Source organism: Cibotium barometz, chromosome 19 (genome assembly GCF_041138505.1).
Source record: "Cibotium barometz isolate CiBa-2024 chromosome 19, ASM4113850v1, whole genome shotgun sequence".
NCBI classification, from domain to species: Eukaryota; Viridiplantae; Streptophyta; class Polypodiopsida; order Cyatheales; family Cibotiaceae; genus Cibotium; species Cibotium barometz.
In genome coordinates, this window is record NC_141064.1 from 43,274,816 (window position 1) to 43,346,904 (window position 72,089).

At 39.0% G+C, this 72,089-nt stretch overlaps 1 protein-coding gene across 3 annotated transcripts; it reads right to left on the reverse strand.

Annotated features, from left to right (window-relative positions):
* Nucleotides 1-26,823: 26,823 nt before the first annotated feature.
* On the reverse strand, nucleotides 26,824-30,132 carry LOC147628637 (3-hydroxy-3-methylglutaryl coenzyme A reductase 1-like). 3 transcript variants are annotated; one of them, XM_086813830.1, is made up of 5 exons: nucleotides 29,884-30,132; nucleotides 28,527-29,541; nucleotides 27,968-28,149; nucleotides 27,543-27,889; nucleotides 26,824-27,444 (listed from the first exon to the last, which is right to left on the reverse strand). In XM_086813830.1, the coding sequence occupies exons 2-5, from the start codon at nucleotides 29,471-29,473 to the stop codon at nucleotides 27,178-27,180; spliced, it is 1,743 nt and encodes a 580-aa protein (XP_086669956.1). In that variant the 5' UTR covers nucleotides 29,474-29,541; nucleotides 29,884-30,132; the 3' UTR covers nucleotides 26,824-27,177. The 3 variants fall into 3 exon arrangements, with proteins under 3 accessions (XP_086669956.1, XP_086669957.1, XP_086669955.1); XM_086813831.1 differs by having other exon boundaries at nucleotides 29,813-30,081; XM_086813829.1 differs by having other exon boundaries at nucleotides 28,527-29,560; nucleotides 29,813-30,081.
* Nucleotides 30,133-72,089: the final 41,957 nt, after the last annotated feature.

Here is a 72,089-nt window from a genome sequence, read left to right on the forward strand (position 1 = left end):
TAACCTGGGCGGACATTCAAACGTATTACTTTTTACGTCATATAATTATTTTACGTATTCTGAGTCATGGGACGGGCTTGTCGGCACCACATGTAAAGGGTAAGGGGATTGGGTGATCGCCGATGAGAGGCGCACCTCGAATTTCATCAAGATAAGGGTTAGGATCAGCCGGCCATGTGTGGGCCCCCAAAAAGTGTGAACGGCCAGGTCACATATAAAAGTCAAATGTAACCTAAAACCTCTCATTCTCTAAGTGTTGAATACAAGGAGTGCTCTGGCTTCATCTTCTCCGTCTCCTTCTCCAGCGTGTGTGTGTGTGAGAGAGAGAGAGAGTGCGAGAGAGAGAGAGAGAGAGAGTGTAGCGATCGAGCATTCCGTGGGGTGGCACAGCGATGAGGAGGCGGTAGAGTGGCGACGGCGGCTCCTTCATTGCGGCGTGAGAATCCTTCACGAGACGGCGGTCTGAGCGATGAGTGACACATAATTGCTCCCTGTTTTGAGCTTGCTGGTTTCCTGGTTATGTGCTTGCAGCCATTCGTGGCTCGCACACGGTGCTTGGCAAGTCCTCCCTAGCTCCGACACGTGTAGCAAAAGCACACAGTTTATGACACACATCAATATCTAAATCTTTCCTGAATCAACCTTGTATCATCCCCTGGTATCATAAAACTCTATAAAAAGATACATAAACATCTGGAGGGCATGCTTACTAATGTTAATTATCATTTTGATCATGAACATATTGCATATCCCACTATTGCCCTAGAAGAAGTCTCCGACGTTCATGACTTTATAAAAACTGTGAAACCCCCTCAGTTCAGTGAAGATCAGGAAGATATCCCAAGATCCTCACAATCCATAACTTAACCCGTTACTTCTCTTTCGAGTAATTGTGAGGCAGTGCTTCCCAAGGGGGACTGTTATGGTCCATGTTATTTGATGGATGATAGTCATGCTCATTTTATTACTTGATGGGGACGCCCAAGTATTTGATGGATGATAGTCATGCTCATTTTATTACTTGACGGGGACGCCCAAGTATTTGATGGATGATAGTCATTCTCATTTTATTACTTTTGACGGGGACGCCCAAGTATTTTTACTAGTTAGTAATGGATGGATTTCCATGTGTGGGTGGACTCCCATGTGTATTTGGTGACATTTTGGTATTAGTTCTATATATTTTTTATGATGATGCCTATTTCTCATGAGCGCGTCAGGATTGATTTATGCAATGTCAATTCATTGTTACTGACGTGGTTTATGTTTATGAGTTTAGGTGATGAGGTGTGCAAGGGTACCGACTCAGGTGTTGCACAGTGCGAGGGTACCGATTTAGGTGTTACACGGATGGTGGATTGAGCCGTGGCGTGTGGACAGATCTCATTATTATATTCATAATATTTTGTGGCCATGTAATGGCATTTGATATTATTTTGACATCATTGTGATGTGTGTGTGTGCACGCGTCAACTTATTGTACAGTGTGCGTGCGAGCACTAGTTGATTTATTTTGTAATGTGCATATGTGCACAAGTTAGATTATTGTATTAGAAAATTGTGCAAACCTTAGAAGGCTTGAGGACAAAGGCTAATTAAATGGAAAAGTCCAAATATGGATGTGTACTCTATTTTTGGCTCAAAGCCTACTTTTGGAATATATCACAAATACCCACAGGAGAAGAAGCCACTCACGTTGGAGGGGAAGATTGCACCCAGCCTTGTGTTAATGGTGATGTTATTCTTTCTTTCTTACTTTATGTTATGCATATGTGATTTGATTTTTTAATTCAATTCAAAGCCTTTGTTTTATTTTTGATATAATTTATGAGTTCTTGATTTATTTCTTCAAGAAGATTAAATGGGTCCCGTGATAATGGTATTAGAGCTTTGGTGTAATTTAATTTTCTTGATGGCTATGTTTATGTATGGTTGAAAGTAAGCTTGGCTTTAACCATCGGATAACCAATCTCCATCAATCTATTGCCCAAATTAGGTGGTAAACCATTCTGAGAAAACCATGAAACCTCTCTCAAAATTGAAAAGTGGTTTTGCTAAATTCTTGACCTCTTTGTGATCTGTCTGTATGGATGGGTTCCAAAATTGATAGCCAATCCTGCTTAGCTTTCCAATTGCTAAACCATTGAGGGAGGAAGCAATCTATAATGGATAGTGTATAATTCACCAAGAGCTAATTTATAGAGAAATAAGCTCTCTGAGAGAAAAGTTTGAAAATTGATCTTGGAGAACAAAATTTTTATATTTTCTTTTTTCAAAATCATGGCCAAGAAAATTTAGAAGGCTTGGGAAATATTTTTTCTCTCCTCTCAATTCCATGAAGATTGGCGGCTAGCGGCCTATGCTGCAGAATAGTAGATGATTTGTGCTATTAAAAAAAAGCTTGAGAGCTATGCTTTATAAGGTTTTAAATATATATATATATAATCCTTCTCCTTCTCCCTCAAATCTCGGTCTGCTGTGCAAAATCCAAGAGGCGCTGATTTTTTTTTAATTCTCCCTTTTTACTCTTGCATGCTCGCTACTCGTGGGAGAGATTGAAAATGTAAAGCTTATAAAAGCTCTTATAAGCTTAATTAAAAGCTTATTAATCACCATAAAAGCTTTATAGATATATATATATATATATATATATATATAAGCTGCACCTATTGAAATCGCCGTGCAGCACTGATTATAATTTCCTCTATTTTTTGCTTAGACCTGTACATATTATATGCATAAATACAAGGGATTATCTGTCACACTTCTTTGTGAGGTGTGAAAGGAAAACTATGAGATAATAAAATGTTTTACAAAAGAAAATATTTTTTTGACGATCCCCGTCATACTTTATGGAAAAGGATCTCATGTACATATAGTTATTTTGGATTTCTTCTACAGATTTTTAGAACTTACCTCAAGAGAAATTTTGAGACTTTAGTCAAATTCTTATGTTTAACCTACGGCTAGTTTTCTAATTTTAAAAGAGTACATGGATTACTTCTTGAAAAATTATGCATTTGTGTATTGAGCTAACTTGGCAGGACTCACATCTAGCTCGACATTCCATATGAGATAAGAAACCCTATCTTTTCTCTTGTTTTAATTTTTCTTATTCCTTTTAATTGTCAGGAAATGGGCGAATATCCGCACCGTCCTACTATTCAGGAACAGCTTGATTCTCTCCATATTCTTTTGAATCAAGAAGAAGAGCATTGGGAAAACTTTCAAAGAAAGATTGAATGACGTTTGTCTAGAATGAACAAAGATATTAAGAAGAAAGTTAAAACTATGGAAGTATCTGACATGCATAGCCCGACCAATGACATCGTATCCAAGCTGTCTATTGTTAAGTGTTTCAGGTGTAAGATGATGGGACATTATGCTAAATCTTGCCCAACTAAAAAGAAGAACCAAATTGCACCAAAGGACACGCTTAACACCAAAGAGGTTAACGCACTCGACACATTAACCAAAGGTGGAGGTATGTGTTAAAAATTATTTATTGTATACAATTTCTTGTTTGCTTTTGTATCTGTCTTTCTGAATATTGTTTCCTTCTAGACCTAGTTAGAAAATTTTAGAAAACTTTAGCTCTTGAAAATAATTTTATGTTGAGAGATGTAACCGTGGTGTTTTGTGTATGTGGGAAAGCACCCTAGAGGTGCAAGATATTATGGCAAGATAAGAATGCCACATGTAATATTGCATGGTGTGTGAGAGTTGACCAAAAGAGTGGAAAAGGGAGTGCCACATGGATGATGATGTGTAAAGTGGGATAAGGCTAGAAGGCCTATATCATTGTATGGTTCATTGTGATATGTAAAAAGTGAATAGAGCTATTCTTGAGTGTGCAATCTCTCTCTCTCTCTCTCTCATGGAGTTTTTAGTGTGGTTTAATCCACCTTAATTATGTTGCTTAATCTAGTTATCACCATGATCAATCCCATTTCTAGAATCTTAACATGGTATCAGAGCTTGGGTGGGCTCTTGGTCATGGTGTTTATTATGTATATTAGCTTGGTTGTGTGTTTCTTTGATTAAGCATTATTTTCAATTTATTTTGAAAAAAATTATGCACACTCATATTATCATTTGGTTTTGCATTTATGAGGATTTGAGAGAAGATTTGCAACAAGGAGGTTGCATAGAAGCTGCCCAAGAGAGTTGCAAATGGAGTCTTGCAACATGGATAGCTTGCTCATCATCAAGGAAGCTGAAAATGGAGATTTCAGCATTATGAAGGCTATGGAGTTTTCATCATCGTCAAGGAGAAGCTGCCAAGAGAAGATATGCTGCTGATTATGCCTCAAGAAGGTTGGTTTTGTGAAGTTTTGCCTCAAAGTTTTGTGTTTGAGCATGGAAAAATGCTCTATGAAGGGTTGCTATGTATGGGATTTGTGTATCCCATGAATCTTGTGTGGAGGTGCATGCTTGTCAAGATGATGGCAAGTGAGATGGTGAACTCAATGGAGTTCACATGTGTGTGCATCAAGAAGAGGATGCACTTGTGAATGTTTGCTCAATGAAGGAGAGCAAAGAAGGGGATGGAAACCTTGGCAGTTTCCACATGTTTATGCACCTATGGTCTCATTTGAGAGACCATGTGAAGAAGCACCCTTGAAGTTTGTATGCAAGAAAAAGCAGAGAGTTGCAAGTTCATTTGGGAGCTTGCAAGACCATGTTAATGGCTGTGTAAACCTTAAGGAGGAGGTTCATTGATGTAAAAGGCTGAGGCAAGTTGAGGGCATCTACAATGCAGAGATGCCAATTTGAAAGAGGCAAAATTTGCAAAAGGCAGGAAGCATTGAATGATGCAAAATGATGTGAGGAAGCACTAGTTGCACTAAAAGCGGCTAAGAGGGATCAATAAATCTTTCTACAGCAAAGGATGCCGGAGGAAGGTCAAGATAATTATCAAACGGGTTAGATGGAATTGAGGCCATCACTATAGAGTGGCAAGGTAACTGTGAGACGGGAGCAGTTAATCCCAAGGACATACTGCGAAGGCTGCAAAAGCATGGTAAGCACGCAGAGATGTGGCCCAGTTCGAGTCCGTAGGCAAAGGTAGTGATCAGCAGAACCAGGCGAAGCCAAATAACAATAGCAGCACCAGCGGTCCATAATGAAACTAAGAGAATGAGTGAGAGCATTGAAAGCCTTCGAGTCCGTAGGCAAAGGTAGTGATCAGCAGAACCAGGCGAAGCCAAATAACAATAGCAGCACCAGCGGTCCATAATGAAACTAAGAGAATGAGTGAGAGCATTGAAAGCCTTCACATCAGTCCACATTACTTATTCCACATTCCATTCATATGTGTACTCATTCTCATCCAATCACATCATTTTCCATCTCATCACATTAGATTCATTCACATCACATATCATTAATTTACATCCCAATTATCATGTCATCACATCTCATCCATTCACTCATATCGACGTCTCATAATTTCACATACACTTTCGCATTCATTATTCCACATACACATCCACATTCGTACATCCACATCCATACATCCAATTTCACATCCGCATTCATACATATACATCCATATCCACATCCATACATCCACATCCACATTCATACATCCATATCCACATCCACATCCACATCCATACATTCATTTCCACATCTACATCTACATCCACATCCATACATCCATTTCCACATCCACATTCATACATCCATCCATATCCACCTTCCACATTCATACATCCATATCCACATTCCACATTCATACATCCACATTCACATCCATACATCCACATCCACATCCATACATCCATATCCACATTCCACATTCATACATACACATCCATATCCACATCCATACATCCACATCCATATCCACATTCATACATCCACATCCACATCCACATCCATACATCCATATCCACATTCCACATTTATACATCCATATCCACATTCATACATCCATATCCACATTCCACATTCATACATACACGTCCATATCCACATCCATACATCCACATCCATATCCACATTCATACATCCACATCCATATCCACATTCATACATCCACATCCACATCCACATCCATACATCCATATCCACATTCCACATTTATACATCCATATCCACATTCCACATTCATACATCCATATACACATTCCACATTCATACATCCACATCCACATCCTCATTCATACATCCATATCCACATTCCACATTCACATTCACATTCACAAACATCCTCGTCCATTCATCCATTTACATTTATCTGATTCATATCACTTCCATCTATCCATTTACATCTATCTGATTTACATCACATCTCATCACATCTATTTATTGAATGTAAGAGAATTCTAATTTTTTTTTATATAAAGATTCTTTACGCATCTAATTAGGCATAAAGACAACTTTAGTAGGAATAACACTTTTATAAAAATCCTTTTATGCATCTATATAGGCATGAGTTCAATTTTAAGAAAAATAACACTTTCGAATTAAAAATAAACCTTTTATGCATTTTACTATGCATAAATTCCATTCTAATGAGAATAACACTTTCAAAATAAAAATAAATCATTTATGCATTTTACTATGCATAAATTTCATTTTAATGAGAATAACACTTTCAAAATAAAAATAAATCATTTATGCATTTTACTATGCATAAATTCCATTTTAACGAGAATAACACTTTCAAAATAAAAATAAATCTTTTATGCATCTAACTATGCATAAATGTAATTTCAATGAAAATAATACTTTCGAAATAAAAATAAATCTTTTATACATCTTTCTATGCATAAAATCAATTTTGATAAGAATAACTCTTTTGAATTAAAAATAAAATTCTTTATGCATCTTTCTATGCATAAAATCAAAATTGGTGAAAATAACTCTTTTGAATTAAAAATAAAATTCTTTATGCATCTTTCTATGCATAAAATCAAAATTGGTGAAAATAACTCTTTTGAATTAAAAATAAAATTCTTTATACATCTATTTATGAATAAAATAAAATTAATGAGAATAACACTTTTGGATTAAAATAAATTCTTTATGCATCTTTCCATGCATAAATCCAATTTAGTAGGAATTAGACTTTTAGAATAAAAGAATTTCTCTTATGCATAAAATCCATTTATGCTAAAAATCACACTTTTAATATTAAAAAAATATCTTTTATGCATATGTTTATGCATACAAATCATTTATGATGAAAATCACTCTTTTAATATAAAAGAATTTCTTTTATGCATCTATTTATGCATATAAACATATGATGAAAATCATACTTTTAATATATAAAAAATATCTTTTATGCATATGTTTATGCATACAAATCATTTATGATGAAAATCACTCTTTTAATATAAAAGAATTTCTTTTATGCATAAAAATCATTTATGATAAAAATCATAATTTTATAATCAAAATAACAATTTTAATATACTTCCTTCTAAGCATGGAATTTAATTCTAAAGAAAGTAACACTTTTTTTAATAAAATATTTGTAGGATGCATTTCTTATACCTAGGTTGAAAATTAACACTTTAAGAATACATATACGATGGGAATTGCTCTTTTTGAATAAAAAAATTAAAACTTATTTTTCACAATTTTAGAAAATTTTGCCATAACCTCCTTTGTATGGCTGACCATTTTTCAATTTTTAATTCTCTAAAATTAATTGAAAGTTCACCAAGAGTATTTAAATCATTCTAATGTAAACATTTTCTACTTATCAAAGTGAAACATTATGAAAAACTTGATTTTATCCATTAATCATTCATCTAGGATAAAGAATGGTTGGATTTACTAAAGAAGAGAGGGGAATGCCTTTTTTCAATGAGGCATAACATCATATTCAATTTAGAGAAGACAAAAATCATAAAAAAAAAACCATAAAAATTAAGCATACTTGGGAATTTATGTATTTCCTTACTTCCATTCATCAATTAACTTCAATAGCATTAAAAAGCCATTCCAATTAAGCTTCTCAAGGTTGAGAGGGGTTGAGAAGAGAGAAACATTGAGAAATTATGAAAAAAGATCAAAATTCACTCTTTACCTTACAAATTGCTTGATTCTTTGATCACGGTAGAGGCCCCCAACCAATAAATTGGTTTGGTATACTGATGGAGCCACCAATGGAGATTGAAGAAGGAGGGAAGCTCCAATTTCTTCAATTTGGAGAGAATTTTAGAGAATAGTAAAAATTATCATTATTTCAGCATAATTCTGGCATTAGTATAATTCTCCTATTTTTTTTACAAAGGACTCACGTTCTATTTATAGGAGAGGGAGGCTCTAACCAAGACCAACTGATTTCTAGAATTTTCCAGATTCAGTTTGGTTGAATTTGGACCAAATTTGGACCTAGTTTGGTTCCTTTTTTATTCGGTTTGGTTTCTTTTTTATTCGGTTTGATCCAAGAGAGAGGAGAGATAAAAATATCACATTATTTTTTAGTTTAAAACTCATTTAAGCATGTGAAGTAGGTGCCTCCTTGAAGGGACTCCCCTTCCTTACACGTGTCAAAATGGAATCATTATACCCAAAATATCTCATTTTTTTTAGTAATACTCATAGTTTTTTACTAATAAACCTTGTACATAGTCAACTCTTCATCTTATGTGAGCATTTACTCATTTTTATGGGGATTTTCTTTATTTCTTCATTTTTCTCCTCCACGCATTTGGATGAATCTTATTGGCCCATAGGAACCTTAATTTAAAATTTTGAAAAAAATCTTGACCCGCCTCTTGAACAGATTATAATTTATTTCGAGTGTACCTTCTAAAAATCTTTTTGAACTTTTGTTTCGGGGAAACTTACTTAAATACGAAGAGATATTTTTCCATCCAAAAATATTTAAAAATTGAATTACCACTCTCTAGAAGATTCTCTCTCTAGACCAAAACTGGTAGAAACAAGATCTTTTATATTTCTGAAGAGAGATTTGACTACAGGGGAAGATACTGGACATCCTAAGAGGCTAGGGAGGAATCTTACAAAATACATGATGATTACGATCAATTCATTTTTGACACGTTTCATCATACGTGCACAAAGCACGTGGTTTGCCATCATGCATGTCTGCCACGTGTATAGACCATTAGTTTCCGTGAAGGTGACCCACATTCATTATTCGTTGCTTCTTGCTCTTGTGCAATTTTTCTCGCAATTGAGACCTTCACGTTGCTTCTAGCTCTCCTACAATTAACTTTGTTGGTTGCTTCTTACTCTCCCAGTGAATTTCGCGGTATGTTTCCAAATATTTTCGTGCTTCAATTTGGCCAAAATTGTATAATTATTTTATAAATATTCCATCAAAGATTTTAGATTTTTAAGAATTTAATTTATTTCTCACAAATATTTCATCAAAACACTACAATGCGAAGAGAGGGATCTCAGTGAGAACTATCGTACCCATATCGCGTTGTAGTGATTTTGCATACAATGGTAATTTGCTTGCATAAATTCCTTGAAATCGCTACAACGCGAGAAGAGGTCTCGGGTGGGAACTCTCTCAAGCATATCGTGTTATAGTGATTTGTCTTCCATTCTTTTTTTGTTTTTTCAAAGATTTCGGCGTTTAGATTTTTAAGAAATTGATTTGTTTCTTATAAATTACTACAGTGCAAAGAGGAAACTCGATGAGAACTCTCCCACCCATATCGCATTATAGTGATTTGTGCTACTGTCGTTCTTAGTTATTTTTCTTACAATCGGCATTGCCTTTGAAATATTGCATCAAATCACTATAACATGAAGAGAGGGCTCGGTGGGAATTCTCCCACACATCGCGTTGTAGTGATTTTGGCACATTTTCTTTGCAATTTCATTTTCTCACTAATATTTCATCAAATCACTACAACGAGACTAGAGATCTCGGTGAGAGTTCTCCAACACTTATCACGTTATACTGATCTTGCCTAATCCTTTATTATCTTACACAGAACTTTTGTCATCTCGTGACATATTTCTTGGCTTGTAGATGGAACCTTTCGGGATTGAGGTTGAGTTTGATGCTGGCCTTCAAGAAACCCCAGATGAAAAGTTGTTCGACTTCTTTTATAAAGTTTGACAGCATCATCACCATCCTAAAATCTCATGCATGTTTAATTTCAATTTCTCCATTGAAGACATGATCATTTTTGCTCGTTCGTATCTTAAGGAGAAAGAGCAGCAATTTCAACAAATCACTTCAAGTGGTACAGTCATTTTGACGGCGTCCAGTACGTGCACGTGAATGATATTGAGCCTTCAACAACCCTAAGACAAAAGTTAAATAGATATGTTTTAAAGGTGCCATATGATAAGAAGAAGACACACAGTAAGTGCCCCATTCATAATCGCAAGTGTCGTCTTGTTGCGTACTACCATGGATTTATCTGCTATACCTGCATGTGCTGCTTAAGGATGAAAAAGTTACAAATGAAGAAATTGAGAAGGCAGAGGAACCTCCAAGAGTAGAAGATGAAGTTCAAGACATTGCGGAGGAGATAAACTTGGTTGCGGAGAGGGACTTAAGTGAGCAGTTGGATATTGACGTGCTCAGAAGAGAAGACACCTTAGTGGTTTTACAGGTGACGAGTAGCCCTCTATGATAGAGGAAGTAAGGGACATTCCAATCCCACTTCTCCCCACATTTCCTATTGGTGACAAAGAATATTTGTTAACTACATATATTCAAGCTGTGTTTGACATAAGGGAAGACTACTGTTTGGCCATCATTGCACAGAATCTTGAGGAAGATGAAGATTTTGTCGATCCAGATTTGGATAAGTATCTCTTATTGGATTCAAATGTCAAGGATAGTGAGTTCTATTCTGCTGCCGACACATTATCTATGATGTACAAGGATACAAAAAGCTATGAATCTAACCTTCCCACACTGAAGAGGAATTTCAGGCTATTCAGCAAAGACTTAATATTTCAGGCTATTCAGCAAAGACTTAATATTTCACACATAGGAAGGGAAGGGGCATACTCATCGGCGGTCCAGGACACCAACTCAACAATCAATATATGGACAGATGATTTACTTGTTAAATGATAAAAATTAGAAGTTGTGTTTACTTGTTAATGAGTTTTTATGGTGCTAAGTAGCTTATTCTATTTGTTGTGTTGGCTCATCGACAATATTGTTTTGCAGATGGTTGTGTTTGAGGATGAGTTTCTCGGGAGTGGAGCAGGCAAATGCATGGAAGGACTCGGAATGGACTCATCCACTGGGAGAGTACATAAACCGATTGAAGTTTCCACAATTCATTATATTCCACAAAAAATTCTCGAAAGACAATGCAAAATTTTCTTTGTTTGCAATCAAGACATTATCCAGATACCTTGGGGCATATCCCGTCAGGTGGAATGCAGACAAAATCATGCTTTTGGAGAAGCAGTTAGCGTTGTAAATCTTTGGGCAAGGCCCTGGAGTCTATGCACTAAGGAGTAAATATTACTTAGCCTATACTGCTTATGGATTGGCATGTGGGATTAAGGATCCCAATATGCTAAGTGATTATGGAAAAAGGTGTTGAAATATACAAGTGAATAGGGTGTGTGCGGGAACAAGCCCTTGGCTAGAGGCTGTAAAAGAGAATGTGTAAATGTGAGAGAACCTATGAAAAGGTGAGAAGAATCTACTGGGAGAGAATAAAGGGTAGCATGAGAAGATTTAGGAAGTGTGGAGATATTCTGGGTGGGGAGAGGTGGAGAGAATCAAGCAAAAGAGGTGGAGTGAATCAAGGAGAAATCAGTGGGATTAGATGCTTGGATGTAAACTCTATAAATTGAGGCATTGGCCTAATGAGAATTTGCTGGTTTTTGATTATCCATGCCTACATTAAGCTATTAGTTAATTGCTCACTAATTACTTTGTTAATGATGTTGATTCTAGTATTTGATCCACCATAGCTCACTCATCACATTGCGTCTTAATTATTTGCTAATCACTTTGTTAATGATGTTGATTCTAGTATTTGATCCACCATAGCTCATCACATTGCTGTAATTTTAACATGGTATCAGAGCCAAGCCTAGAATCCATCAAGTTCATGAGCCCATTATCTAGTTAATTAGGATTAGTAGATAATTAGAAAATAATCAAATTTTTAGTTATTTTCAAGAAGCCTTCTGTACCCCTAGCTGGTGGAGGATCTCTATCTCCTTGCACACATCAAATTAGGCCCATTGCTTCTAGCCATACATAGCCAACCCATAGGTGCTCCAGCCAGTCGAATCAGAAGTGTAAATCACCGACGGAATGAGAAGAAATCACGTTTTTATCAAGCATCGTTTTTCTACAGCAAAATCAGTGATTTCTACTTCCTCAAATTAAACGGGTCTAACTCCTCTTAGCCCCAAGTGTTTTCAAGCATCCTCTACAAGCTGGTGAAGTCAAAAATTGATTTGATCAAGTCTACAGTGAGATCCAAGCTCTTCATCAAATCTGCAGGTGACTTTGGTAAAACAGAGATTAAGCATTCAATGTTTGGTCAAATCTTGTGTTTCTTGGCTTAATCCTCTACTAGACTAATTACTATTGATGACCTTGAAAGGATTTGAGCTCATTTGAAGTCTAAGGCCCCAGATCTGGGCTCCCCGCATACTCTATTTTTTGCACACAAAATAGAGGATTAATTTGCTAATCAGTGATTAATTTGGTTTGATACTCCAACCATTCCGTACAAATTGATTACCCTTGATCTAATGTAATTTTTGGTAAAATTATGCTGATAAATTGATGATAATCATCATTTTGTATTTAATCCTTGGTTAATGCCTGCAAATCACACTCAAATTCAAGATTATTCACAGCCAGAGTTGCATTTGGGAATGTGCATAAGAATGAATGCTATATGCATTATGCATTGGGCACATTACATCAGTGTAAAAATGGGATCAGACACTGTCCTTGTCCAGAATAAGGCAAGAGGTAAGACCTCCCGCCGCATAGATTTGGATTTGCATTGCATAATGACACAAGATAAACATCAAAAGCCCAAAAGAACTGTCAACAAAACATTTAAACATGTTGCTCACATGGAGCAAGAACTGACGAACACGCTCATGGCCCCAGCCATGAAAGAAGAAGAACATCTCTTTCCAAGAAGAGGATCCACACCGAGACGAAGATATAGAGAAAGCATTGAAGGAAGACATGGACGCGTGAAGAGAAGCTGCCACAAGAAGACTGAAAGAAGAGGAAGACACGGACGTGTGAAGAGAAGCTGCCACGACAAGAAAACTGAAGACAAGAGAAGATGTGAGGCTCCAAAGAGTGAGGAGCCATGTGAAAATCTCTGAGAGAGACCCCACAACCCAATATAACCTGCCCAAACAAAGTAAAACCACCTCTGAGCCACCGATGATGTAGGCCACGTGGTAGATGTATGTGTGAGCACTTTAGTCAAGGTCACGGGCACTTGTAGTAGCCTTGGGCACATAGAGAGAGAGTGTGTGTCAAGGACTATGAGTTTAGGGACTTGAGGCACTGGTCGTGGGCTATCAAGTAAGAGAGAAACTTGGTATAAGGTCCAAGTGTGCTAAGTTAACTTGAGGGGAGGTGTGCTAGACAACACTGGTCGCGCGAACTATCAAGTAAGAGGAAAACTTGGTATAGGGTCTAGGAGTGCTAGGAGTATTCACTTGAGGGGAGGTGTTGAAATATACAAGTGAATAGGGTGTGTGTGGGAATAAGCCCTTGGTGGCTAGAGGTTGTAAAAGAGAATGTGTAAATGTGAGAGAACCTGTGAAAAGGTGAGAAGAATCTACTGGGAGATAATAAAGGGTAGCATGAGAAGATTTAGGAAGTGTGGAGATATTCTGGGAGAGGTGGAGAGAATCAAGCAAAAGAGGTGGAGTGAATCAAGGAGAAATCAGTGGGATTAGATGCTTGGATGTAAACTCTATAAATTGAGGCATTGGCCTAATGAGAATTTGCTGGTTTTTTATTATCCATGCCTACATTAAGCTATTAGTTAATTGCTCACCTTAATTATTATCTAATCACTTTGTTAATGATGTTGATTCTAGTATTTGATCCACCATAGCTCATCACATTGCTGTAATTTTAACAAAAGGGAGCTTCTCAGATTCACAAAACCGAGGGTTCCTCTAGTTTTACAATTACAGGATGTTGCAAAGCCATCTTCAAAAAGGGAAAGGCTTCCTGCACTCGAGGATGTTAGTGAGCAGGTTAAGGAGTAGTAGTATATTCCTATCTCTTGTAATAACTATTATCTCTCATGTAATGTCATGACACTTTTGCATATGATCATTTTTGAATTTGAAATGTCAATCATGGATCTAATTGGCACCCTTTGACACATTGTGCATACATTTCAGAGTTTAAAGATCACCCACCTGTTGAAATATACAAGTGAATAGGGTGTGTGCACGAACAAGCCCTTGGTTAGAGGCTGTAAAAGAGAATGTGTAAATGTGAGAGAAAGGTGAGAAGAATCTACTGGGAGAGAATAAAGGGTAGCATGAGAAGATTTAGGAAGTGTGGAGATATTCTGGGAAAAGTGAGAGGTGGAGAGAATCAAGCAAAAGAGGAGATATTCTGGGAGAGGTGGAGTGAATCAAGGAGAAATCAATGGGATTAGATGCTTGGATGTAAACACTATAAATTGAGGCATTGGCCTAATGAGAATTTGCTGGTTTTTAATTATCCATGCCTACATTAAGCTATTTTCTAATTACTCACTAATTATGTCTTAATTATTTGCTAATCACTTTGTTAATGATGTTGATTCTAGTATTTGATCCACCATAGCTCATCACATTGCTCTAATTTCAACATGGTATCAAAGCCATGCCCAGAATCCATCAGGTTTATGAGCCCATTATCTAATTAATTAGGATTAGTAGATAATCAAAAATTAATCAAATTTTTAGTTATTTTTCAACTCACCTCTGTACCCCCAGCCAGTGGAGGAGCTCCCTCTCCTTGCACACTTAACATTAGCCCAAGCCCTTTTAGGCACTCATGGAAAGAACTTACCCCCTCTCTCTACTTGAACAGTATCTCTCTAACTATTGCCACCACCATCTCTGCCCAACCCAACCCACACCACCCTCTCTCTCCTTCTCCCACCCTCTTTCCCCCCCCTCTCTCTCTTCCCTCCACCAAGCAAGCTTAGTGGAGGGAGCTTTGGAAATAACTTTTCTTGGCTACCCTCTCTCTCTACTTGAACAATATCTCTCTAACTATTGCCACCACCATCTCCGCCCAACCCAACCCACACCACCCTCTCTCTCCTTCTCCCACCCTCTTTTCTCCCCCCTCTCTCTCTCTTCCCTCTCTTTCCCTCTCTCACCTCTCTAGGAGATCCTCCTCTCTCCTTCTTCCACCCTCCCTCTCTCTCCCTTTCACTCTCCCACCCTCCCACTCTCTCCACTCTCTCCCTCCCTTTCACTCTCCCACCCTCCCTCTCTCTCCTTTTCCCACCCTCTTCCCTCCCCCTCTCTCTTCCCTCCCTTTCCCTCTCCCACCCTCCCTCTCTCACTCTCTTCTATCCTTGTCTCTCTTTGCTAACACACCCTCTCTCTTCTATTACCACCGTCCATTTCTCTCTCTCCCTTTCACTCTCCCACCCTCCCTCTCTATCCTTTTCTTACCTCCTATCCTCCTTCCCTCTCTCGCTCTCTATATCCTCCTCTCCCTCTCTTTCTCTTACCTCTTATGCCCCTTCCTCTCTCTCTCTCTCTCTCTCTCTCTCTCTCTCTCTCTCTCCCTCCCTCCCTCCCCATCTCTTTGCTCACTCTCTGTATCCTCCCCCCCCCCCCCCCCCCTCTCTCTCTCTCTCTCTCTCTCTCTCTCTCTCTCTCTCTCTCTCTCTCTCTCTCTCCCCTTCTCTTACCTTCTATCCTCCTTCCTTCTTTCGCTCTCTATATCCTCATCTCTCTCTCTCTCTCTCTCTCTCTCTCTCTCCTCCCCACTCTCTCTAACCTTCTTTTTCTCTTGCTCTCTCTCTCTCTCTCTCTCTCTCTCTCTCTCTCTCTCTCTCTCTCTCTCTCTATCCTTCTCTTTGCTAACTCTCACTCTATTCTTCTCTTATCTCTCCTTCTCTCTCTCTATCCCTCTGTATCCTCTTTGCTAACTCTTCACTCCTTCTCTTTGCTCACTCTCACCTCCCCCCCTCTCTCTCTCTACCCTTCTGTTTGCTCTCTCTCTCTCTCTCTCTCTCTCTCATACTCTCACTTCCTCTCTACCCTTCTCTCTCGCTCTTTTAGTCCCTTTCTTTACTCGCTCTCTTTATCCTCCCTCCCTCTCTCTCTTCCCTTCTCTCTCTCTCTCTCTCTCTCTCTCTCTCTCTCTCTCTCTCTCTCTCTCTCTCTCTCTCTCTCTCTCTCTCTCTCTCTCCTCTTTGATCACTCTCTCTATATTTCTTTTTCATTTCTCAACAAAGCTTACTTAACTCACGTTTTGCGTACAAATCCTTGAGTCTACAAACTCTTCACTACCTTATTCATCCACACAATACAGAAAATGTCGATTCTTTATTGGTTTGTACGTATATGCAAAACGCCAAAATGCATTGCTCTCGCCCTCTTTCTCTTGACACAATCATAAGATCATGACACAATCATAAATAATTGTTACAAATAAGGTCATGACCCAATCACTTGAATATTCACAAATAAATATGTTTACTACAATGAAATCTTCATCAAAACACCCTCCACTACATCGTCATCGGGATCAATACAAACAATGCTCATGCGTAATTTTTTTGTTACCATAACACAATCTCCACATCCAGCATAAAGCTCTAGTAACACTTGCCCTTGCTTTACATGATGGCTCAACAAGCTATTCCAAAAGTCATATCCACGCTGAGATCCACCTACAAAGAAAATATCTCTTAATTTCACCAAAAAATGTAAGGCCCTTATTTAGGAGCACATAAAGATTTAACTCCATACCTTGCCATGCAGTCCCATCTGGGTGTCTGTCCCAGTGCTTCATGTTGCAAGGATCAATGATATAATCAGGTGAGAAAGATTCTGTATGGTTTTGTCCCACTATGCGTGAAGGTAGCAGTGATGAGGGTATGTATCTGCACAAGAGTATGAGATGAAAAACTTATGGACAAAGAGGTGAAAGAGAAAAAAAGAGAGGTGATTTTGGTAATTTTCTTGAATTTAAATGCAAACATTGCACATTCACCAAGGTGTCCAAGGAGAAGCCAGAATGCTCAGCGTGAGCTATAATCATTGCCACTTGATACATAGTACTGATGACGATAATAGAGCCATTGTCATCTAAGGTAGTCTCACTAACCTGAAGAAATACATGTTCCTCTCCATCTATATGGCATTAGAATGACATAAACCAAAAATTTAAGCATGACATACACACACTCAACATATGCACAACAACACATAAGGTCTTAATGAAGGGAAAATAATCTCATTACTCACATGTGCAGAGATTCCATGGTGGGACAATGTCATTGGGGTAACCATAAACAGAACCTCCTATGGGAAACATCACTACAATACAATCACACGTTATGTTTGTATTGACACCTTTAACAGTAAAGGTCCTATCTCCCACATTGGCCTTCTACAACATATCAAAGACATGTTCTAGCTCCGGTGGACACTACTGGTTCAAAAGTGTATGGCCTATCTTCAAAGAATCCCCAATACATGCCATCATCTTTGTAGATTGATGTCATGCCACACCATGTTGAGTAGAGTTATGCATTAATTGATATTAGAGGATATAAAAGACACACGTTTACAATCTTTTCATATATGGTCACAATTGATTATTATACCTGTTAATGCGAGGCTTCTATAACGGTAGAGGAACTAGCACTTTGATGTTTGCTGGGAGCACCGAGGACTACTCTTGTGGTACGACGAGACACTCCTACAATTAAAGCGTACATTTTGTAAGTGCATGCACCACACAAATAATTTACATTATCATTACCAATGAGTAAAATCATACCTGGCAAATTCATTTGGATTGGAGTCAGGTCACCCAAACTAGGTGGATTAATTGGTCGCAATGGTGCATTTGGCACTTCACCTCTTGCCAAGCTTATCTGAATCCATAACTTAATCAATGTTGTTAGTATGCAAACAATGTAACAACAATACCAATGAGCCACAAGTAAAAGAGTGCCCTGTCTATTGGAGTTGCCTCCATCTTGCGGAGTGCTATCATCAGAATCGCTTTCGTCATATTCTGATGGAGAGGTATCAAAGTCGTCCTCTTCCTATAGAGACTTTCCTTTTCCCTTCGTTGCATCCTTCTTTGGCACTTTTTCCTCTTCATCATCATCATCCTCTACATCTTCATCATCCCCTTCATCTTTCATAAGACCTTTAACTTTGCCTTGAACATGTGATTTGTCACCTAGACTTCTACGCTTCACAATAGAATTCACCATTCGAAAAGATATAAGAAACAATATTAAAATTAAAGTGAAATATCTAATTGTATAGTTCATACCGTGATTGATTGCTTTGCTTTACAAGCCCAAGTATACATCGCCTTCTCGCTCTTGGGAAACTTTCCACTTGGAAAGTCAAGGAACAATGACCATCTCTTGTATATCTGTGCATCCCAAAGGTCTCGAAGTTGATGCTGTGTATACATAGTGCTTTCATATTTTGGATTGCACCATTCTTTTAACATTGCAGGAAAATGTACAATAGATCTCTCCACATGGCACTTGTAAACCCATCTACACATTATTATATCCATTCAGTTTACAAATATAAGAGTACAACCAAGTAGTAAGTACGCTTCGTAGAATGTTACGCACCTAAACAGAGCACGCTTGGTAGCCTTGACAATAGCAAGGTTCAAAGCTACCACACCTTGTGTCTTTAGGGATCCCACCATTTCCTCGAACAACTTCCCTAAATACATTCTCTTAAGATTGGCGAGGTCATCCAGGAATGTATCTGAAAAAATTACCTTGTAGTTTTTTGATATTTTTGCAAGGACATCTATATCCTGCGCTCCAATCTCATGCCATATGACTTCTCTTCGAAGCCAATCCCTGAATAAACTCACATTTGTTGCATCGCCATTGAAATTGTTATTCAAACAAAATAGAGTATTTGTAAATATCAAGAAGAAAGAAGATAGGAAAAGTAATTATTACATACTTTTAGGGATTTGTGAATCCTTCAGCCTTTGCAAATCGCCATCAATCAAAATATCCAAAATCTGTGCTTTATGGTCATTTGGCAATGAGCTAGCTACCAAGCTGTATAGCCTATCCTCTGTCAAACAATCCAGTTTCTCGTCCCAATTCACTTGCACTAGTCATCTACAACACAACACCATAATTAAACCACAACATTAAAACCATAAAATGTTGTTGCCTACGAAATAGACAGAGGAAATAGTGTAGGATTTCTTACTCAAAGATGTTAAATTTGCAGCAATGTGATGAGCTATGGTGGATCAAATGCTAGAATCAACATCATTAGAAAAGAGATTAGATGATAATTAAGACGTGATTAGTGAGCAATTAACTGATAGCTTAATGTAGGCATGGATAATAAAAAACCAGCAAATTCTCATTAGGCCAATGCCTCAATTTATAGGGTTTACATCCAAGCATCTAATCCCACTGATTTCTCCTTGATTCACTCCACCTCTTTTGCTTGATTCTCTCCACCTCTTCCTAGAATATCTCCACACCTCCTAAATCTCCTCATGCTACCCTTTATTCTCTCCCAGTAGATACTTCTCACCTTTTCATAGCTTCTCTCACATTTACAGATTCTCTTTTACAGCCTCTTGCTAAGGGCTTGTTCCCGCACACACCCTATTCATCTTTATATAAAATATCGTTCTCCATTCCTCTTCTTCAAACGCTTATGCAGGCAAACTATCTACTAGGGGGTCAATATCTCGGGTGGTTGCGAGATACTCATCCTATTATTCACACGAATTACAATATTAGTGGATGATATGCAAATGTTTGTCATATATTGCAAGTGTCAAAAGATTGAAGGTTTACCAAAAATACTATTTGGGAAAGGCCCAAAAGTTTGCAGTTATACTAGGATGGGTGGCCCTTTTTTTGTGTCGAGGCATGCTTATCCATCTATGCCTTGTTCATCTCTCTAGTGTGCTTCATAATTATTTCTTTGTTTGCCAGCCCAAGTGCCCTAATGAGGTATACTTTGTCTACAAGGGAAGAAGAAACATAGCCCACTTCATTCATCCTATGACAACAAAATTCAAGGGTATGATGAAAGATTGAAACTTAGTACGCCGAATATTCCTAATTCAAAGAGTATTAAAGCATATATTCTCTTACCTATTCAAGCGAGCGATCACTATGAGAACTTCCCCTCGCTATCCTCATTGAATTCAATAAGGATAGTATCAACACAAGGATGTCTTGATGTGACATTATTGAATGCTACAGTTAGATAGTGCAAATCTACTTAGTCAAAAAACTATTTTATAAAACAAAAGACCTCATTCAAAAAAGTAGGCAAATTAAGTAGACTCACATTTGTTAATCTCCTCCATCCATGCCACAACTCGATGATTGTCGTCCCACACATACAACATCTTGTTGCTCATGAATTCCCACTCTGTGCCTTGAACTCCTCGTTTTTCAATCACCAGATGTCATCCCATGTAATAACATCATTTTGAGTCACTTCTCTGACAGGATTATGGGATGAGGAGATGGAGAAAATGAACCTGCATCTATCAGCAACATAGCCATTCATATAAAATTCCCTTATCAACTTCTTGTACCTAAACTGCACTCTTTGTATAGAGGGGTTAGGCACAAGTCTGCACAAAGTAATAGGTGGTAAAGGAGTAGATTTCACCACCTGCAATGCACACACACACACACACGTTATGTTTGGTAATCTAAAAGATACCTTATGTAAGATTTGATAAAAAGTGCTCAAGAATTACCTTCACTCTGTTGTTGTTGAGACTGTCTTGTAGGAGTTCTAATCGCAAGCGAGTTGAACAGTATCCACAGTGGAATCTACATATGCAAGACTATCCCAATAGCTACCTTGGTATCACTAAACATCAAGGATACTTGTGTTCCTCTTTAGAATTGGGGAGACACCATGAGGACGAACAGGTAACACGAGAAGAAGGATATTGAGCAAAAAAGAAAGAGTCCTAAAAGATATAAGAAAGCAAAAGATAAAAATAGAGAAAAAAAGAAATAGATATAAATAGAGGGAGTGAGTGAGTGAAGAAAAGGTTTGTGAAACAGAGAGGGAAGGGGAGTTCCATGAGAGAGAGAAAGAGAGTTTGTGTGAGACAAAGAGAGTCTTTTAGGTTTTAGGGAGAGAGAGAGAGAGGGTCTTTGAGAGAGAGGGAGAGAAGGCTGTCCTTTTTTGAGAGAGAGGGAGAAAAGGTTGTTGCTTTTAAAGAGAAAGGGGGAGACGTGTTGCTTTTAGGGTTTATGGTAGCATGAGCTTCGTTAGCAAGAGGGAGAGAGGAGTGGGCTACCACGTTCGCCAAGAGGGAGGGATGCAGCGTAAGCCGTGTTCGCAAGAGGGGGAGAGGGTGGGCTGCCGCGTTCGCACTTCGAAGGACTTCAGTGTGAGCCGCGTTTGCAAACAAGAGGGAGGGGGGAGCTACCACGTCGTGAACACGGGGGGGGAGTGAAGCATTTAATTTGGGGGGGAAGCGTATGCGCCCCCCACTAAGAGGGCAATAGTCACCCTTAGTGGGTGGACACGGATCACCAACTAAGGGCAACCATCATCCTTAGTTGGTGACCCCACTAAGGGCGACCATCGCCCTTAGTTGGTGACCTCACTAAGGGGGCGATAGTCGCCCTTAGTGGGGGACACGGGTCACCAACTAAGGGCGATGGTTGACCTTAGTTGGTGGGGGTCACCAACTAAGGGCGATGATCTCCCTTAGTTTCCCTTAGTTGGTGAACTAAGGGCGACCGTTGCCCTTAGTTGGTGACCCTTGGGGCCTCCCCCCCCAATTAAATGCTTCACTCCCCCTGCTCCCCCTGTCTCGCCGGCCATAAACCCCCCGTACGTGTTAACGCGGCCCACTCTCTCCCCCCTCCCTCCTCTCTAAAAGAAAAAATCTCCTCCTCTCTCTAAAAGAGACAACAACCTTTTCCTTAAAATCCTCCCCTCTCTACCCACCATTAAGGACACACCTCTCATCCATTATTATTATTAAGGACCCCTAACCACTCCCCTCTTTCAATTTCCTATGATTAAGGCGGGGCTACACTTTCCTATGATTAAAGTGGAGGAGAAGGAGAAGAATAATAATAAGGAGAAGAAGAAGGAGAAGAGAAAGAAAAAGAAAAAGTGGAGAAGCAAGGTAATTAGAGAAAACAAGCCAACAACAAACCTGACAACCAAGAAGGAAAACAACCCAAAAAATCTCTTTCAAGAGGTAAGCATAAAGAGAAGAATGATGTGCACCAAGGCAAGCCAACCACATCAAATCAATGCTTAGGCAACCAAGTGAGTCAAAGCTAAGAAAAACCCTTGCAATTACTATATACACACCTTGAAGGTCCAAAAAAGAACTCCTTATCCTTGGCGTTGAAAGCATGGTTACCCTCTTCCAAAAAAAAGATCTCATAATCATTTTTTTTCTCCTTCTACTTAGTTGTTATCCATAGAGTCTTGTTTTTCTTGTCCAACTCTCTTTCCCGTATTGCACTGGAGTTAGTTATGGAATAATCATTATATAGGAGTAAGGTATGGAATAATCATTAAACGAGGGTTAGTTATGCAAGTATTTATTATATAGTATAACTATTGAAAATAAATGTTAGATTTTGTGTATTAAATGACATTATTTATAAATGATTGCAGAATGTTTTTATGTTTGTCAGAATAATGATTATTTTTAAAAAATGAGTATAATTTTTTTTAAAAATCTTTTATGTGTAGAATTAGTGTTTAGATTTAGAATTCGTTTTCATTAGTTTGTTGTATGTTTGTGAGCTTGTTTTCGGAGAGCTTGTGTATTTGGGAGTTGGTTTTCTGTGAGCTTTTCTTGCCATGGAGAACACTTCGTTTCACATTTTTGTGGAAGATTTGGAGAGTGATCCTATTGTTAGAACTGTACAAGGTCATTTTTATATTACTAAAGCTGATGATTTTGATGGCATATTATATCCTCACTCTAGATTGAAAGTTTTTGCAATCAACCCACAAGATGATGGTGTAGATCATCTTATACCTATCCAATCAGCTAGACCTGCTAAGAGGAACCATGTTATATCTTTGATAAAGATATAACAACAGAATACCTTGTTACTCCAATAATAGGAGAGTCAAGCAACACTATGGCAAGCATCCCAAAAGAAGTCATTATTGATCTTATAATAGGAGATTCTCCCATAGGTACACCAGTTCAGAAGAGTGTGGTCAAATACTTATTGTCTGAGGAATCTCATGGCTGGTGTTCTTCGGGGAGAGTCATGTGAAGTTTCTTGGAGTTGCACGAAAGAGTTCTTGTGGAGGCTTATTTGAGTGCACTTATGCCTTGTGTGGAAGCAACACTATGAACGACACACTGAATACAACATCATGGACTGGTAAGCTTATTGTCTTGGCTTAAGTTTGATAAACTTTGATTTATAAGAGTATTTATTAGAACTTTGTAATTTTTCACATAATAGGCAAGCTCACACAGAAACTTCCCTCTATGGGCTTAACAACGGATGGATATGGATCCCTAACTTGTTTCTACTGCAAGAACAAACCTATATGTAGAAGAATGTGTGGTGCTACGGTGTACTATTGTATGCCTACTGACCCACATATCTCGAGATTGATGATACATCAAGGGGAACATTTGCATGAGGTGCAAAAGGGGCACATCAAGGCAGGCATTGTAAAAGATAAGAGAACTTGTGCAAGAGAAGGTTTCAGAGGTGGCTACAAGAGGTCCAAGGAAGGTACAAATGGATATCACCAAACAACTTGTATTGGATGCAGTCGTCAGGAAGCATGTGAGTAATGAATCAAATATTAGAAATATGGAGTTGTCTTGTTAATGAACGTTTGCATAGTTTGTTAAGTTGTCCAATTCTCTTATAGATTCAGAAGGATGGTTCTAGGATGAACGGTTCAGTGCAAGGAGCAGAGTCAAGTATCCTAGAATTGAAGAGACAATGTGCTTTTGAGTCCATGGTAGTCATTTTCCTGGGCAAGCTTTGGATGAGGCAAGCTATGTGTTTAAAATGTCAACTACAGGGTCCACATCGGCGGGTTTAGATCTGGTGAACCGTATGCACCAAATAGGGAGGGAAGAGAGAGAGGGGGAGGGAAGAGGGTGGGAGAAGGAGAGAGAGGGAGGGTGGGACAAGGATAGAGGGAGAGGAAAGAGGGTGGAGAGGAGAGAGAGGGAGGGTGGGAGAAGGAAAGGGAGGGAGAGAGAGGGAGGGTGGGAGAAGGAGAGAGAGGGTGGGAGAGATAGAGAGAGTGACATGGGGAGGATATATAGAGTTAGCAAAGAGAGACAAGGATAGAGAGAGTGAGAGAGGGAGAGTGAAAGGGAGGGAAGAGAGAGGGTGGGAGAAGGAGAGAGAGGGTGGCGTGGGCTGGGCTGGGTGATGGTGGGCGGAGATGGTGGTGGCAATAGTTAGAGAGAGATAGTTCAAGTGGAGAGAGAGGAAAACCAAGTAAAGCTCCCTCCACCAAGCTTCCTCAAAAATCACACTCTATATGCGAAAGAGTGATAAGGAGATTGTTGTCATCACTATTAGGTGGATGACTTGATTGTTGGGGGTGACAATGAGCTGAGCGTGTGAAGGGTCGCCTCAATAAGAAGTTTGACATAAAGGATTGGGGTGAACTAAGATACTTTCTTGGCATTGAGATCACCAGGATGCCTGAGTGCATATGGCTATTTTACAGCAACAGTGTGCATTGGACATGTTGTCTAAGTATGGTATTGTAAGCCCATTTCAATACCACCGGATCAAAATGGCAAGCTGAGTGCAAATACAAGTGAGATGTTAGAGAATCTTACTATGTACATGAAGATAGTGAGCTTGATCTACATGACGATCACCAGGCCAGACTTGAACTACACGGTTGGGTTGGAGAGCTAGTTTATGAAAGTTCCTCAAAAACCACATTTGGATGGTGTGAGCCGCACACTACACTACGAGAGCTCCACAATGGATTATGATCTCTTCTATGAGAGTAGTATAGAGTTGCAAGTGTACGGATACACTGATACAGATTGGGCTAGTAATATCTTGGACAGATTTTCTACTAGTAAATTTATGTTTTCCTTTAGGAGTGGTGTTGTTACTTGGAGCAACAAGAAGCAGCCAATAGTTGCCTTGTCGAGTGTACAGAGGTAGAGTACAGGGGTGTTACGATGGCAGCATGTGAAGTAGCTTGGTTACACATGCTACTTGGAGATTCGAGGCTGCATGTGGATAGGCATGTTGTCATTTATTGTGACAACCTTAGTAGCATACAATTGGCCAGGAAACTAGTGTTCGAGAATGGTCGAATGAGGTTGGCCCACCTTGGTTCAACAATCACCATAAAATGACCCAACATGGATTATCTCAATTCACGTGTTTATTAACTTGATGTAATTTATTAAGTCACTAATACATGTACACCATGTATACCTCATTATTTTTATTTTTTTATTTTTTTGTGAGGAAAAGATAACTTTATATTATATAAAGAATTTGAGTTACAAAAAAAGGAAACATCGCCTATCTCTCAAAACCACATGTCAACTAGTACTAGAGAAGCTTTTTCTTGGCTCCATCCAACATCTCCAAGCTATAGGGGTTTGTAAGACTAAAACCTATCCAATTTTCACACCTTTATCATTTTAAAGATATTTTTGATTTTAGTAGTTGAAACTATGCCTAGTATATGGCTTTAATCTTAAGAGTATTGTTTATGGCAGCTCATAAATTTGTGTTCCACGATGAAAGTTCCACATGTTTTGTTGTCACAACCGTCTTTAGTTTTCAAAGTCAATGAAAATTAAAATTAATGATAAAAAATTTTTGGGAATTTAATTATTATTATAATTATCAATATGGCAAGTCTCCATTGGAGGGGTTTTGGAGGTGCAAATCTCAAATGGGTAGCGGGGAACTTAAGTTTCAACCCTATTAGAACTTAATGTGAAACTTAATGGCACCTTTTTCCTACAGAAAATCTTATGGTTCCTACTTGACACATATTATGGTTCCTTTTGAAATAGCCTTGGATCCTAAGGTTTCCCATGGAAAAATTTAGTAGAAAATTTCAATTCAAAGTTCCTATGAATTTTTTTTTAATTTTTTTTTTCAATAAAAGGCATTTTCATTACTGGAAAAAAAACAATACAGGATACAAGAGTCGGAGTACTGAGTTCCTATGAATTTACTTCTTCCTTGAACTTCAACCATTAAATTTCATGGAAAAGTAATTTTAGGAAATTTTAAGGGTTTTCAAATTAAAACCCATCTAATTTTAAAATTTCCAATCCATTTATCCTTTTTATACCGATTTTTTTTTTTTTTTTAAAGGAGTTGGACCTATGCCTAGCATGCTTTACGCTGAAGAGTTCTGTTTATGGCTGCTCATAAATTTGTGTTCCATGATGCAAGTTCCACCTGTTCTGGTGTGTCACAACCCTTTGGGCTAAAGGCCCTTGGAAAAGGTAATTGTAGGTTCCTAAGCTAATGGTTTCTTGTTTTGTATTCAGTAATGCAAGTTCTTGCAAGTGCTATCATAGGAGTACTGACAGTGCAACTGTGTGTATGTGTGATCCCCCGTGCGTGTGTGTGTGTGTGTGTGTGTGTGTGTGTGTGTGAGAGAGAGAGAGAGAGAGAGAGAGAGAGAGAGTATCATAAAATAATTTCAATTCTTTTATTTAACTTCCAAATTGCAACAATGAGTAAGCATGCAAATTGCTTGTCTCATGGGTGAACCTGCTGTCACCATAGGCATCGTATTCATAAGCATCTACTATTAAGTTTAAATACACCACACACATAGAGGCAATGCATGGCCTCCCCATTAAGCTGTGAGGATGAGGATCTCAAAGTATCCTTTCTACAAGAAGAAGAAAGGCAGGCAATTGCACAAGACAAGCATTATGCCCATCACCATTATGCTAGGCCGCACAAAAGTGTCAATACTCCTTCCTACAAGGACGGCCAGTCCTTGCAATGTAAAGGCTAATTTATGTAGCAGCAGATCACATCACTGACCCTGTGTCGCCGTGCCTTCGACAACATCTATGTGCATGTTCTTACTTGAACGATTATATTTCATGTGGCTCTTTACGAGATGCCCTGCAGCTAGGGCAGACATAAGGGACAGTTCTCCGGCCAGGACGCCTCCTGCAACTAGTCTTGCCAAGCACTGGGCATTAGCTCCAGGAGAGTCCACACTGGAACCTTTCACTCCAAGAAGGTTAAGACATGCAGATTGCGATGCTAGTTGTGTGCCGCCGCCCACCGTCCCAACCTGGCGATGGAAATATATAGAAACCAATTGTAGAAATGTCTAATAGAAGCTAGAATGGCATTGCATGAGAGAATGTCTTGTATAAGAAGGCAATTTACCTCTATGGATGGCATAGTGACGGAGACATGTAAATCACGGCCATCATTGGTCGGCTCCATCATCGTTATACATTGAGAGCTTTCCACGTTTTGAGCTGGATCTTGGCCCGTTGCAAGGAAGATAGCTGTGACAATGTTGGAAGCATGTGCATTATAGCCACCAAGAGCACCGGCTATGGCAGAGCCGACTAGGTTTTTCAGCATGTTCAGCTCCACAAGTGCAGGCACGGTTGTCTTCAATACTTTGGCCACCACCTCCTCTTTGATGACAGCCTCACATAGAACAGATTTGCCACGCCCTTTGATCCAGTTAACAGCGGTGGCCTTCTTATCGGCACAGAAATTACCTGTAAAAAAGACGACCAGTTTAGATAGCGATGCACTAGGGAGAAAAATGTATGTATCACCATGGGGAGCGCATGTACCTGAAATGCTTACTATCTCCATGTCAGGAAAGACATGCTCAAGATAGTCCAAAACATTCTGAACACCCTTTGAGACCATGTTCATGCCCATTGCATCACCTGTAGAACATGTGAATCGCATGTACAAATTGCGCCCGGCCAACGCGCACTGGATGTGCTGGAGTCTGGCGAACCTACTGGTCCTGTTTCACACCCAAAAACGCAATTGCATCAAGTACCTTACAGCCATAAATCAACATAGAGACATAATGCCTCAAGTGTAGAACATGGCAGAAACCATGTACGCAGGCATGCCACTCACAAAGCTTGATAAACATGGCAAGACCAGTGTAGTACCATGGTGCATCCCTACTCACGCTTTGGCACCCAAAAATACATGTTTTGTTCAGCTTAGATTTCACATCATATCATACAAAGCACCATGCTAAGTATGAAGGGTCTGTATGAGTGCAAACCCAATCAAGCATACGCTCCAGAATGAAAAGCACGTGCACTCCCCCCCCCCCCCCCCACACACACACTACTACCTAGATGCTTGGAAATGAAAAGCAGCACACACCTGTTGAACACCGCGCACAGCATCTCTAGGTTGTTTGCATCCTCCACATAGAACTTCAACTCCGCTGAACGTTGCGCTGTCGAAAATCTCACGACTGGAGCCCTTGTCATACCATCTCCAAGCACGATGCTGGATGCACCCCCTGACAAATGAATAGCTTTGCATCCTCTGTTTGTGCTTGCAACAAGACAGCCTTCAGTTGTAGCCATGGGGATCATGTACTCAAACCCATCTAATACAAGGGGGCCTGCTACACCAACAGGAATCTGCACATAACCGATCACCATTTCGCAGCATTGGCCCAGAACTGAAGCATAATCGAATCCAGCCAAAGGGAGGGTATCCAAGGATGTGTTGGTCATAAGCTCTACTGCTTTTTTTCTCACAAAAGCGGCCCTTTGGGGGTCTCCGAGATCAGCTTCTAGGGAGTGAGACGGCACAGTGCCATCACTCACTGCAGTTGCAATGTCCTCATCATTGTTGTCCTTAAGGACTTGGCCTTTTAACTGCAGTTGAGGTTTCTGAACTCGGGTTAAGGGTGGGGGTTTCTGAACTCGGGTTAAGGGTGGGGGAGGGCTAGTGATACAACCTCCTACCATGGGGTCTCTCTCATCATCCTCCTGGAAATCCCAAGGGCCATCAGTACCCTTGCCAATGAAATTTTGCACATGAACAATGCCAAAAAAGCCCAGCAAATAGATACATGAAGCTATCAAGCCAAGCAGGGGCACGATCTCGCCAAAGCTGCGGTCTTTGAAGGCCTTCTTCTCCACCCATCCGTCCATTAGGAAATATAAAGATAGAAAGAACAGCACAAAGAAGACCTTGTTGGTGAGGCCAACAGGCAAGGGGAGGGCATCTGAGGCATTCAGGTTTGAGGTTTTGCTTCTCTTTACTTGCTTCTGGCACCCATTACCCATATGGTGATGGTCATACTGTGCACCCATGTTGCTCTGCTTGCTGCTCCTTTAGATAGCTCAGAATTTAATGCTGGTTTCTGATAGGTTTGATTTTCCTGCGAAAAAGAGGGCCAACTGCAGATTCGAGTGAGCTTTGAGAAGAAACAAGGGGCAGAGAACTACTGAACGAAAGGGCAAAAGAGGGAGAAAAAATGCATAGACCCATTACTCATCACGGCCGAAAAGACTTAAAAATGCAGATACCCACTACCGATTACAGCAAAAAAGAGAGAAAAATGGACGGAGCCACTACTAATTTACAGCAAAAAGAATCCATAAACCCACTACTTATTACAGCGAAAGCAATGGAAAAATGCAGAGACGTACTTCAATTGATGGAAAAAGAGAAAATAAAGGAGAAAGCCGGGCAAATTTGCATGGGAAGAAGGACACAGAACCTTCAAATTTCTTCTCTCTTTTGAGTTGTTGCTTACAGTGGCTCTCCCCCTCTCTTTACCCTTTCAAAGCGCTTAATCAAATTGCTTTGAAAGGAAGCTATGCCTCACATGCAAGGGTGTAAGAGAGGGCAGCACAGTTGTATGTGTCGTGGGCACGTGTGGGGTACTGTGGGAGACAACGGTGATGACTTCTTTTGAGTGGGTTATGGCATCTACTCTATATATATAGGCGCACGAGAGGGAGCGCGCGAGAGGGAGCCGCGAGCAAAAGCATACAACGCGCCCTCCCAAGGGGTCCACCGCCCCATTTTGCCAACATTTGCTCTTTTTTACCAACATTTGCACATGCCCCTGCCCATACCCATGCATGGAGGTTTGGGTACTCCTCTCGCGGGCTGGTCACCGACCGCTCTCTGCGTGACTGTTCTGCCTTCCTTTGCACATGCCAGCAGGGTGGCACATTAAGAACACATAAGATAGCACGTGAGTTTAACATAAGAAGTTCAACATAAGATAGCACGTGAGTTCAACGTAAGAAGTATAATACATTTTTAAAGCTGGTAAAGTCATTTTCAAAAACAATTGTAAGTTTGTAAAGAAACAGGATCATTTTTTAAGGCCACCATAAGGGGCTTTATAAATACCCGTCAAGAAGGTGCTTTACCCTTTTGAGGTGCGTTTACCCTTTGAACATAGGCATACAAATTTTCAATACCTCTTAACCAAAGATAACCTCAGGATACCTATTGCAAAGCATGCACGTACTGATACACCAAAAAACATTTACGTTTTTCTTAATGTCAATGTACCTTGTAGCACTTTCTATATTCCCTTTCAACAATGTCCCCCACTGTCATACTTCACCTACCATTACCTTATAGTCTAAATTTACTTTCTCACGTCTTCATTACAAAGTCCTTTCTCAATCTTGCATGGCAATGTTCCGTGTCACTAATTTGTTTGGGTCCCCCTTCTACAAAACACTCAAAATTTTAGTAGGAGCACATGTAGTGACCTTCAGAAATCTTTGATCTTGATCTCATTCCCTACTCTACAAGTTCTTTTTGTTTATTTTTCTACCAACTCCTACACTTGGCTTTAGGAGAGCTTGACATTTCTTAGAAAAGGTGTGGAAGTCATGTCACAAGCTACACAATTTTCATTTAATAGTCTAAAATTGTAGAAAATTTTGATTTGGATGCTTCCTTGCAAAAAGGTCATTTATACATCTAATTATGCAAGTTCACGTGCACGCATGAATCTCTCTCTCTCTCTCTCTCTCTCTCTCTCTCTCATGTTGAGAAAGCACTACACTATTGAAAGCATATTTCAATTTCTTGTGAGGTTGTTAATGGGTTTAAACGAGGCCCTTGTGTTAAGTGGCTAAAGGTGCTACAATTTTTTTAGAACTTATAAAGAAGGTGTTAAGTGTATAAAAGTGTACAACCTTTAATGATGTAATGAAGATGCCAACATTGTAAATGCTATAAACATGAAACCAAGCACATTGTTGCATCCCATACACTTGTGTGTTTTATTTCTTTAATGCATAAAATAAGAGTGAAATAAATTTTCTTACATCCAACTTTGACCCTTGTCACTTAAATTTATCAAGCACTATGAAGTGAGAACATACCAAAAATATTATGTTGTATCTTGTTGCCTTGTAGTCACAACGGTTTCCTAATTAAAAGTCATTAACATAAAAATGTATTTTCATTAGATCAATCATGTGTCATGATGTAAAATGTCAAGAGAAAAGGAAGTATGAATTCCCTGTCAAGATTTAACTAGATCTCATTATATATAACCAGGCTTCATTTGTTGAAACTTGTAAAAAGTGAGCTTCTTTCCAAAAGGGATTTGCCACAAAAAGGCATGTAGAACACTTAAAATAGAATTTGTGTGTGTAACTTTTGATGGACATAAATGAGCTATTTTCTTTCCTAAAATATAAATTAAAATGAGATATCTTACATTGTCATCCAAGAAAGTAAACAAGAACATCTAAGGATTTATATAGTAGAGAGGTTATTTGCCTAGTGAGCATGCCCTAGAATGTGTCATGTTAGTAGAGAGGTTGTTTGGCGCACCTACAATGTGTCATTTCATTTAAATAAACTAAATGCCATATTTCACTATAAACAAATACAATTTCATTAATTTTTAACTTTATTTAATGTTCTAAACTTTGGTAAGTTTACATTAAAAGTACAACCATTAAGCTGTATCACCTAGTTTATGTTTTTCATTTGTTGGGTAAAGTATGATAAGTAAAGACCTAAAGAAGGTTCAAGACTTTTTTCAAAATTGAACGCAAACAATACTTTCTTTTTCTTATACAAGGATGCAACCAATTTAAATGGTTGCTAGTAGGGAAACGAATATTGTACTATGATATCATATGGAGGCATGTTTTCTTGCACATATTCCATTATAAAATGCAAATTATGGTTGTCTCAAATCACTTTTTGCCACCGTGGTGGAAGATGAGGGTTTGAACACAAAATTTTTCTACTGCCAATAAGCTATTTCAATTTAATAAAATTCCAAACTTGAATTGTAGCTTTGCATTTAACCTGATTGACTTAATTTAGGGGATTAGTAATAGCATGATCTTTGCAAAATCTAAACTAGTTGGGTGTGAAAAAACATTGCACGTGAGACAACCATTGTAAGCAAATTTCAAGTCTATACAAAGAAGATGTTTAGAAGGAACCAACTAGTCATGAATTATTTGGCTTTGTAGCTTTACACATAGTGACCTATTGTGATGTAACTTTTTTCATTAATAATACTATTTCCTTCCTCGTAAATTTTTTCAAAAATGAAATTCAATGTAATATTGAGATTTTCTTAGTAAGAAAATACAAGCCCCTACTAGTTAACTACTTGTACAATTGTAGTTTAAACCTTAGTAGTGCTAGCAAAAATGCCAATCTTTGTACAAAACATAAAGGAATCATTCTCAAGGTAAGAGAACCTTGTTACTTAAAAATGACACTCCAACACCCGAACCTCTTGCAATCATCCTCTTTTGTTTCCTTCATTATTGAGGTACTTTTAAAAGAAATATTGTAAGGTACTTTTAAAAAAACATTGAAGGTTATAGTCATCATAAACTAGCTTTTTATTGTTTTTGTGTAAATCTTCAAATTATTTACTTTTCTCTTGATAAATAGGTGTGAGTCCACACTAGCTTGAAGGATAATTTGATAAACTTTAATTTTATAATACCTCTTCTTAAAATTGTGCACTTTCATTATTAAGCTTCTAATGTCATGCTTCTAAAAACCTTTGTTTTTCTATGTAATTTAGTCATCCATGCACTATAGTCTAGATGATTTAAAACCTTTTTTATATGGTGTAGACATGAAGCCGAAAATTAGATCCCTAAGGTTAGTGCCAATCACTCTTTAAGGGAAACTCCCTAGAGTAGATCTACGCGCAAGATGGCATGTCACACTTGACATTATCTCACTCATGTCATGGAAGAGATCTTTTTAAGCATGGCCATGTATGCATGTACTTTCTATTGATGATAATGAGGATTTTTTGGAAACACTTATGCAATAGATTTGAATCCACTTTTTTGGAAACACTTATGCACTAGATTTGAATCCATCTTATAACTCTTAAAAGCATCACATCATTAATAATTCATTGAGTCTCCCTTTAGCTTAATCTATTGTTTACACATGTGAGATTAGTTTATAATTAAGCTTCTCTCATTCAATATATAGTTGAGTGTTGAGATCATAATATCTTTATCCAATCTCTTTAGGAGCTGCTTAACAACACGTCTTTGTATTGAGATCGACGAATGCCTATTTGTGCATCATTACTTCTCTAGTTAACTTCTTTTAACATGACCAATACATTTTCTTCTTAGTGAGTACACTTTTGAGTCCCATGCATTGTGTGTGTCGCACACACAGGTGCACGCATGCATATTAGAGAGAGAGAGAGAGAGGGGGGGGTTATATTAAACGTCCATAAAAGGCCAAATTGGCATGAGAGATCGAAGTGTTACAATGTTATTTCATCCTAAATAGTAGAAAATGAAATGGTAACAACTAGGTACAATGATGGAGCTAAGTGATAGATGAGGTAATGCACAAAGCTCCTTAGGGTGCATCTCTCCCTGGTATAGAGAGAGAGAGAGAAGAGGCAGATTATAATGGGTAGATTTTTGCTACCGACTCCGTAATACATATTAAAAATTGAGTGTCTTAATTGGAGTTCACAAAAAAAGGTTGACTTGCGTAATGTTTCTTTGAACGTCATCTCTATTTATTAGTTTCGGGAAAAAAAAACCTTAATTTGTAGATGGTAATTTGTAGTGCAAACTGGCGATTGGATTGAAATTTGAGCCGCGAGGGCCTACACTCTAGTTATGACTGAGTTGACGCAATTAAGTAATTGAGGGGCCTTGAATGGACGTCAACCAGATAGTTTATTTCATTTTTCTCATATATATATATATATATATATATATATATATATATATCACAGGCGACACGAGCTGGCGCCCGCCCCAATGTACATACGCCCTACACACTTATATGCATGGACGGTGGACCATCAGCAAATGACAGTGCTAGGTTGGCCTACAACTATTCCATAGATTGTCAATAAAGCTTCCATGAAAGCTACTTGACGTAAGTCTTGTGAATTTTAATATATGTGACTATATGTACACTTAAATCTTTTTATATATACCAACAAGTGCTAGCGCATCAAGGTAGAGCCTTGGTCTCTACTCCCAAGATCTTGTGTTCAAGTCTTGGGGGCCTCATTAGGTACCTACCCTTGATGGGTTGATTATAAGCGTGTTTAGGTACCTACCCTTGATGGGTTGATTATAAGCATGTACGATGGGTTCGCCAGCCCTCATCCCGACGGGGCCGCCTCCACCTTACGGAGGCTAGGTGTGTGTGTGTTTCTAAAAAATTTCCTATATTTTCGATAAAAAATAAAAAAATCTTTATATATATATATATATATATATCTTCATGAATTTACCCAACACACTCTTTATTCCACCCTTGGATAGAGTGGAGGAGAGGTGGGGTTGGTCAAGATTCAAACTCGTGTCCCACGATTGTACCCTAGAGCTCTTAGGTTCGGCTATCGTACCCAATTGTAAAATTCGCAAAGTATTATTCAAACATAGGTTGCATTGATACACTAAACCTCTTGCCATGCCAATTACAAAGGCAATTTCATGTGTGCATTAAGTGCACTACACCTCTTCTCTATATTATCTTAAGGAAGAGTTTCACAAAGCTACAACGTGGCAAGAATTTGGAGGTTCGAGAAGAGGAGGAGGAGGTTTGGGTAGAATTTGATTTTGGAAGCCTCAAAAGACGTGCGAAGCACGGGTTCCCAACTAGTACATTGCAAAACACGACGCTCTTGAGCCTTCATTGCTTCACCATAGTTGCACATTTTGAAGACTGGCGATGTACCCTTGTGACTTTTGTAGGAAATTGACTTTCGCAATCCATGTGGCATGGACCATCACATAAACCTTCTTGTTGCAAATTTTAACATATTTGGAGGTATGTACATCACAAACTTACCCATATGAATTATTTTAAGACCTCGCAAAATATTTGGAGGTATGCATCTCACAAACTTACCCACATGAAACTATTTTGAGACCTTTAGTTACAAAATTTGAAAGTGCATTAATACACTAAACCTCTTGAAATGTCAATTACAAAGACAAATTTAGGTGCATTAAGTGTAACCTCTTGCATTCCAATGAAAACTGCAAGGAGTTAGTAGTTATAAATATCAATGAGGCATTTTTGCTTGAGGCCCATTTTGAAATGCCTAAAGGCTAGTAATTTCTAGCTAAAACTTTTATACTTAAGCTATATCGAAGCTTACTATATTATAAATTAAGCTATAGTGAAGGTTTACTATATTATAAATTAAGCTAAGCATTTATGTCAAGGTATATATTAATCATAACCTCTATGCAAATGCCCATTATTTTAATGTCCAGATCTTTAAGACACTTGGAGAAGAAATTCTAATTCTCAAGTATAAAATTTAGAGCAAACCATAGACTTGGAACAAATTAAAAGCATTAACCTTAATTACAAAAACTGTGGCTCCTTGTACCATTCACTCATATTTATATGTATTAAAAGCTTGCTTTTCAAAAAGATAACTCCCCAAAAACAAAGCATAAGTGCTTTTGATTTTTTGAGCGTAAAAGCTCTTATAAAAAATATAGCAAGCTACGAATATAAAGTCATGTAGAAATAGATTCATGTGGGTAAGTTTGTGTGCATTGGTATTTTGGATTTAGGTGATGATTGAGTACCGGATTATGTATGAATGGTGAGTGGAACATGTGTTGGACCACTATGAGATATTTTGGAAGATTGCATGTGAAAATGCCTATTATGATTTTATATTTTGGCATTAATAATTTTGTAAGGCTAAGTCCTCAAACCTTTGTACATGCCAATTAGTATTTTATACTTTGGTAGGCTCAAGACTTTATATTTGTATCTTGCTATTTTTTTGTAAGAGCTTTTATGCTAAAAAATTAGAAAGTACTTATGTTTTGTTTTTAGAGTTATCTTTTTGAAAAGCAAGCTTTTGAGATAGCCTATGTAAGGCTTTGCCAATTCTTATGACTAGACTTTCACATTCTGTAGAGGTTGCAGATTCCTTTGTTAGAGACTTTGACCAAATTCACGAGTTAGTGAAATTGAATAGTCAAAAAGCTCAAGAAAAGGCATGAAGTGCGTAAATCATAAACATAAACATGTCATCTTTAATTAAGGAGGCTATATACTTCTTTGTATTAAGAAAAGGAGACGTAAGTTTGTAGAGACCAATTCTGTAGTAAAGTTAGCTCCTAGATTTTATGGACCTTTAAAAATTATTGTTAAGATAAATGATAACGCATTTAAGTTGGAGCTACCCTCCAATTGGCATATTCATAATTCTTTTCTCATTAGTTTTTGTGAGACCTTTTAGAGGACCTCTACCTTCTCATCCTATATTAGAAGAACCTCTTGAATTAGTAGATGAAGAAGAATATCTTATTTCTAAGTCTATCATTGATCATTCATGAGACCATCACTACACACATAGGTAACAATTATGTTAAGTCTTGTGACTTTCAAGAATAATCCTATTGAAGAATAACAAATGCCAAAAATGTGGATGCCAAAAATGTTTTACGTTCTTACCAAAATCTAATCCACTCATACCATCCACACAATTGAGATCAATTGCAACCCGACCAAGAGGGAATGTTAATCATAACCTCTATGGGGATGCCCATTATTTTATTTTGGATGTGCCTTTTATTTACCAGGATTAATATGTTTAATCAGCTCTGTGCATGGGTGTGGTATAATCAGGATTAATGTGTTATGATATAGTCAGGCGATAATGTTATTATAAGCAACAAAGAATAGAAAGAGTGTGTGCTCTCTTTAAAAATTTGGCACACAAGTAAAAAACGAGCCCTATACTTATAGCTCACCCAAGTCTATGCAAACACCTTTTGGCGTCAATATTCACTTAAAGGCCAATCAAAGGAGTTTCTAGCAAGCTTAGTGCCTAACCATTACTCCAGAGCATAAACTATATTTGCATCGACCTCACACATCGATCAAAGCTTAGGTACTCCATAGAGTCAATAATCCAAATATTTAGGTAGCCTTGGTCGTTCTACTTAAAATGATCACAATTGGAGATGCTTAAGTTTGAGAAGATTAAGAGAAATCTCATCAATTATATTACCCTAGAGTCAATAACCAATTAAAAGAAGTCTCAACTCAATTTACATTGAGCTTATAAGTATAAGCCTAACCTTACCAATAAAAGAAGTGTCAGTTTGGTTCCAACAAATCTCACAAGTTTCTTTTTCAGGGTTGTTTACACACAGTATGGTTTTAGGGAATCCAAGAGTTCTTCATTACCCTATGTTATAGTGGTTATTATTAACTTGAGATTTAGCACCACTAGAAGTGAGATGTCCCCATGTCTTAGACCGTGCCGCCCCATAGGAAGAACCTCGAATCCACACTATAGATCATCTCCCAACTATAGAGCCGAGTAGACTCAACCTTGAGCTTTTAGCTTAGAGGGACTGTAGAACCATCTGCATCCCCATACTACTACGTATGGCCCATAAGGATGGTGTGTTGGCACTATAATAGATACGGAGAACTCATGAACAAGCATTAGGGGGCTCAAGAGTTCCAATGGGCCTCTTAATAAAAATATTTGTATGCTAACATAAAAAAATCAAGTAGGTTATTTTGGACCAAAGAGTAGGCTCGTTATATATTGGTAGTAGGTTGTGGTTGAAATTTTGTATACATTACTCAAATCGTTATCATAGATATCCTCAATAGAAGTTTGTAACCATAGATATCCTCAATAGAAGTTTGTAACCATAAATGTAATGTTTTAATAACGAATTGATTTCTCTTAAAACCCAAAATTTTAAATTTGATGAGGGAAATTTTTTCCTATCTAGCACGCATTTCCCTTGTCAAGAAGGATAAAATCACATAGAAGCATCACAAATAGAAAACTCAATATTATGGAATCATTACAAACTACCTAAAATCAACTACTAGTTCATCCTCAAATTATAATGTTCATGTTCAATCAGCACGAGAATATCATACACCTAGGCATCTCATAGGAATCTCATGTTCAATTAGCATGAGAATATCATCCACCTAGGTTAGAACTAGAAGATGCGAGAGAAACCAGATACAACGGATCTAAATTCTTTCTCCTTTGGTGTGACGGTTCTCTCTATCCCATAATCAACTTTCAAGATCCTGTCCAAGGCTCAATAATCTAATATCATTTGGGCATAATATGTAGACAATGGAGAATCATGATTTATTGTATATTGCAAGAGATTAAGACAATATAACACCTTCTTAAATATTCATATTCAATCATTGTTACAAAACATTCATAAACATTGGAGCCATATTGATGTTCAATCATTGTTACAAAACATTCATAACCATGGGAGCCATATTTTAGAACTTTAAAGGGAAATAGTGTCACAAAAGCATTTTCTCAATGCTCCACGCATGTGTTATTACTCTGCGGGTGATGGATGTATTCAATTTTAAGGCCCTCCTCTATATAAGGAATAATCATTGTGGTGAGAGTACTTGGGCATCCAATAGTTCCTAGTTTAAACAATGTGGATGGTGGTGGGCCAAATGTGGCTAGATGGTTAGGAGATGGCTTATGTACTTGTGGCACTCTACCAACAAGTAGGATGTATTCTTGTGTGGGCTATGTGACCACATTTGTGAGCATTAGAAAGGACACATTATTCTCTAGGTGGGGCTCGTTTGAGGGTTCAAATGGTCTCAAATGGCTGTGGAAGTTGTGCATTATTTATATTTGTTGAGATATCGAGATTACCTAGTGCTACGATGATGGACATTGATGACCTGCCTGGGTGATAGCTTCTGCACTTATGCCATTGGCATGGTAAGGTGAGATTATGGTTGATATGCTGCCAGTGGATGACAAGATGTGTGATAGCCACTTTGGAGTACTAGAGTTATGGCATAGTTATAGCGCAAGCTCATATAGTCAAGTTCACACTATAGACCGACCATTGTATGTTGTTGTGGGAGAGTACTTTCCCCTTATGTATGTACTCTTATCTTTTAGTTATATGGTTGTAGAGAAGAGAATAAGGTATAAGAAATTCAACCATCCATCTCTCTCTTGTATCTTACACTCTCTTGTGTGTGCGTGTTTTCTTGTAAGGAACTCAAGCTCTCCCTTGCCCCTGCATTCTCTTTATGGTATTAGAGCTCCGGTTCATGTAAGAGCTAAGGAGGCAAGCAAGAGGCAAGAACAAGCAAGGAAGGAAGTGGTACACGGGTAAGAGAATTATCATCTCTTCCCCTTCTTGTTTAGGTACAACACCCCCTTGGTAGCTCCGAGAGCTACACATCTCCGATTGAGGAGCTGTCTTTGCAGGCTGCTTGGAGGAGCCTATGTGGTACATAATACTTTGTAATGAAGTTTTGCAACCAAATTCATGTTTTGGGCACATTTCGGTCCCCGTTTAATCACTGCAAAGTATTTTCAACAGTTTTGGAAAGTCTTAGTAGAGAGCTACACATCTCCGATTGAGGAGCTGTCTTTGTAGGCTGCTTGGAGGAGCCTATGTGGTACATAATACTTTGTAATGAAGTTTTGCAACCAGATTCATGTTTTGGGCACATTTCGGTCCCCATGTAATCACTGCAAAGTATTTTCAACAGTTTCGAAAAGTCTTAGTAGAGAACTGTCTCTCGTCGAAATCTGGTTACTACAGTGCAACATTGCATTTTGAGAGTGCAGAGATAGTGTTTTCACATGTATTGTTGATATTCGGTATATGTACATGTACTTTGGTTAGATCTGGTGACATACAGGTTGTGCAAAAGTGCCACAAGCCAAGGTGGTGGGCCAATAAGGAAACCAGAATTCTGGACAACAACAATCCAATAATTCACAGCAAGTAATCATACACAGGTGGAAGAGGCCAGTCTAGAGGTAGGGGGAGCCAAAGAGGCCAAGGTGGTTGGTAAAGAAATCAGAGTGCAAATACCATAGAGTGCTATTATTGTGGAAAAATAGGGCACATGGAAAAGGACTGCTATGAAAAGTAGAATGATATTAAAAGTGGAAAGTTCCAACAAGGCAACTATGCATCGTTAGTAAACAGGGTGGTGATGACATAAGTGAGTAGCTGTTGGTTGTGATGTAGCACATCCTCAGCTCCACAATAGGAGATGTGTCAGGATCTCAAGATATATGGTATGTGGATTCTGGTGCCTCTAACCACATGACTAGTCATAGTGAGTGGTTTAGAGACATGAAAAAAATGAAAAAACTAGGTTATGTAGAAATAGGTGATGATATTGTGCATCCCATTGTGTATGTTGGTAAAGTGCCATTGTCTATGTAGAATGATAAAATAAAGTACTTGGCAAATATACTTCATGTTCCAAAAATTACGAAGAACTTGGTTTCTATTGGAGAGATGTTTGAGCAGGGTTTGTAAGTGAGGTTTAATCCTTAAGGATGTTTTATGGAAGACTTAAAAAATCAATATTGCTTGGTTGCAAAGGGTAATAAAAATAGCAGGATATTTACTTTAGATATGAACATGCCCGAGGTAAAGGCAACCATGTTTGCGCATGAAACATATGTCATTGCAGATATTGACATATGGCACAAGCGCATTGATCATGTGAATATATAGCGTGGCTGAAGTTTATGCATGCCTAAAGTTAAGGTTGATGGTAAGCATAAAGTATGGGAAGCATGCCAACTTGGTAAGCATGCCAAACATGCTTTCCCACATGAAAAGCAATTGAGTGCAAGGCCATTAGATGTTATACATTCAGATGTATGGGGACCGACCAAGACTGCAACAATAATGCAAGTTGGAGGTATTTTGTTACATTCATTGATGGCCACACTAGGAAAGTGTGGGTTTAGTTCATGAAGGAGAAAAGTGAGGTGTTTGCTCACTTTTAGAGATTTAAAGCATTGGTCGAGAAGGAAAACGGCATGCAAATAAAATGTGTGAGATCAGATGGTGGGGGAGAATACTTCTCCAGTGAGTTCAATGATTTCTTGAGAAAGCAAGGAATCAAGAGAGAGTTTACCTGCAGGTACCAACCGAAACAGAATGTGTTACAGAAAGAAAATATAGGTACATTTTGCAGAAGTGGCATGTGCCTTGATGGGCTGAAAGGAATAGGCCACATTATTTTTGGGCAGAAGTAGTAGCAACTGCTGTGTACATTATGAACATGACACCCACTATAGCTTGAATAGAAGTTTAAAGGCATTAGACCAGATGTGTCTCACTTGAAAGTGTTTGGGTGTATTGCATATGTGCATGTTCCTGATGAAGTAAGAACACAGTTGGATCTAAAGCCATAGAAATGCATCTTTATCGGTTATGCTATGGAGAAGAAAGGTTATAGATGTTATAACCCTACTACTTTGTGAGATGCGAGTAAGCAGAGATGTTGTCTTTGATGAGATGAGTAGCTAGTATGCACCAGAAAGCAGTAAAGGTAACAGAAGATGTAGATATAAGAAGTACTAATGTTGTACCACATGTAGAGCAGTAATCACAGGTGCTTAGTGGACCTTGAGAGTCCTCTACTAGTGGATCCAATGTTAGTCCATGGTTAGGTATGTTGAGAACAAATGTAGGTACACATGTATCATACAAAGGGAAGAAAAAGGTAGATTAACCTTTTCTGCCTGATCTTTCAGCAGCTCACTCATATGTGGATGGTGATTCTAGCAGCTCTGAGTAGAGCCTTGATGAGGAGCTTGGCATTCCGTTTGTGGTCAATCCTAGTATAAGGAGAACCAAGGCTATTTTGAGGAAACCTGGCAATGATCCAAGTGTACGCAGGTCTACGAGGGTTAAATACCTTGTTGTTTGATAGGTTGAGATATTATGGATATATAGCCCATCATTATGCTTAGAAAGTTAAAGAAATACATGAAATGGAGCCCACTTGTTTTGAGCAGGCACTTGGAAATAAGAAATGGGAAGATGCCATGAATGAGGAGATGGCAACATTGGATGTAAATGCAACATGGGAGTTAGTTCCTTTGCCTAAGGAAAAGAAGACAATTGGATGTAAGTGGGTGTATAAGGTCAAGCATAATGCTGATGGTTCAGTGAGCAAGTATAAGGCAAGATTGGTTGCCAAGGGCTATGCATAGACTTATGGCATTGACTATGAGGAGACATTCAGCCTCTGGTGTGGCAAGAATGAAAATCGTGAGAGTTATCATTACCATGGCTAAAGCAAAGGGTTGGTCTTTACATCAGATGGATGTAAAGAATGCCTTCTTGCATGGTGATTTTTAAGAAGAAGTATACATGATGCAACCACCAGGTTATGAGAGTGATGCGTACCCAAATTTTGTGTGTAGGTGATATGCAAAGCCTTGTGGAGTTTAAGGCAGGCACCCAGAGCATGGTTAAACAAGATCGAGGAGTATCTTGTTACCATTGGATTTTAGATATCCAATGTAGATTTTTCACTTTATGTAAAAAAGATAGATAGAGGGATCATGCTATTAGTCATCCATGTGGATGGGGGATGCCCATTTTCTCAGCACAAACTTCTGAGCGTCTGAGCAAAGGGAGAAGTATCTGTGGATGCCTTGATTATCATTGGTGATAGTGATGCCTTGATTATCACTATAGTGATAGTGATGCAGAAGTTTGAGATAAAGGATTTGGGTGAGCTATAGTATTTCCTGGGCATAGAGGTGGTAAGATCACCTCATGGAATTTTGTTATTACAGAGGCAGTATGGCTTGGACATGTTGTCCAAGTATGGTGTGAGAGGTTGTAAGTCTATTTCAGTGCCATTGGAGCAAAACACAAAGATTTTTGCAGATATATGTGAGCTTTTGGAGGACCCCACTATGTACAGGCACATAGTGGGTAGCTTGATCTACATGACCATTACTAAGCTAAACTTGACCTATGCGGTTGGACTTGTGATTCAATTTATGCAGGTCCCTAGGAAGCCACACTTGGATGTGCCTAAATAGATCCTTAGGTACATAAAGTCCATAGTTGATTATGGACTCTTCTATGAGGGTAGAGATACAACTACATGGGTACACAGATGCTCATTAGGATATTAATGTTGCTACAGACAGGAGATCTACAAGTGGTTTTATGTTCTCATTTGGGAGTGATGCTGTGAGTTGGAGCAGTAAGAAGCAACCAACAGTCGCCTTGTTGAGTACAGAGGCAGAGTACACAGGTGCTATATGGTAGCTTGTGAGGTAGCTTGGTTTCAGAAGCTAGGGACTTTTTTTTTGGCGAGAAAGTGCTTTTTGGGAATCGGGCGAGCAGATTTCAAAAAGATTCCCCCCTCCCCCCCAAGACAGAGAGGGTTTACAATTGAGGTTATTAGTTTGAACTGAGAATAAAACCTAGTTTTTTAATGTACATCTTCCAATTAGAGAAATTCAAAGCCCCCCTCCATGAAGAGAGAGGGGCGAATCAAGTTAGAGAGAGCAACATGGCATAATTACTTTGGCGGGAGTGAACACATAAACACATGTTAACATCACATCCTCTACATTGGGGTTATTGGTTCAAACTGAAAATAAAACCAAGTTCATTGATGTACACCTTCCAAATACAGAAATGCGAAAACCAACATCATATCCTCTACATTATTGGGGTTATTGGTTCGAACTGAAAATAAAACCAAATTCATTCACGTACACCTTCCAAATACAGAAATGCGAAAACCAACATCTTTACTACTATGGGCCTTTCTTGTTCTCTGGGGTGTAGGCACAAAGTAAGTGAATAGTGTTCGTACCCTTCCGTACTTCCTCTAGCAAGACACGCTCAGACGATTCATCAATAAAACTATGGACTCGCCAAATTGCAATTAAGCCCACCACTTTGTCTTTAACTTGAGAGATTTTTTCATCATTTTCAGGAAGTGTATTTGAAGGAGATAGACATTGCACAATAGAACCCTCTACAGTGAGGTGACATCCACAATGGTTAAGCTCAATTGATTATCCTTGCATTCAAATTTCTAAATTAGGGTATGTTCTCCTACGAGACAAGGCATTGTAAAGCTCAAGGTCAGATAGGATAGGTTGGTGGATAAACATATTCTCCCCTCTGGCTTAAGCCTAGCACACGTAAATAAATGAAGTACAAGTGCTTGCATGCAAGGTATGACTTCTTCTTGGTGTCTCTATCTACTGCTGCAAAATCTACACATGTACAAGATGGTTCATCTTTCACATGCACATCATATTTTCCCACATGTGCATCATCTCGTGTGATTCAATCTTGAAAACTTCATACTTGTGCTCCACTCTCTGCACTTCTTCTACCATCATAGCTTTCATTTTCAAAGCAGCCTTTATTTTCTTGGTTTCTTCCTCGGATATTAACATGCGGTACTTGACTCTTATGCCATTTCGCATGCTTGACCCACCAGCCTCTATGTTAGTAGTGGATCCATATGGTTGATCCATATGTTAGTAGTGGATCCATATGGCTGATCTTTTGAAGTTGCAGTTGTAAATAAAGAACCTTGAAGCCCCACTCGTGATGGGGTGGGTACAACACCCTCTACATTCTTGCACTCCACCTGGTATCCACCTTCCCGCAATGAATATACCTCCTCGTTTGTGAGGTTTGTTCCTATAGCAACTAGCCATATCTTGGGTGGTGAATTGGGCTTTGGGTCTATGTTGTTGTCCACTATATAGCAATGAAGCACGTGGTTAAGGTGGTAGAACCATATCCATTGTCTAATGAGACCATTAGGGTGCTTGTGACGAAAAGCCTTCAAAGGAAGGTGCAGGCACACCCTTAGCAGATCTGACTGTGTTGCCCACACCTGTTACCCCCACGAGACGTTTCGCCAGACTGCATGTGACCTTGCTGGCAATGGATGTCCTTCGGATTTCCCACATTGCTTCATTCACCTTGCGCTCAATAACATTGCCCTCTGTTGTGACTTCTGCAGTTCTTTCTGGAGTTTTGCTTGTATCAAGCTCTTTGAAATTGATCTTCCATGGCCTCCTAGAATACTTGTGGTATTTTACATGCGTGTTTCGATGCGTGGCCTCATCATCAATATAAATTACCACCCTTGACGGTCTCGTGTGACGTGCACTCTCTTTGTCACCAGTGAGAGGGCTAGGCACCATATACATGGGTGTTCCTTCAGTTGCCTGATTAACTGTTCGGACCACTTGGGTAGGGCTTGTAGAGCACCGTTCTTTTAGTTTCTCCAAGATTGGGCCTCTCCCTATGTGCTTGCCTTGAGTGTAAGAGATTGCCTTTGTGCTTTGCAAAATTCCATTTGCCATTTCGGTAGTACATGCATCGTAAAGAGAAATCTTGCATCTATATCCTTCCCCTGCCAGAGCCAACTTCCATGCTTGCTTTCTGCTAGGTTTGTTCTTGGGGTATCTAGACCATCATTACTTATCTTCACCTATTCTTCCCCCTTTGTATTGGCTACTACACCATTGTCGGGAGCTCTTTGGGAGGCACCAACAAATGAACTTTGATTGAGGAGCTCTCTTTGTGGGAGTGGAGGTGCAGGGTAACTAAACTGTGTAAAGCATTTTTGTGGCTAAAACGCATTTCGGGTGCGTCTGGACCTTTGTTTTTTAGTTCGTAGGTGTTCATGTACACTACATGTAAGTTTCAATTCTCGATAGAATTCTTTTTTTGGAACTGCAAGAAGGGCGATTGGTTGTGCAAACACTATGTGTACTATAAAGAGGTCTTACAAGTGCCATTGTGTGTATGTATGCAAATTGAGGTCACTGATTTGTGACAGTTTGGGTATAGTATAGTACCGCTACAAAGAATACAACAGTTTGCAAACAAGAGTGCTGTTTTTGGTGAGTTTATGTTGTAGATAAGATGTCGAATGATGGAATTAACCAAATTGTTGTAGAAAATCTTGACAAGAATAGCTTCCATGCTTGGACATTTAGATTGAAAAATTTTCTAATGGGAAAAGGCTATTGGGACTACATTGAATGTGAACATGAAGAGGCAATAGAGATACCGGAGATTAATCCAACTGCGTGCTGCAGATGTAAAGGAATACAAGGATTGGAATCAAGGAGTAAGGAAAGTCATGTATTGGCTTTCTATTAGCATACAAGACATTATGATTGGGCATATATAGGATGTGAAGTCACCCAAGGAGGCATGGGACACATTGATGAAGTTGTATGAAAGTAACACCAAGGCACGAAAGATTTAGTTCAAGAATGAGCTTCATATTATGGAGAAGAAAAACATGTCTGTGAATGATTATGCCTTGAAGATTAAGGGCGTTTTGTGAAATCCCTTGCATCTATTGGTGTTTCTGTTAATGATGATGATAAGGTGGAAGTATGTCTACGTGGTCTTCGGTGACAATACAAGGCATTCAAGATGTCTATTCAGACTCAAGAGAACATTCCCAACTTTACAGATTTGGTGTTAATGCTGATCATTGAAGAAAAGAGTTTAAGTGAAGACTAGTCCTCACAAAACAAAGGCAGTTCGAAACAACATGCCTTCTACACAAGTGTAGGTAGAGGACGACGTAGAGGCCGAGGCTGTGGCCAAACATGTAATCAAAATTATGGTCAGCAATAACAATCCCATGAATCACAACAACAACACATAGGTGGAAGAGGTCAGGTCAAAGGCATGAGGAGTCAAAGAGGTCGTAGAAATTGGCAAAGGTAGTAAAATGATACACAAGGCTGTTTTTATTGTAGCAGATCCGGGCATGTGCAAGTAGATTTCTATAAGAAGCAAAATGACATGAGAAGTGGAAAAGTGTAGCAAAATAATTATGCGTCCTCTAGCCGAAGTAATGAGGACAATGAAAGGTTGTTTGTTATGTGACATTTGCTTAATGCTATGTTAGAAAATGATGTATCTACATGCAATGGTGATGTATGGTATGTGGATTTAGGTGCTTCGAACCATATGACCAATCATGGTGAGTGGTTCAAGGATATGAAAAATCTTGAAAAGCTAGGTTTTGTTGAAACAGGAGATGATACTACTCATCCAATTGCCCAAGTTGAAAATGTGCCATTGTCTATGCAGAATGGTAAGGTGAAGTATCTTGCAAATGTACTTCACATTCCAAATATTACAAAGAATCTAGTTTTTGTTGGCTAGATGATTGAGCAGGGTTTGCAGGTGCGCTTTAACCCTGATGGTTGTTATGTCAAAGACTTTAAAGACAAGTGCAGGTTGGTTGCAAAAGGAAATAGAGTGGGGATAATGTTTACACTAGATGTAAATTTTCCTAAAGTGAAAGATGTAATGTCTACAAAGGGTTCATGAGTTGTTGTAGATACATACATTTGGCATAAGAGAATAGGGCATGTAAATGTGCAAAGTGAAAGATCCTTCCCCTTCCGCGCAACAAACTCGGGGGTGCTAGCAGTGGAAGTAGCACTTCTTGCGCAAGGCAAAGATTCTCACTCGGGGCCTCGCCCAACAGATATCCAAACAAGAGACTAATCCCTTGGTTCTTCCAAAACCAAACCCAGAAAAACTTCCCTCGCCCACTGACATAGGCGATTCCTCCAAGATATTTTATTCTAACGTAGTCAAGGTCATCACTAACCAAACTGATCCGACCGAACCCATAAGTCTCATGGTCAGATCAAGGAAGAGACTTGCACTTGGATCATAGAGTCCAACGTTTTTTTCCTCATCAAGAGGCACATCCATTGATTCTTTTCCATAGAACAAGGGTTATCTGGGATTTACTTCAACTATCATAACTTAACTGAATTGAGTCTCATTTTAGGGATCCATCAGTCCAACCTAGCCCCATCTAATCCCATGGGTTAGCCAACAGCCCAACCACTGTAGTGATAGGATCCATTTAGGAATTTGGTTATGTTTTGCCCCGGATACCAGGGAAAAGAGTTCCCAGGCCCCCTAATCGGCGCTTCAAGCAAACTTCAAGATAGTCACACCACTTACACACCCAATATAAAATTGCCTGTTTCACAGATTCAGCTGTCTTTAAAACAATCTTTAAATGAAACCATAGTATCACTGATCATAATCCTCCAAAATATCTAGCTTGAGTTCCATTTTGCAACATTGCTCCATCGGTGTACCTATGGCATCATTGGCAACTAGAACGCTCACCGCCTGTTCACTCAGGGGCCTTTTCGATAGTTCCTAGCTCATAATACTCGAAAATATAATCACATTAGAAAATCCAGATGGACTCTCTGTTGAAGATCAGCAAGATCAACTAACAGATCCATATAAAAGAGTCATGGACTCATCCGTTGAGGACGAGCAAGGCCAATCAGCTAGATGCATGCTCGAGTTCAAAAAACAACTCCAACTCATTTTTTCATTTTCTTCCTCAACGCACGCGTGGGTATCTTCGGCGACCCAGAGCCCAAGCACCGTATGGTCAGCACCCTCTAGGCTCCTTCGTAGGTCACCTAGCGCTTCACTCATAGGCCGCTTCCTTGGTCCCTCATCCACCGTACTGAAAGCTCACCATTTAAATTGAACCGAGGCTGGTCAAGACCTCGGCCGACCTTGCTACGTGAGACTTCCTCCATTGACTCTCTGTTAGCTGTTGTTGCAACTTTATCACTTAGGTCTCCACACGACCTCATTCACAAGATGGTCAAAATGCTTCCCTAGCATTCTTGATATAAAACAGTCATTTAAAAACAGGTTTCATAAATATAATTTCTATAACGAACTCTCATCTTTCCACATTGTTCCACATCATTTCTCGTTATTCCACATTCTTCTACATCAATTCACATTGCTTATACCACATCCACTCATATGTATTCCCATCGTCTTCATCCATTCTCATCCATTCTCATCCAATCACATCATAGTACATCTCATCACATCTATCCTCATCACATCTCATCCATTCACATCTACCCATATCTACATCACATCACATCACATCACATCCATTCATATCACATCACATCACATCACATCCATTCATATCACATCACATCCATTCATATCACATCTCATCCATTCACATCTACCCCGATCCACATTACATCACATCACATCTCATCAATTCACATCTACCTAGATCCACATCACATCCCATTCATCTACCTTACATCTCATCCATCCATTCACATTACATCACATCCATTTATATTCATTCACATCCATATCTCATCACATCACATCCATCCACATCACATCTTATCCATTCTCATCTTATCACATCCATTTACATCTCATCATGTCATATTCACATCACATCACATCCATTCACATCTACCCAGATCCACATCACATCCATTCACATCACATTACATCCATTCCCATCTCATTACGTCACATTCACATCCATTTACATCTCATCATATCATAATCACATCACATCACATCCATTCACATCTACCTAGATTCACATCACATCCATTCACATCACATCACACCCATTCCCATCTCATTACATCACATTCACATCTCACCGCATTATCTCACCACATCCATTCAGATATCATCACATCACATTCACATCCATTTACATCTCATCACATCCATCCACATCTCATCACATCCACTCACATCTCATCACATCCATTCATATCTCATCACACCCATTCACATCCATCACAATCATTACATCCACATCACATCACATACATTTTATCCACATCTATCCTTATCACATCGCATTCATTCCATCCATATCACATCACATCACATATCACATCACATTCATTCCATCCATATCACATCACATTCATTCCATCCACATTACATCACATCCATATCTATCCATATCTCATCACATCCATTCACATCTCATCACATTCATCCACATGCATCCATTCATTCACATTCACATCTATCCACATCCATCCATTCATTCACATGCACATCTATCACTTCATATCTCATTCTCATCCATTTACGTCACATCACACCCATTCACATCTCATCACATTCACATTCACATCCACATCCATTTACATCACATCACATCTCATCCACATCTCATCACATTCACATCCACATCCATTTACATCACATCACATCTCATCCACATCTCATCACATCCACTCACATCTCCTCACATCACATTCACATCTCCTCACATCACATTCACATCTCCTCTTATCACATTCACATCACATTCATTTACATCACATCACATCTCATCCATATCTCATCACATTCACATCCACATCCACATCCATTTACATCTCATCCACTCACATCTCCTCACATCACATTCACATCTTATCACATCACATTCACATCTCCTCTTATCACATTTACATCTCATCTAATCACATCGCATTCATTTACATCTCATCACATTCACATCCACATCCATTTACATCACATCACATCTCATCACATTCACATCCACATCCATTTACATCACATCACATCTCATCCACATCTCATCACATCCACTCACATCTCCTCACATTACATTCACATCTTATCACATCACATGCACATCTCCTCTTATCACATTCACATCTCATCTAATCACATCGCTCACATTCATTTACATTCATTCAACTCCACATCACATCTTATCACATCCACTTTTAGTACTATTTTCTACTTTCAATACCGATAGGACTTTTCTAAGTTTCTGCCAATTTCTTGGCCTTGTTAAAGGTACTTTTTCTCAATCCCATTGAATCTACGTATTAGAGTGTTGATGAAGGTTTAAAAAGGAAAAATAAACCTTATCAGAATTGAATAGTAAAAACTCAGAAAGAGCATTTACAGGTTGTATTTTCATTCCTTAAGCTTCATTAATGAGAACTAAATCTAAACTTTCGTTTACTCATTGGATCCTCGATCCTCCCAGGGATTCCAGATTCTCTTTTCTGAATAAGAATTATCCAAGTTTTCTCGATGGATTTTTCACATTCTTTCTCAAATTTCTCAAGTAAGATATATTCAATATTCTTCTTTTTGAATAAAAGATTCATGGGATTTACAAAAATAAATTCTACCCATATATTTCCCAATAAAGTTAATAATGCTCAAAATTCCACTTTTGATAAATACTCATGATTTGAATTATGCCAAAAATTCCTCTTTTACCATTTAATTACTTGGATCTCAATTATCATGGGAATTCCTCTTTTTGCATAAAAATAAATTTACCAAAAATTTTCCTTTTACCATTTAATTACTTGGATCTCAAATATCATGGAAATTCCTCTTTTTGTATGAAAATAAATTTATCAAAAATTCCTCTTTTACCATAATCATTTAATTTTGCATAATTATAAAAAAACTTATTTCTCATGAATATGATGAAAATCATTCTTTTTGCATAGGATGTCCAAACCTTAAATATGGTAGGAAGTCCTCTTTTAGCATTATGCATAAAAATAAGATATGTATTATTTTCTAAAAATTTTACCATAGCTTCGCTGCTATTACTGATAATTCTTAATTTTTTTTAAAGAATAAAAGCTTGTAATGAAAATATGATAGTAGTTCCTCTTTTATGCTTAAAATCAAACTATGAATTTAAATCATAATTTTAACCATAAAATTAAACATAATTATGATTATCCCACTAGATTAAGCTAATTTCAACATTCCTTTTTTTCCAAATTGTTAGGATAATCCATTTCTCATTTAGAATGAATAAGAGTAGTTTTTAACTACTCATAAATAATCTAAAAGAATTTACCATTATTTTAATAGCATAAAATTATGAAAATATCATTTTCTTAATCTCTGCTTATCAAGCCTAGAGTTTAGCTTTGAATCAAGAGACTATCATTGAGAAGCATCCTTTTCTTAATCTCTGCTTATCAAGCCTAGAGTTTAGCTTTGAATCAAGAGACTATCATTGAGAAGCATCCTTTTCCAAGGGATTTAGCCATAAAGATGGCTATTCTTTTAGAGAGAGAGATTTACTTAAAGAAAGCATTACAAATAAGCAACTTTCTCTTAATTAAACATTAAGACTTTAAGGGAAAGCTTGATTTGAATTTAAACAGTCATTTAGAAAGCTTCTCAAGCTTGAGAGGGGTTGAGAAGAAGAAAGTTACTGAAAAAAATAGAAAAAATCATAAAATTTGAATTTACCTCCAAGTTTGGCTTGATTCTCTACAGTGAAGCCCCCAACCAATCAATTGGTCCACCAAGAGGAGAAGAGTAACTCCAAGAGTTGTTGTAGAGAGAGAGAGAGCTCCAAGCTCCTAAGAGAGAGAAAATTTTAAGAGATAATAGAAAATATGACTATTTTAATATAATACTAGAATGGTATAGCTCCAATACCCCATTACAAATGATTTAGGGTCTATTTGTAGGTGAGGGAGGCCACTAACCAAGTCCAATTGGGTTCTAGAATTTTCCAGGTTCAGTTTGACTCAATTTGGACAAGATTTGGACTAGCTTGGCTCCCTTTTTGATTTGGTTTGATCCAGGAGAGAGGAGAGATAAAAATATCACAATTTTTTTGAATTAAAAACCCTTCCACACATGTGAAAGAGGCGCCTACCTCAAGAGTCCCCCTTTCCTTGCCAAGGTGTCAAAATGGCAACATTATTTCAAAATATCTCATTTTTTAAGTAATATCTCATAATTTTTAACTAATAAACCTTGTACTGAGTCAACTCTTCATCTTATGTGAGCATTTATTCATTTTTGGGTATTTTCTTTTATTCTTTTAGATTTATCTCATCCCAACACTTGGATTAATCAAATTGGCCCATTGGAACCTTAATTGGACCATAGTCCAAATTTTTTGAAAATGTAGACCCTTAGGCTAAGGTCCCTTATACACATTTTCAATTGATTCCTAATGCACATTGGAAAGTTCATTTTGAACTTCTATTTCAGGGGAGTCCATTTTAGACACTAGGAGGATTTTTATATCCAAAGATATCTCAAATTTGGATTATCTCTCTCTAGACATTTTCTCTCTCTAGGCCAAAACAGGGTAAAACAAGATCTTTCTTCTATTTCAGAGAGGGGAATAATTATAAGAACAGAAGGGGAGGTTCTTATACCTTTACTCTTCAAAAGCTAGAGGGAGGAATCTTACATCCTACCTCACTTAAAAAACGTGAGATGTCCTCATCTCGCAGCAGCTGTAGGAGAAACTCTTTCACCTTAAGATCCAACTGATTCTGGGGTTCCTTATAGTCTGGTCAACCCACAGAGAATCCTGGGATAAAGATCCCTTCTGTAACATTAATTGATGATCACATGAGGAAAGTGTGGGTGTATTTCATGAAGGAGAAGAGTGAAGTTTTCACTCATTTTCAGAATTTTAGAGTGATGGGCTAAAAAGCAGATAGGAAAGCATGTGAAGTGCCTAAGGTCAGATGGAGGGGGAGAGTACTTCTCTAATGAGTTCTTTGATTTCTTATAGAATAATGGCATTCAGAGACAGTTTACATGTAGATACACTCTGTAACAAAATGGAGTTGCTGAGCAGAAAAGCAGGCACATTGTAGAGATAGCACGAGCATTGATGACAAAGAAGAATATGCCGCATGGCTATTGGGCAAAAGCTGTTTCCATAGAAGTTTATATAATGAACAGGACCCCTACTATAGCCATGATGTAATGCTAGAGGAGAAATTCAATGGCAAGAAACCTGATTGTCTCACTTGAAAGTTTTTGGATGTATTACATGTGTACATGTGTCAAATGAGTTGCATACGAAGCTGGATCCAAAGGCAGAAAATGTGTGTTTATTGGATATTCCCTTACGAAAAGATATAGGTGTTATAAACCTACTACATGCCAGTTGAGAGTAAGCATAGATGTTGTGTTTGATGAAATGAGTAGCTGGTATGCTGTTGAGAAAGATGCCATTGGGGTTGATGTAACTGAGTAGCTGTTGTGTTTGATGAAATGAGTAGCTGTTGAGAAAGATGCCATTGGGGTTGATGTAACTGGAAATGTGATTGCATAGAATGCAAGTCAAAAATCACAGTCATTGAGTGGACCTGGAGAGTCCTCTTGTGTTGGGTCGGGTTGATAGACAATGGAGTGGACCTGGAGAGTCCTCTTGTGTTGGGTCTCGTTTGATAGACAATGGAGTGGCAAGCTATGTCAAAATACCTGTCCTGAAAATGTAATTGGTACATCACGAAAGAGCAAAGAGAATGTTGGTGAGCCTTGTAAGATCCCTGTCACCACTGCGCAACGAATTCAAGGGTGCTAGCAGCGAAAGTAGCACTTCTTGTGCAGGGTAGGGTCCCACACTCGGGGCCTCGCCCACGGATATCCGGACAAGAGACTAATCCATCAGTTCTTCCAAAACCGAACTCGAAAACAACTTCCCACGGTCAAAATGCTTCTCCAACATTCTTGACATAAAACAGTTATTTAAAAAGGATCAAAAATATAGTTTCTATAACGAACTCTCGTCTTTCCACATTACTCCACATCAAACCACATTAATTAATTCCACAACCATTTCATAAGTATTCCTATTCTCATCCAATCACATCATTTTAATCTCATCACATCTTTCCTGAATTTATCCTCATCAGATCTCATCCACTCGCATCTACCCATATCCACATCTCATCACATCACATTCATTCACATCTCATCCATTCAGACCACATCACATTCACTCACATCTCATCCATTCAGACCACATCACATTCACTCACATCACATCTCATTCATTTTACCTCACATCGCATTCATTCACATCTATCCCGATTCACATCCCATCACATCACATTCACATTCATTCATCACATCCCATCACATCACATTCATTCATATCCATCACATTCACTTTCACTCATATCCATCACATTCATTCTCATCGTCACCATTATATCACATCACTTCTATCTACATCATATCTCATCTCATTCATCCACATCCATCCAATTGTTCACATGTACGACTACTCGCATCTATCCATACATTCATATCTATCACGTCACATCCACATATATTCATGTCACATCTCATCTCTTTACATGACATCACATTCTTTCACATACATATCTATATCCATTCTTTCACATACATCCACATCCATTCTTTCACATACTCATTCAATGACCATTCTTCTCATACACATTCACTCACATTTACATCCATTCTTCACATACACATCCTTATCCATTCTTTCACATACTCATTCACATCCATTCTTCACATACACATTCACTCACATCTCATATCATTCATTTACATTCTGATTCACATGACATCACAACATCACATCTCATCCATTCATTCACATTTATCCGATTCACATGACATCACATCTCATCCATCCATTCACATTTATCTGATTCACATCACATCTCATCACATCTATTCACCTCACATCTCATCACCTCTATTCACATCACATCACATCCATCCATTCACATCTATCTAATTCACATCATATCCATCCATCCAATCATCACCTATGTGATTCACATCTTATCTCATCACATCTATTCACCTCATATTCATCATCTCTATTCACACCACATCCATCCATCCATTCTTCTCATCTATCTAATTCCCATCACATCTCATCACATCTATTCACCTCATATTCTCATCACTTCTATTCACATCACATCCATCCATACATTCGCATCTATCTAATTCACATCACATCCATCCATCCAATTATCATCTATCTAATTCATATCTTATCTCATCACATCTATTCACCTCATATTCTCATCACTTATATTCTCATCATATCTATCCAATCATCTATCTGATTCACATCTTATCTCATCACATCTATTCACCTCACATCTCATCACCTCTATTCACATCACACCCATCCATCCAATCATCTATCTAATTCACATCTTATCTCATCACATCTATTCGCCTCACATCTCATCACCTTAATTCACACAATTTAAACATAGAATTTAAGAAGATTCTAATTTTGATATAAAGATTCTTTACACATCTATTTATGCATAATTTAATTTTAAGAAAAATAACACTTTTGAAATAAAATTAAATCCTTTATGCATCTTTCTATGCATAAATTCAATTTTAATGAGAATAACTCTTTTGAAATAAAAATAAATCTTTCATGCATCTTTCTATGCATAAATTCAATTTTAAGAGAATGTCACTTTGGAAATAAAAATAAATCTTTTATGCATCTTCCTATGCATAGATTCAATTTTAATGAGAATGACACTTTTGAAAATAAAAATAAATCTTTTATGCATCTTCCTATGCATAGATTCAATTTTAATGAGAATGACACTTTTGAAATAAAAATAAATCTTTTATGCGTCTTCCTATGCATAAATTCAATTTTAATGAGAATGCCACTTTTGAAATAAAAATAAATCTTTTATGCGTCTTCCTATGCATAAATTCAATTTTAATGAGAATGCCACTTTTGAAATAAAAATAAATCTTTTATGCGTCTTCCTATGCATAAATTCAATTTTAATGAGAATGACACTTTTGAAATAAAAATAAATCTTTTATGCATCTTCTAATGCATAAATTCAATTTTAATGATAATGACACTTTTGAAATAAAAATAAATCCTTTATGCATCCTTCCTATGTATAAATTCAGTTTTAATGAGAATAGAACTTTTGATATAAAAATAAATCTTTTAGAATGCACAAACAGAGGTGATTACTCTTTTAGAATAACCCCATAAACTTTTCCAACACTTCACTTTTCTCTCTGAGAAAGTATATGCATGTCATTCTGCTGAAATCATCAACGAATGTCACATAATATAAACTGCCTTTAATAGATGGGTTTTGTGCAGGACCCCATACATCGCTATGTACTATCTCAAGTGGCCTGGTACTCATATTGCCTTCTCTCTAGGAAACCGCAACCTCGCCTGCTTTCTAAACTGACAGGCTTCACAAACATGCATATTCCCATCATACTTGAATCTAGGTAGCCCACTAACAATGCCTATTGTCTGCATGTTCTTTAATCTTTGTATATTCACATGTCCAATCCTCTTATGCCACATATCAATGTCCTGTACCACATTTCTGCTTTTAGAGAACATGGCTGATTTTAACTCAGGAATCCCAGCATCCAGCTTAAACAACTTGCCTTCTTTCTTGCCTTTAGCAATGACTCTACATCCATGTTTGAAATCCTCAACGAAGCAACCATGCTCGTTGAAACGAACCTATAATCCCTATTCCACCATTTGACCAACTGAGGCCAAACTTTTTGTAATAGAAGGCACGTACAATACATCTGACATAGATTTTGTTTGACCATTGTGCATAACCAATGGTAGACTTCCAACATGTGTAATGGCATCACATCACATTCATTCACATCTCATCCATTCAGACCACATCACATTCACTCACATCTCATCCATTCAGACCACATCATATTCACTCACATCTCATCCATTCAGACCACATCACATTCACTCACATCACATCTCATTCGTTTTACCTCACATCTCATTCATTCACATCTATCCCGATTTATTTTACCTCACATCTCATTCATTTTACCTCACATCTCATTCATTCACATCTATCCCGATTCACATCCCATCACATCACATCACATTCATTCATATCCGTCACATTCACTTTCATTCATATCCATCACATTCATTCTCATCACCATTATATCACATCACTTTTATCCACATCATATCTCATTCATACACATCATATCTCATTCATCCACATCCATCCAATCGTTCACATGAATGACTACTCGCATCTATCCATACATTCATATCTATCACTTCACATCCACATATATTCATGTCACATCTCATCTCTTTACATCATATCACATTCTTTCACATACACATCTATATCCATTCTTTCACATACATCCATATCCATTCTTTCACATACTCATTCACATCCATTCTTCTTATACACATTCACATCCATTCTTCACATACACATCCTTATCCATTCTTTCACATACTCATTATCCATTCATTCACATTTATATGATTCACATCACATCTCATCACATCTATTCACCTCACATCTAATCACCTCTATTCACATCACATCCATCCATCCATTCACATCTATCTAATTCACATCACATCCATCCATCCAATCATCATCTATCTGATTCACATCTTATCTCATCACATCTATTCACCTCATATTCTCATCACCTCTATTCACACCACATCCATCCATCCATTCTTCTCATCTATCTAATTCCCATCACATCTATTCACCTCATATTCTCATCACTTCTATTCACATCACATCCATCCATCCATTCGCATCTATCTAATTCACATCACATCCATCCATCATTCGCATCTATCTAATTCACATCACATCCATCCATCCAATCATCTGTTAAGAAAACGTGGTGCTCATGCTAGATCAAGATATGCGGAGGAGAGAGACTCACAAAATACAAGAACACATCTTGTTAATCAAGTTGCTTATGAATACAACTTGGCCTTGGCTCACTTAAAATGCCTTCTAGCTTTGATCAGAAGTTCCATGTCTTGTAGGAACGTAGGATGATTGATCATCTGCTCAATATCCTTTTTGGTGTACACATGATCCTCCACTTTGCCCGCTACCCTTGCTAGGTTATCCTCTTCTTTTATGGTTGTAAAACCTTCCTCAGCTCTGAACTCTTCATTTATGGGTTCCAAGCTTGGAACTTCTCCCTCACTTCTTTCCATAACCAATTCTGGTTCTTTACTCTGTGATTGGAGTAGGTTTAAACTTCCCGTTTCCTTTTGCTTGGCCTTGCCCTTCGAGTATCGAACTCTTATTTCCTTAAGCTCAACTCTCATAGCTCTCGTTCCACCTCGCTCCTTCTGAGATCTAACTCTACTTCCTCCGAGGTGGGGAAGAATATTTGACCCGTCCTAGCCACACTTTCCATGTCCCATCTCATTCGAGGGGTGCCGGTGTTTGATAGCCTAGAATTCGACATTTGGATAGGCACTTCTTGTCATGGACTGAGTCCAGTGTTGGTTGACAGACCCATGCCCGCAGATTGCGCTTCTTTGCCACCATGACTGGTTTGGAGACCAAAAAATCCACGGGCAATATCAATGATACCACTGGACCTGCTTGGGTAGGGCGGTTTCTCCTCTTCCCCAAACCCAGAGTACCTCAACCCTTCTTCCATGGATTCTTCACTACTAGTTTCAATGGTGGTCAGGTTCCTTAAGACACTCAGGTGTGTGCTTGTTGCTGAATGACCTGAACCCACACTTTTTTATAGGAATATTTTGGGTGATTCGATGAACTATTGTCAAGTAACTCAAATTTAGGAATTTTGGAAAATATGCACAATTTTGGGACAATTCTTTGTTAGATCCAATACAATGTTTACTGTGCGATATGCAAGATTTTCTCAACAAGCATTTGAATAATGCGATATGAGTTATGTACTATTGTACATTTGTAACAAGTATATATGAATGTTGGTGGGATGTAAATTTGCCTGCATACACACACACACATGCACACCAAGAATTAAGTTTGTTTATATCACATAGCCTCCAGTTGACCATCAACCACAGAAACTTTAACAAAGAAAGGATATTCAATGTAACTTTAAGTTGTAAGAAAGACTAGGTGATAGAATTAAAAAGATCACCATCTGTATTGAATCAAAATTCTTGAACAATGGGTGAACCATAAATTTAAAAGCTTAAGAAAGCCTTACAATCTGAATAATGATTGAACTATGAATTTGGTAGCTTCATACAACATTGCTAAAAGATTACGAAGCTAGTTGCCCATGTGCTAACAAATCATTCTTGCTCAACTCCACTAACGTGTGATGGTGCCTCACTTTCATGTTGATTCAATTGATTCTGTTTGGCCTTGAGTATTATAGCCTTTGGAATCTTGATTTTCTCTGGAAGTCGTCCACCCTTGGGCTTCCATGCCCAAATGATGCAACTAGTGTCTTCCCAGCGCTGAGAATCATTTCTGTTCTCTCGCTAATACTTGTTCCAGCAATCCTTATAAACCTCCACATCACTTGCATTCTTCTTCTTTGAAATTGGTGCCCAATATTGTATCTGAACTTGTAGGTATTTTATCGAGTTGTTTTGATCAACATCACTTGTTGTCACTCCCAGGGTAATTTGCATCACAAGGTTGTACAAGCACAAAATCTCCTTTAGACACATCAAGAGTCGGGTTGAACTCTTCAGCAGGTCTGTTGCGCATTGGACCACAATAATGGTTCTCATTTACATCAAACCTTTCATCTACATCATCCTCCACTTGAAGGTTAAGAGGCTTAGCTTTTTTGCATACACTCCTTGGCCAAAAGTCATGAAATCCAATGTCTTCCCTTGCACTAGGGGTCTGCATGTTTAGCATAAGATTCTCCCAATAGGCAAGGACCGGATTGATCCACTTAGCATAATCACTTTGGTCTCCTTTCTCTTGCAAGTGCTCTTTCCACCAATTGACATGTTTTTTAAGCCCTCCACAACCTTCTCATTTTCCTTAACATACTTAAAGGGTGGCAATTACATAACGATTCTTATTTTCAGAACCACAATTGTCAAGTTGCAACAACAACGTCCTTGGCAATCTCTTGAAAAATGTCCTTGAATTTGATGGCATTAAACTTGAGGCATTGACATTGCCCCTATCCTGCACATGTGTGTTAGTATGAAAGACTGACTGCATATGTGAAGAACAATTTTCCTTTATATCCACATTTGTTTCTACATGTATCTCTGCATCTGCATCCTTAATGCTCTGCTTGCAATATGCGTTTTTCTCCTTTAGCACTTCCATATGAAAGACTGACTGCATATGTGAAGAACAATTTCCCTCTGTATCCACATTTGTTTCTACATGTGTCTCTGCATCTTCATCCTCAATGCTCTGCTTGCAACATGCGTTTCTCTCCTTTAGCACTTCCATATGAAAGACTGACTGCATATGTGAAGAACAATTTCCCTCTGTATCCACATTTGTTTCTACATGTGTCTCTGCATGTGCATCCTCAATGCTCTGCTTACAATATGTGTTTCTCTCCTTTAGCACTTCCATATGCTAATACAGGGCCATAGTAGACAAAACACAATAAAAAAGATCTGTTCGTGGTTCTGCATCTGAGTTTTGTGAGCTCAAGTCACCATACATGTGTTGCTCTCCTCTTTCTAAGTTTCTTAAACATTTTGAGAGAGATGAAATTGTGAAGTTGGGATCACTTGGCCATAACCCCAAGGCAAAGTGACCATAAGCTGTTTGTCCATGTCCACCATGAGTGAGCATTCCTCTGAAGGATATTGGAAGCCTCTCAACCCCATGGAGAGATTTAGGAACTGGTTTAATTTGTGGTATGGCAGTCTTGCTCTGGTCCATCTTATCATGTATAATACACAAATACCTATTTGGGTTCATTTCGGAAGAGCTCCTCCAAGCATAGTATAGATTTCTACAACTCATTTGCTGCAACATGTGTGCCCTTCTTTGTGCCATGTATCTAGCACGCTCCTCTTGATTTTTTGTTGATTCCAACTTGACCTTGATTGCCATACAAATGTCGCATTTTGAGAAGGTGTTGGTTTTTGATAAACTAACTGTCTTGAACTCTGTGTTCCACAATCTTGAGAGAATGATGGTTGTGATAGTGGCCGGTATTCGAATGAGACAAGTGTGTCATTCACTTCACGCAATATGTCCACCTGTTTGTACATTGCTGGTAGAACACGTTGGGTCTCGCGGGCTCCATGCATAGTTGTCCTTGACCTATGTGGCATTTGATCCTCGACATTATTATCTATGAAGCCCTGTATGATTGATTTTGCCATCTCAACATGTGTCATGCCCTTCCGTATTATCCCACTGTTGCCATGACTGACATTACATGCACCATTCAAGAACTTCTTTCTGAGCCTATAGAACGTTGACTTACCAATGCCATGCATTACATACCATGCTTTACTACAAACCTTCTTCCCATCAAATGTGAACTCAAAGCACTCGTCATCTTGACCTTGTCTATAGGCCATGCCCATGCAATCTCGTACAAATGTGTATCGTGTACTATAGCTCTGGTCCCCAAAAGTGTACCCTAGCTTGCATGATTTTGGATCTATCTCCAAATTGACAACATCGCTTCTCACAACAATCAATGGTTGCGACGTTGTGAATGTTTGCAACATCACATTTCTTGCTAGCTCCATGCCAGGTTTTATCGTAATTTTTCATTACCCTTACCTTATGGACATAGCTCCTTTTCTTATTTGTCCCTTCAATGATATCATAGTCAGTGATCATGGCATCATGGTGTCTGTCTCATCAGAACTATCGCCATCATTGCTCTCTACATCATCATCCTCTTTTTCATCACTTGAATTGTTTAGGCTGTCAATATTTTTTTTGCATGAAGTGATCTTGAATACCCTCATCAATAGAAGAAGATTCTGTGTCCTTCACTAATGGTTCACCATTCTCAAATGTGAGTTGCCTGATCGGCAAACTAACCAAATTCAGACCTGAAACACAAGTTGAACTGGGATGCAAAGATCCTTCTATAATGACACCCAAGCTACTCTCCCCTAGTTCTCTATAATTTATAGCCTCGTATGGGTGGACCAGCAATACCTACTCCATTGCCAAGTTTTGTAGATCTGTTGTCATCCTAGAGGATGACACTTTTCTGTTTTCAGCTCTCCCTATCTATAAAGTGATCTTCTTGATCAACAAGAAGTTCCGCAAAATTATCCTCTTTGGTATTAGTAATGTCTTTGTCCATAACAAGGTTGACCAATGGCCATTTGATGATGCTTCCAACTACTTGAGACATTGTTCTTGCATCCATTGTGGCAAATGGAATGAGAAATGTGTCATCAAAGCTTTGTTGAACATGTATTGCTGCACATGTCTCACCAATGAATTGAAAACCACATGTTTGAGATGCATCAATGGAATGAATAACCCCGCGTGCCTTCCTTTGCAGAACCATCAATGAGAAACACTGAAGCACCTTGTTTTAGACCCTCCAATCCTTGAGAAATCGCGCAGCCCCTCTTTGTTTGCAGATCGCCAGCGCAGACTCACCAGCCCCCCCTCTCTTTGTTTGCAGATCGCCAGCCCCCCGCCCCCTCCCTCTCGCAGACTCGCCAGCCCCCCCTCCCTCTCGCAGCCACGCCAACCCCCCCTACCTCTCCCTTTTGCAGCCACGCCATCGCCAGCCCCCCCTCTCCCTCTCGTCTCTCGTAGCGACCCCCATCGCTTGCCCTCCCTCTCGCAATCGCCAGCCCCCCCTCTCCCTCTCGTCTCTCGTAATGACCCCCCCTCTCCCTCTCGCAGCCACGCCATCGCCAGCCCCCCCTACCTCTCCCTCTCGCAGCCACGCCCAGACCCCCCCTCTCCCTCTCGTCTCTCGTAGCGACCCCCATCGCCTGCCCCCCCTCTCCCTCTCGTCTCTCGTAGCGACCCCCCTCTCCCTCTCGCAGCCACGCCCAGACCCCCCTCTCCCTCTCGTCTCTCGTAGCGACCCCCCCTCTCCCTCTCGCAGCCACTCTGAGTCCTCCTCAACGTCGGGGCTCACATCAGAAGAGTAGTTTCTTTCGTCCTCCTCCTCTGAGATGGTAAAGGCCCCTTTGCTATCAGGCCTCCAGCAACTCTCCGCGTTCTCGTCGGCAGTAGAGCCTTGCCGGCAGCCGAAGCCTTCCTCTCGCAAACCGCCCCCCCTTCCTCTCGCCATCACTAGCGCCCCGCCTCCCCCATTTGAAAGTTGATTTGAAATTTGAATTTCAAATTTCCCCCCTCTCCATATTTGAATTTTAAATTTTCCCCCTCTCCATTTGTTCCACCAAATTCAAATTTTCCCCTGCTCGGCGCTCGTGCCCCAATTTCGCCCCTCTCCATTTGAAATTTGAATTTCAAATTTTCACCAAATTCAAATTTGGATTTCAAATTCCCCCCCGCTCTCGGCGCCCGCGTACTCATCTGTGTTTCTTGTCTTTGAAGTATTCGCTCAGCCCTGCGTTGGTTTCGACCTCTGTTTCCTACAAAACCGTCACGCCCACACGCCATCAGAGACTTCAAGCATCTGTCACGTCTGTGCGACATCGGAGACTTTCGTGCGTCTATCTACGTTTCGTGTGTTCCCTCATCTAATTGAATACTTTACGCAACAAGTAAGTCCTTTAATTGATTGTCTATATCAATATAAACGCTTACTTGATTGCACGCTAAGTGTGTCATTTGTCAATCGTTGCTCGTCGTAGATTGTTTGTACTCCATGCTAGTGCACCTCGGCCTTAAGGCTCGAACTACAGATTAAGCCACCGTTCTCCATGCTAGTGTACCCCGGCCTTAAGGCTCGACCTAGATTGAGTCTTTGTTCTCCATGTTAGTGCACCCCGGCCTTAAGGCTCGAACTTAAGTTTGAGCCTTTGCTTTCCATGCTAGTGCACCCTGGCGTTAAGGCTCAAACTTGAGTTTGAGCCTTTGCTCCTTTGCTCTCCATGCTAGTGCACCCCGGCCTTAAGGCTCGAACTTGAGTTTGAGCCTTTTCTCTCCATGCTAGTGCACCCCGACCTTAAGGCTCGAACTTGAGTTTGAGCCTTTGCTCTCCATGCTAGTGCACCCCGGTCTTAAGGCTCGAAATTGAGTTTGAGCCTTTGCTCTCCATGCTAGTGCACCCCAGTCTTAAGGCTCGAACTTCAGATTGAGCCTTCGTTCTCCATGCTAGTGTACCCCGGCCTTAAGGCTCGAACTAGATTGAGCCTTTGCTCTCCATGTTAGTGCACCCCGGCCTTAAGGCTCGAACTTGAGTTTGAGCCTTTGCTCTCCATGCTAGTGCACCTTGGCCTTAAGGCTCGAACTTCAGATTGAGCCTTTGTTCTCCATGCTAGTGTACCCCAGTCTTAAGGCTCGACCTAGATTGAGTCTTTGTTCTCCATGTTAGTACATCCCCGACCTTAAGGCTCGAGCTTGAGTTTGAGCCTTTGCTCTCCATGTTAGTGCACCCCGGCCTTAAGGCTTGAACTTGAGTTTGAGCCTTTGCTCTCCATGCTAGTGCACCCCAGCGTTAAGGCTCGAACTTGAGTTTGAGCCTTTGCTCCTTTGCTCTCCATGCTAGTGCACCCCGGCCTTAAGGCTCGAACTTCAGATTGAGCCTTTGTTCTCCATGCTAGTGCACCCCGGCCTTAAGGCTCGAACTTGAGTTTGAGCCTTTGCTCTCCATGCGGCCTTAAGGCTCAAACTTGAGTTTGAGCCTTTGCTCTCCATGCTAGTGCACCCCGGTCTTAAGGCTCGAAATTGAGTTTGAGCCTTTGCTCTCCATGCTAGTGCACCCCAGTCTTAAGGCTCGAACTCGAGTTTGAGCCTTTGCTCTCCATGCTAGTGCACCCCAGTCTTAAGGCTCGAACTTCAGATTGAGCCTTTGTTCTCCATGCTAGTGTACCCCGGCCTTAAGGCTCGACCTAGATTGAGTCTTTGTTCTCCATGTTAGTGCACCTCGGCCTTAAGGCTCGAACTTGAGTTTGAGCCTTTGCTCCTTTGCTCTCCATGCTAGTGCACCCCGGCCTTAACGCTCGAACTTCAGATTGAACCTTCGTTCTCCATACTAGTGCCCCGGCCTTAAGGCTCGAACTTGAGTTTGAGCCTTAGCTCTCCATGCTAGTGCACCCCGGCCTTAAGGCTCGAACTTGAGTTTGAGCCTTTGCTCTCCATGCTAGTGCACCCCGGTCTTAAGGCTCGAAATTGAGTTTGAGCCTTTGCTGTCCATGCTAGTGCACCCCGGCCTTAAGGCTCGAACTTCAGATTGAGCCTTCGTTCTCCATGCTAGTGTACCCCGACCTTAAGGCTCGAACTTGAGTTGGAGCCTTTGCTCTCTCGATGCTAGTGTACACAAGCCTTAAGGCTCGAACTTCAGATTGAATCTCCCCTACATGGAACTTATGTGTTAAGGCTCATTCTCCATGCTTAACTTTACATGGAACTTGGCCTTAAGGCTCCAACTTGAGTTGGAGCCTTCCCTATCTATGCTAGCGTATCCCTAGCATATGAGTGCACAACTTGGATCTAGGCTCCAGCTTAAGTTCGAGCCTCTCCTACATAAAACTTGGCCTAAAGGCTCGAACTTGAGCTTGAGCCTTGTCTCTATATGCTGGTGTACCCCTGTCATATGAGTGCACAACTTGGATCTAGGCTCTAGCTTAAGTTCGTATTTTTCCTATATGGAACTTGGCCTTAAGGCTCCAATATACTAGTGTACCCCTGGCATATGAGTGCACAACTTGTATCTAGACTCCAGCTTAAGTTCAAGCCTCCCATACATGGAACTTTGCCTTAAGGCTCAAACTTGAGTTTGAGCTTCTATATGGATTAAGTAAATGCAAGTGAGGCCCCCGCTATTCAAGAAAACTAAGTGAAGCATCAATAATTGTAGCATGCATTAAGTTTCTTGATATGTAGCATTTAAATCCATTTTTTTTCTAAGGTTTTGAAACTTTTTTTGTGCTTCACAGGAATGGAAGCTAGCAGAGCGCCCGCTACCTCGCAACCACATGGTGCACCAATCTTTACTCTGGATGCTCTCGAAACAACAACTCAGGTGTGGATAATGTGGAGGACCTGGTGAAAGCGGTGAGGCATGCAAAGAAGGCTTTGGATTCATGAAAAAAGTCCATACCTGAAAAGGAGACAACAACCATTCAAGTTAGGAAAATTGTGGAGAAAAAAGGCAGGGCCATAGTGAACAGTGCACTTGAAGCATCTAGAAATGCTGGTGCAACTTCTTCAAAACATAAAAAGGAGGGTGACAAAACAAAAGTCCTTGATGTAAGCACAATAGCAGCTGAAGACATGGCAGGCTCTCAGGTGCAAGAAGAGGAGCAAGCACTTACAAAGAAGAGAAAGGCAAAGCACTCTACCATGCTCATAGCCCATCAAAGAAAGGTAGAAAAGTGTATTGATAGTGCTTATGAATGTACAACGAATGGTGATCATTGAAAGGAGCTTATCAACTACTAATATTAACATAGGTCAACCAAAGAAAGGTAGAAAAGTGTATTGATAGTGCTTATGAATGTACAACGAATGGTGATCATTGAAAGGAGCTTATCAACTACTAATATTAACATAGGTCTTGTTCAAAGTGTGGATTTGTTGAAATAATTATTAGTCTTTTGATTAATACATTGGCTTTTTTGGATTCACTTTTAATATTTTTCTATTAAAGTGAATATTTCTATTCTACTTATCCTTTATTTCATGTCAACGTCTGGTACAAATGATGATGCACACTTATTATTAAGAAATTACTCCATATCCTAGTGTAGCAGCGAGGCTCAAAATTAAGTTTGAGCCTAATACAAATGATGATGCACACTTACTATTAAGAAATTACACTTACTCCATATCCTAGTGTAGCGGTGAGGCTCAAAATTAAGTTTGAGCCGTACCTCCACTTATGTCCAACCTTGGGGATGTCTTCTAACACAAGGCACAATCTCAAGTTGAGCGATCTTTACTTTGCCCTTGTAAGTGAGGCTCAAACTCAAGTTTGACCCTTTTGTGAAAGTCTTGGCATGTAATATGGTTCCTAATTCATTATGGTACATCACTCAATGTTGAGTAATCTAAGTTTGGATACAAAGTATATGTGTAGATATAAAAATGACTAGTATTATCCTTGGTGTATTATTTAAATCCTAAAAGTAATAGCATTTTATTTTAATCTTACAGATATATACAAAGAAGGGAAAGATGAAGATAACATTGCTCAACTAGAACATCATCATGAAAGCCCTACTAGAGAGATCAACTCTCATGATTCAAATGCTAGAAATAATGAAGACAACATGGTGGAGGTAGATCACATCGATGATTCAGCTTTGCAAACATCTTCAAGGTTAATGAAGAGCTTCAAGAGACTTTTGGCAACCAATATTTGGTCCGCCATGCTACACAAGAATGTTTGTGCCTATGTAAACACTCTTCAATAGTATGCACATAAGAAATATCATTTCTCCTTTGATTCATGGGCCTCTTGTTAAATTTGCAGCAATGTGATGAGCTATGGTGGTTGGATGCGAGTTTTTTTTAAGGAGGCGGGACTTTGAGGGGAATCCTTTGATTCATGGGCCTCTTGTTAAATTTGCAGCAATGTGATGAGCTATGGTGGATCAAATGCAAGAATCAATATAATTAGCAAGTGATTAGATGATGATTAAGATGAGATTAGTGAGCAATTAATCTAATAAGATAATGTAGGCATGGATACTCAAAAACCAGCAATTTCTCATTAGGCCAATGCCTCAATTTATAGGTTTTACATCCACAAGATGCTAAGCATCTAATCCCACTGATTTCTCCTTGATTTGTGTCACCTCCCCTGCATATGGGGGCACCTTTTCCTAGAATCTTTCCACACCCCTATATTCACTCATGCTACCCTTGATTCTCTCATCAATAGATCCTCTCACCTTTTCACTACTACCCACTTAATTACAGACTCCCTTTTACAATCTCTTGCTAAGGGCTTGTTCTCGCACACACCCATTCACTTGCATATTTCAACACCTCCCCTCAAGTGAATAACTCTAGCACACTTGGAACCTATAATAAGTTTCCCTCTTACTTGGTAGCCCCCTGACCAGTGCCTCAAGTCCCTAACTTGTAGTCCCCTTGACACTCTCTCTCTATGTGTCCAAGGCTACTACAAGTGCCCGTGACCTTTTCTAAAGTGCTCACACATACATCTACCACATGGCCTACATCATCGGTGGCTCAGAGGTGGTTTTACTCTATTGGGGTAGGTTACATTGGGTTGTGGGGTTTGTCTCTCTTTCTCTCTCAGAAAATATGTCCTGACTCCTCTACCTTAGGAGTCTCCATGAAGTTTGCCGATGTCGATCCTTCTTCATTTGGTTTGATGTAGGAGTCTCTATCCATGTGTCCTGGCTTCCCACAGTTGTGGCAAGTGAAGGTCCTTCCTTCTCCCCTGACTCTTCCTCATCCTCATCCTCGTGCGAGTCCTCCTCGGGTGTAGAATGCTTTCTCCTCTCCAGTTATTGGGTCCAACCCTTTCTTCTCTTTAAATTTGTTCTCTTGCTCTAGTAGAGCTCCTTCTATCTCATGCAGCTTCAAATCTGGTACATTCTTTAAGGTTGCCACAATGTTCTCATACTCTCCCTTGTCCACACTCTGCAGAAGCACTGCTAGTGCCTCGTCATCTTCTACCTTCCTACCAATGGCTGCCAATTGTTGCTTAATGCTTTTGTATTTGTTCAAGTGTGTGGTTAGAGGTTCACTTTCCTTCATGTCAAGTTTGTAGAATTGCATTAGCAAATTTATCTTTGAATTTTTTGCTTGAGTGCCAAATAATTTGTTAAGTTCATCCCATGCATCTTTAGCTCATTAATCCCTGCAATGTGGTGAATGATTTCATCATTTAAGCTAAGTGCAATGAGTCCTAATGCTTTCTCATTCCTGCTCTTCCACTCATTCTCCCCAATCTCCTTTGGACATTCATCTATTCCCTCAACTAGCCCCCACAGATTTTTCCTGATGAGCAAATACATGGTCTTTGTTTACCATGTATGGAACTACTTCCCGTTAAATTTAGCAGTTCTCATGATGATGTGAAGGGGGTCTTACCTCTTGATCCAATTCAGGATTCAAGGGCAGTATCTACCCCTTTACAATTCCAATCTGATGTTTAATGAGTACAACAAGTTTATCAGCATGAATTCACCAAAAATTACATAAAGCCAAGGGTAACTGAATGGTTGGGATATCAAACCATCTCCGAATTGCAATCTAAAGTGATAGAGATCTGTATTCGATACCCAATGGTGGATTTAAACCATCAATTGCACCAAAATATAGTGATTAATGCTAATTAATCTATTTCACTGATTAATGAAAAATAATCCCCTGTTTTGTGTGCAAAAAATAGAGTGTACGACGGGGAGTCTAGATCTAGTGCCTTAGAGTTCAAATGAGCTCAGATCCTTTCAAGGGAATCAATAGCAATTAGTCTAGTAGAGGATCAAGCCAAGAAACAAAATATTTGTCCCAACATTTAATGCTTAATCTCTATTTTACCAAAGTCACTTACAGATTTTATGCAGAGCCTGATTCCACTTCTCCTTAAAGAATTTCAAGATTCTGAGTTCATAGGCTTGTAGATCACCCTTGAAAACCTCTAGGGCTGAGAGGAATTAGACTAATTCCACTTGTAGAAGTGTAGATATAGGTTTTGCTTCAGAAAATTGGCACCTACAAATTTGCGAATTTCGGTAGCTTCGAGCGGCGACTCAATGCATTTGATGCAACAAGCTGAATCGTGGTGGGGAGTGTGAGCATTTGGGCTAATGTTGAGGCTAGAGGGAGAGGGATCTTCCTCTAGCCTAGGTATGGCTAAGAGCATTTGGGCTAATGTTGAGGCTAGAGGGAGAGGGATCTCCTCCACCAGAGTTGGGGATGCAAAGGTTAGTTGAAAATAGACTAAAAAGGGGTTTCATTCCTAATTATGATTAGTAGAGTGATTAGCAAGATAATTAGGCTCAAAAATTGGATGAATCCTAAGCTTAGCTCTCATACCATGTTAAGTTTGCAGCAATTTGATGAGCTATGGTGGATCAAATGCATGAATAAACATAATTAGCAAGTGATTAGATGATGATTAAGATGAGATTAGTGAGCAATTAATCTAATAGGAGTAGGCATGGATACTCAAAAACTAGTAATTTCTCATTAGGCCAATGCATCAATTTATAGGTTTTACATCCACAAGATGCCAAGCATCTAATCCCATTGATTACTCCTTAATTTGTGCCACCTCCTCTACTTCTGGGGGCACCTTTTCCTAGAATCTTTCCACACCCTATATTCACTCCCTTGATTCTCTCATCAGTAGATTCTTCTCACCTTTTCATTGCTACCCACTTAATTACAAACTCCCTTTTACAATCTCTTGCTAAGGGCTTGTTCCCGTACACACCCATTCACTTGCATATTTCAACACCTCTACTTCCTGAGAAGGAGAAGTGAATGATATAGTATTTCATGTGTTGTGTGTAAGGAGCTATCCATAGAGGAAAATCTTGAGCATTATGAATAATGTTCACATAAGTAAGGAACTTTTACTTATGTCAAGAATGCACCATTCAAATTGATAGGGGAGACTTAAATTTATTTGAGAGATCTTATGCATCTATTGGAGTTATTTGAGAGATCTTATCCATGGACTAGATGGTAAAGAAAAAAAAAAACAAAGTGACTTCACCATAGAGACTGCACGGCTAGTACTGCCCACTAAACAATAACAGTAGTTTGCCCACATCACCCCAAACCAAGTTACCCACTTGTTAAAATGATATGGATTTTTTGTTCTTTATAGGGCATGTCTAACATCCTTAACACATAGAGATACTTGAATCCATAGAGGTGGATGATTTTTTTCACACTCTTATTGCAAGCTAGAAAGAGTTAGACAAGCCAAGATAAGAACATATAATTATATAATTATTACCATAACTTTTTTTAAGTCTATTACCATAGACAGAGTGTGGAATAATTTATAAATTATTTAAAAAAATGATGATGTAATGTCCTTAAATAATAATATAAAAGTAATCAGATATATCATATTATGTAATGTCCTTAAATAATAATATAAAAATAATTAGATGTATCATATAGATTAAAGT

Coding starts and splice junctions, on each gene's coding strand:
- LOC147628637 (XM_086813830.1), bottom strand. CDS start 29,473: ATGGGTGCACAGTATGACCATCACCATATGGGTAATGGGTGCCAGAAG. Junction 28,150..28,526: donor CTGTGCGCGGTGTTCAACAG/GTGTGTGCTGCT, acceptor GGTGTGAAACAG/GACCAGTAGGTTCGCCAGAC. Junction 27,445..27,542: donor TCACTATGCCATCCATAGAG/GTAAATTGCCTT, acceptor TTCCATCGCCAG/GTTGGGACGGTGGGCGGCGG.